Source organism: Thalassophryne amazonica, unplaced genomic scaffold (assembly GCF_902500255.1).
Source record: "Thalassophryne amazonica unplaced genomic scaffold, fThaAma1.1, whole genome shotgun sequence".
NCBI classification, from domain to species: Eukaryota; Metazoa; Chordata; class Actinopteri; order Batrachoidiformes; family Batrachoididae; genus Thalassophryne; species Thalassophryne amazonica.
Genome location: NW_022986379.1, coordinates 1 through 57,564, shown reverse-complemented (window position 1 = coordinate 57,564; position 57,564 = coordinate 1). Strand labels below are relative to the sequence as shown.

Here is a 57,564-nt window from a genome sequence, read left to right as displayed (position 1 = left end):
AATTATCTTATCTGAGCTAAGCACTAAGTCAGACAAAAGGTCTGAAAATTCACAGAGAAACTCACAGTAACGACCAGGTGGACGATAGATAATAACAAATAAAACTGGTTTTTGGGACTTCCAATTTGGATGGACAAGACTAAGATACAAGCTTTCAAATGAATTAAAGCTCTGTCTGGGTTTTTGATTAATTAATAAGCTGGAATGGAAGATTGCTGCTAATCCTCCTCCTCGGCCCTTGCTACGAGCATTCTGACAGTTAGTGTGACTCGGGGGTGTTGACTCATTTAAACTAACATATTCATCCTGCTGTAACCAGGTTTCTGTTAGGCAGAATAAATCAATATGTTGATCAATTATTATATCATTTACCAACAGGGACTTAGAAGAGAGAGACCTAATGTTTAATAGACCACATTTAACTGTTTTAGTCTGTGGTGCAGTTGAAGGTGCTATATTATTTTTTCTTTTTGAATTTTTATGCTTAAATAGATTTTTGCTGGTTGTTGGTAGTCTGGGAGCAGGCACCGTCTCTACGGGGATGGGGTAATGAGGGGATGGCAGGGGGAGAGAAGCTGCAGAGAGGTGTGTAAGACTACAACTCTGCTTCCTGGTCCCAACCCTGGATAGTCACAGTTTGGAGGATTTAAGAAAATTGGCCAGATTTCTAGAAATGAGAGCTGCTCCATCCAAAGTGGGATGGATGCCGTCTCTCCTAACAAGACCAGGTTTTCCACAGAAGCTTTGCCAATTATCTATGAAGCCCACCTCATTTTTTGGACACCACTCAGACAGACAGCAATTCAAGGAGAACAGGCGGCTAAACATGTCACTCCCGGTCCGATTGGGGAGGGGCCCAGAGAAAACTACAGAGTCCGACATTGTTTTTGCAAAGTTACACACCGATTTAATGTTAATTTTAGTGACCTCCGATTGGCGTAACCGGGTGTCATTACTGCCGACGTGAATTACAATCTTACCAAATTTACGCTTAGCCTTAGCCAGCAGTTTCAAATTTCCTTCAATGTCGCCTGCTCTGGCCCCCGGAAGACAATTGACTATGGTTGCTGGTGTCGCTAACTTCACATTTCTCAAAATAGAGTCGCCAATAACCAGAGTTTGATCCTCGGCGGGTGTGTCGTCGAGTGGGGAAAAACGGTTAGAAATGTGAACGGGTTGGCGTGTACACGGGGCTTCTGTTTAGAACTACGCTTCCTCCTCACAGTCACCCAGTCAGCCTGCTCGGGATCTGCCAGGGGGGAACTAACGGCGGCTAAGCTACCTTGGTCCGCACCAACTACAGGGGCCTGGCTAGCTGTAGAATTTTCCACGGTGCGGAGCCGAGTCTCCAATTCGCCCAGCCTGGCCTCCAAAGCTACGAATAAGCTACACTTATTACAAGTACCATTACTGCTAAAGGAGGCCGAGGAATAACTAAACATTTCACACGCAGTGCAGAAAAGTGTGGGAGAGACAGGAGAAGCCGCCATGCTAAATCGGCTAAGAGCTAGTAGCTACGCTAACCTAGCGGATTCCTAAAAACATGCAAAGTGAATAATTTAGAGGTGATTCAGCAGAAGGAGTGCTTTAGTTAAGGCAGGTAAAGATTACACTGGGAAACAAATCGTAATCTAGATAACTAGATCAATCTAACTGCGCAGATTAAACAGCTAACAGATATATATATATATGTATGTATATATATATGTATATGTATATATACATATTACACACTATATATTCAGAACATAATTAGTCCTCAGGAAGTCGATCAGCTGATGAAGTTTTTCGAGTGTTGTTTGCATAATTTGCATAGCAATTGGACAGCCATGTTTTCTGTGGGAGCCACCATATCTCCGTTGTCCACAGTGGTGGAAAGTTGAAAGTGTCTTTTTCCGCACTTAATGAGTGTTATTCTGATATTTTTATTTTATTTTTCTGGTAATATGTTAGTGATGACCTTGTGCGCAGTTGGCGGTGCATTGAATTTTGTAGCTAATGGCTGGAATGTTTTGATCTTGGTGCAGTTTAACTCTCACATCTACCGGAATGTCACTTTTTTTGTATGTGCGCTGCAGTTTCTCCTCCCTGTGGTGTTTCAGAAGAAAAATACCCGTGTTTCTGCACGTTTGACTCCCGTGTTGGACAGCAGTCATGGCAGCTTCCTCCCCAGAAGCTGCCATGCCATGTTTCTGTCTATATATCACACCGCTGGCAGATGAGTGGAAGCTGCCAATACTCTATTTATTCCGGCAAATGGTGACGGGTGGCGTGCGGCTGCTGCGGGACATGCTCAGGGGAGAAGACGAGCCTCAGAGGGATCTCGTTAAATCCTCCCTTGAAGTGGTCCAACACCTGGATCCTGGCCTGTGGGCGGAGCCACAGTACCCGTCGTACTAAGAGACCAACTCGTTGGCTTTAATGTGAATCCGCCGTTTATTTAAATAAAAAAAAAAGTCACTGAAAGTCTGAAGAAGCATTAAGTGTTTTAAAGAGAATTAAAATGTTTTAAATCTGACTTTCAAAGGTGATACTGAATGTGTAAAAAAAAAAAAAACAGACACCGTATTTAGTTGATTTTGCGTTGTAAAAAGTGTGCAGCGGTTTAATGTTAATGCGCGACTTTTATTTTGTAAAGTCATACTGGGGAAGGGGCTTAAAAAGTCCTTGGTTTTAATTTGCCTCATACTGATAATTCCCAAATCAAACTTTTAAGATCCATTCTCACTGTCAAGGATCTGCATCCTGGAAGTTTTCACAGTGTGAAACCTTGTCTGTACCTCCGAAAACCTCACAGGCTCCACTAGCAAGTTCGTTGTTGATTCTGTCATTTTTTTTCCATGTTTTGTTTTAACTGTGGTCGAACTTTCAGCATGGTCAGAAGTTCATTTCTCCCCATTGTGAACAGTGACATTATTTGTTAATCTGTTGCATTTTCTGCAGCGCCCATGATGTCATCATGCTCACTGTGTCGCCACCCAGAAGCACCAAGGTTATGCAGAAGCTACAGTAAGAGGATGCTTTTGTTTTGTTTTTGATGCACGTCACGTGGTACAAGTCCGTGTTGCGTCATCAAATTGCCCATGTTTGACCTGTCCGAGGACACGCCTACATTTGACCTTGCCGAGGACCCGCCCATGTTTTATCTAAGGACACAACTATGGTTCAGCAGGCCAAGGGCACGCCCACATTTCAGTTGGCCGAGGGCACGCCCACATTTCAGTTGGCTGAGGGCACGCCCACGTTTTACCTGGCTGAGGACACACCCACACTTCGGCTGGCCAAGAGCACACCCACATTTGACCTGGTCAAGGGCACGCCCACATTTCAGCGGGCTGAGGGCACACCCACATTTGACCTTCTCAAGGGCACGCCCGCATTTCAGCTGGTTGAGGGCACGCCCGCATTTCAGCTGGTTGAGGGCACGCCCACATTTCAGTGGGCTGAGGACACGCCCATGTTTGACCTGGCCGAGGTCACGCCCACGGTTCACCTGGCCGAGGACACGCCCACGGTTCGGCTGGCCAAGAGCACGCCCACATTTCGGCTGTTTGAGGGCACGCCCACATTTCAGTGGGCTGAGGACACGCCCACGGTTCACCTGGCCGAGGACACGCCCACGGTTCACCTGGCCGAGGACACGCCCACGGTTCGGCTGGCCGAGGACACACCCACGGTTCGGCTGGCCGAGGACACACCCACGGTTCGGCTGGCCAAGGACACACCCACGGTTCGGCTGGCCGAGGACACGTCCACGGTTCGGCTGGCCAAGGACACACCCACGGTTCGGCTGGCCGAGGACACGTCCACGGTTCGGCTGGCCAAGAGCACGCCCACATTTCAGCTGGTTGAGGGCACGCCCACGGTTCACCTGGCTGCAGCAGACAGATGGTTCCTTTGAAGAGGTTTGGTGGTTGAGGCGACAGGATTAGTTTTCTGACCTAACCTGACCTCAGAGGTCAGCAGCAGTAAGAGTTCTTTTGATTGGTTCCTGTGTCAAAGCTCAAAGTTAACGTTAATCAGCTCAACTCAAACTTTATTTATAGAGCACATTTCAAACAACCGAGGTTGACCAAAGTGCTGTACACGTTAAAACAGGACAATCAATAACATGCAGGAATTACGATAGTAATAAAATACATAACACAGTACTATAAGTAGAATTGAATACATTTATTAAAATATAATTAAAATTAAATTTCAAAAAATTTTAAATAAAATTTTGCCAGAAGCCCACTTAAACTTGATTAAAAGCAAGAGAAAAGAAGTGAGTCTTTAGGGAAGATTTTAAAACCTCGATCGATCCCGCAGAGCGGATGTGCCAGGGCAGGTTGTTCCAGAGCCTATAGGTGGCGCTGCCACAAAGGCTCTGTCACCTTTAGTTTTTAGCCACATTTTTTTGCGCGACCAGTAGCAGTTCACAGATCTCAGTGCTCTGGGGGGCGTAGACATGAAGGAGCTCAGCCAGGTAGTGGGGGGCGAGACCATTGAGAGCTTTAAAAACAAATAATAAAATGTTAAAATCTATTCTAAAAAGCAACCAGGAGCCAGTACACTGAAGCTAAGAAGGGGATATGTGGTCATACTTGCGTTTGCCAGTAAGGAGATGAGCAGCTACATGTTGTACCAGCTGCAGGCGGCGCAGGAGCGACTGGTCCAGACCAAAACACAGCAACTTACAGTAATCCAGTGTCGTGGTAATAAAAGCCTGGATTACAGTCTCGACATCTCGACATAAAATCCTTAAATGAAAAAAAGCTGTTCGTTAAACAAACTTTGCGGATGAAAACATTAAAGTGACGAGTTTAGAAGTGATGGACAGATGCAGAGAAAAAGTGAGAGAATGCAGAGAGAAAGTAGAGGATGAAGGAGTGTCAAAAAAGCTGTACTGTCATGATGAAATTCTAAAAAAACCCAACCATTTTTACTTTCAAATGTTTGGTTTGAGTGGCAGCAAGTAAACAAACAGCTGATTGTTTGTGAGCAACACTTCAGATCTGCAGTCAGAAGTGCAGCTTGGTTCCAAAACTGAAAACGCCACAACAAACAAAATAAGGAAGAAATAACCATAACCAGACCCAACAGCAAAATGGGCGGGGCTACAAACCATGTCTCCGACATTCAAATGGAGAAGACGCATCCTGTCAGATTGCCGCCATCAAAACACGTCCCGTCGCCAACATGTTCAAAACTGGTGTTTTGAGTTTAGTTACTGAGTTAAACGAATGAGGGACAAAAAATAAAGTCTAAAAAATCTCATGTTGAAACTAATAACAGCTGTTTGAACTGAGACACATCTGTGTGTGCACGTTTGTGTGTGTATTTGTGTGCGTCTGTGCATGTTTGTGGTTGTGTGTAAAAAAAAAAATGGAGTAAAAGTCGCGTTAAGTTGGGGTTTGTGTTGTTTCAGATGTGATCAACTTGTGGCACTGACTCAGTTCCGAACCGTCGCAGCCGAGCCGTTACTTTCTACACTGAGAACCAGAATTTAATTTGGCAGGTTTGTTGTGTAAAATAAACTAAAAAACATGTTTGTGATAAAGACGGTTTAAATGCTGTTAACGTATTTCATCAGACTGGTTCTGTCACATGGTTTGTGATGTCATCCTGGAGAAACGGTTCAGCCTGAACGTTGTTGAACCGCTGCTTCACGTGCTTCGCGTGCTTCGCTCCGACGTTGGAAGACAACATTCCCAAGTAAAGAGTTAAAAACATAGAATCAGTGAAAACATTAAATGTTCTTATTTCTGGGTAAAGTGAAGCATTGATGGATGTCAATCATTATTTAATTTTTTAAAGCTGCTGTACTTTTCAAATCACCTTAAATCAAATTTGAATTACACTCAACAAAAATATAAACGCAACACTTTTGGTTTTGCTCCCATTTTGTATGAGATGAACTCAAAGATCTAAAACTTTTTCCACATACACAATATCACCATTTCCCTCAAATATTGTTCACAAACCAGTCTAAATCTGTGATAGTGAGCACTTCTCCTTTGCTGAGATAATCCATCCCACCTCACAGGTGTGCCATACCAAGATGCTGATTAGACACCATGATTAGTGCACAGGTGTGCCTTAGACTGCCCACAATAAAAGGCCACTCTGAAAGGTGTAGTTTTATCACACAGCACAATGCCACAGATGTCGCAAGATTTGAGGGAGCGTGCAATTGGCATGCTGACAGCAGGAATGTCAACCAGAGCTGTTGCTCGTGTATTGAATGTTCATTTCTCTACCATAAGCCGTCCCCAAAGGCGTTTCAGAGAATTTGGCAGTACGTCCAACCAGCATCACGACTGCAGACCACGTGTAACCACACCAGCCCAGGACCTCCACATCCAGCATGTTCACCTCCAAGATCGTCTGAGACCAGCCACTCGGACAGCTGCTGAAACAATCGGTTTGCATAACCAAAGAATTTCTGCACAAACTGTCAGAAACCGTCTCAGGGAAGCTCATCTGCATGCTCGTCGTCCTCATTGGGGTCTCGACCTGGCTCCAGTTCGTCGTCGTAACCGACTTGAGTGGGCAAATGCTCACATTTGCTGGCGTTTGGCACGTTGGAGAGGTGTTCTCTTCACGGATGATGTGAAGGAGATGTGTTGCACTGCATGACGCAAATGGTGGTCACACCAGATACTGACTGGTATCCCCCCCCAATAAAACAAAGCTGCACCTTTCAGAGTGGCCTTTTATTGTGGGCAGTCTAAGGCACACCTGTGCACTAATCATGGTGTCTAATCAGCATCTTGATATGGCACACCTGTGAGGTGGGATGGATTATCTCAGCAAAGGAGAAGAGCTCACTATCACAGATTTCGACTGGTTTGTGAACAATATTTGAGGGAAATGGTGATATTGTGTATGTGGAAAAAGTTTTAGATCTTTGAGTTCATCTCGTACAAAATGGGAGCAAAACCAAAAGTGTTGCGTTTATATTTTTGTTGAGTATACATTTAAAAAGTCTTTGTGCCCGTTTGCTGAACACTGCGGTCCAATTACTGGTCGCATGTTTTCTGTCACGGCTGTCTGCATAATCATTACGGTTAATCATGACACCACAGCTTCAAACTGCCGCCACATCATGTAGTCATAAATATATTCACAGCAAACACAATTAAGACGAGAGCGCACAAACTCAGCCCACAGAAGACAAAGAAACCCTGCTTCTGCAGAACACAGTTGAGAGGACAAAGGAGAAATGACAGAAAATATAAAGATGAAAGAGGGTGAGACAAGTGAAGGAGACAAAGGAGAAAAAAATTAAAGGAAAAAATACTTCCTCTGACTGAAGCTATCATCTCAGCCTGGTGTCCTGGCACTAATGGACCTCAGGGTCTGGATCAGACTCACTCCAGTGCTTCAAACCGCTTTACCTGGGGACCCGCATTTTATTACAGAGATTAGAGCATGTCATAGGTATTAAAGGCATTGCGCTGCGGTGGTTTGAATCATATTTGTCTAATAGATTACAGTTTGTTCATGTAAATAGGGAATCTTCTTCGCAGACTAAAGTTAATTATGGAGTTCCACAAGGTTCTGTGCTAGGACCAATTTTATTCACTTTATACATGCTTCCCTTGGGCAGTATTATTAGACGGTATTGCTTAAATTTTCATTGTTACGCAGATGATACCCAGCTTTATCTATCCATGAAGCCAGAGGATACACACCAATTAGCTAAACTGCAGGATTGTCTTACAGACATAAAGACATGGATGACCTCTAATTTCCTGCTTTTAAACTCAGATAAAACTGAAGTTATTGTACTTGGCCCCACAAATCTTAGAAGCATGGTGTCTAACCAGATCGTTACTCTGGATGGCATTTCCCTGATCTCTAGTAATACTGTGAGAAATCTTGGAGTTATTTTTGATCAGGATATGTCATTCAAAGCGCATATTAAACAAATATGTAGGACTGCCTTTTTGCATTTACGCAATATCTCTAAAATCAGAAAGGTCTTGTCTCAGAGTGATGCTGAAAAACTAATTCATGCATTTATTTCCTCTAGGCTGGACTATTGTAATTCATTATTATCAGGTTGTCCTAAAAGTTCCCTAAAAAGCCTTCAGTTGGTTCAGAATGCTGCAGCTAGAGTACTGACGGGGACTAGCAGGAGAGAGCATATCTCACCCATGTTGGCCTCCCTTCATTGGCTTCCTGTTAATGCTAGAATAGAATTTAAAATTCTTCTTCTTACTTATAAGGTTTTGAATAATCAGGTCCCATCTTATCTTAGGGACCTCGTAGTACCATATTACCCCATTAGAGCGCTTCGCTCTCAGACTGCGGGCTTACTTGTAGTTCCTAGGGTTTGTAAGAGTAGAATGGGAGGCAGAGCCTTCAGCTTTCAGGCTCCTCTCCTGTGGAACCAGCTCCCAATTCAGATCAGGGAGACAGATACCCTCTCTACTTTTAAGATTAGGCTTAAAACTTTCCTTTTCGCTAAGGCTTATAGTTAGGGCTGGATCGGGTGACCCTGGACCATCCCTTGGTTATGTTGCTTTAGACGTAGACTGTGGGGGGGTTCCCATGATGCACTGTTTCTTTCTCTTTTTGCTCCGTATGCATCACTCTGCATTTAATCATTAGTGATCGATCTTTTTTTCCTGGTTCTTTCCCTCTGCCCCAACCAGTCTCAGCAGAAGACTGCCCCTCCCTGAGCCTGGTTCTGCTGGAGGTTTCTTCCTGTTAAAAGGGAGTTTTTCCTTCCCACTGTGGCCAAGTGCTTGCTCATAGGGGGTCGTTTTGACCGTTGGGGTTTTTCATAATTATTGTATGGCCTTGCCTTGCAATGTGGAGCGCCTTGGGGCAACTGTTTGTTGTGATTTGGCGCTATATAAGAAAAAAGTTGATTGATTGATTGATTGATGTCCGGGTGCCTCACTGCGGGACCCGGACCAGTCCCAAGACAGTCAGCTTCCCTCCACAAGGAACCATGACTTCTGGAGGGGGCGGGTCCAGATTAATAGCCAGATTAATGAACATTGTTGCTTCTGTGAATTTGATGTAGGTGCTTAAACTTTTCAGAACCAGAATCTACCTGCTGAGTTCAACACGCCACAGCCCGTGTTCCAAACTGTCACAGTGTGCAGCGAGTCAGTCAGTCATGCACTCACTCATTCATTCACTCATTAACTTTGTCAGTCAGTCACTCAGTCAATAACTTCATCAGCCAGTCACTCAGTCTGTCAATAACTTTGTCAGTCAGTCAGTCATTCAGTCAATAACTTCATCAGCCAGTCACTCATTCAGTCAATAACTTCATCAGTCACTCAGTCAGTCCATAAATTAGTCAGTGAGTCCATAGGTTTGTCAGTCAGTCAATAACTTCATCAGTCACTCAACCACGCAGTCAGTCACTAACTTTGTCAGTCATAACTCCATCGGTCAGTCAGTAGCTTCATCAGTCATTCACTTAATAAGTTAGTCAGTCTGTCAGTCAGCCAATAACTTTGTCAGTCACTCAATAACTTCATCTGTTAGTCACTCAGTCAATAACTTCGTCAGTGAATAACTTAGTCACTCGGTCAATAACTTCATCAGTCAGTCAATAAGTCAACAGTCAGTCAGTCAGTGTGTAGTCTATTAAATGTCTCTTTTGGGCTTGTGTCAATAACTTTCTCAGTTGGTCAATAACTTCATCACTCAGCCACTCAGTCAATAAGTTCATCAATCAATAAGTTAATAACTTCATCAGTCAATAACTTCATCAGTCAGTCACTAACTTCATCAGTCAGAACCTTCGTCAGTCAATAACTTCATCAGTCAGTCATTAACTTCATCAGGCAGTCAGTCACTCAGTCATTGTGTAGTCTATTAATTGTGGTAGCATATCTCTTTTGGGCTTGTGTCAGTAACTTTCTTAGTCAGTCAATAATTTCATCAGTCAGTCAGTTAGTCAATAACTGCATCACTCAGCCAGTCAGACAATAAGTTCATCAATCAATCAGTTAATAACTTCATCAGTCAATAACTTTGTCAGTCAGAACCTTCGTCAGTCAATAACTTCATCAGTCAGTCATTAACTTCATCAGGCAGTCAGTCACTCAGTCATTGTGTAGTCTATTAATTGTGGTAGCATATCTCTTTTGGGCTTGTGTCAGTAACTTTCTTAGTCAGTCAATAATTTCATCAGTCAGTCACTCAGCAACTTCATCAGTCAGTTAGGCAATAACTTCGTCAGTCAGCCAGTCAATAAGTTCTTCAATCAATCAGTTAATAACTTCATCAGTCAATAACTTCATCAGGCAGAACCTTCGTCAGTCAATAACGTCATCAGTCAGTCACTCAATCATTGTGTAGTCTATTAAATGTGGCAGCGTATTTCTTTTGGGCTTGTGTCAATAACTTTCTTAGTCAATAACTTCATCAGTCAGTCAGCCAATAACTTAGTCAGTCACTCAGTCAATCAATAACATCAGTCAGTCAATAACTTTGTCATTCAGTCAGCCAATAACTTCGTCAGTCACTTAGTGAGTCAGTCAATAACTTCATCAGTCAGTCACTAAATAACTTCATCACTGTCAGTCAATAACTTCGTCATTCAGTCAGTCAGTAACTTTGTCAGTCAGTGAGTCAGTCAATAACTTCGTCAGTCACTCAATCAGTCAATAATTTTGTTTATTATATGCTATGTGATTTTGCCAACTTCTGATTGGCCCATTCGCCACTTTCTGAGCTGTACCACATGCCGAGTTGACCGCTGGTGGAGCCGAGTACACCTCGCATGCGGTAGCGCTAGCCAGTGGAGCGATGCCTTCTATCGATAACGACCAATCGGATAACACAATACAACGCCTACTTTGGCCCGCTTCGAGTTGCGTCGTGCGTCGTCATGACGACGCCGTGTACACAATGCAGTAAAAAGGGCACAGAAAAAAAAATGCTGCTGGTTGCAGCAGCTCCTCGGTTTCCTCTCACAAATGTGTTTAAATACAGTCCATAAAAGTCCTGCTCACAGACTGATTGACAGGACATGTCCACATCAAGTATAACTCCAGACATCTCCACTCACAGACGGTTCATGCGCATGCGTATCTCACACGCGCATCATGCCGTCAAAGTAGGAAAGATAAACTATAACAGAACTCAGAGCGCAGACTTGCAGCTCAGCACAAATATAAACTAGAAGATAAGTCAGAGTGCACAGTCTGATTCCTCTGTGCAGAGAACCTGCAGGCTGGTTCTCACCTTCTCTCTGCCTCCTGCTGCACCTGACGCAGACGTTCCTGCGTCATTATGACGCCATAGGAAGCTCAGCCCCGGTGTGAAAGGGGCTTTAGAGATTGTGCTCATGAAGTATTTTGGACCTGTTGGTGCAGTATGACAGTAATAATAAAGAGCTGAAACTTGAGATTGATTTTTCAGTTTTAGTATGTTTGACAAACTCCCAATTTTCTTGTTTACCAAAACAGTTATAGACTTTTAATTTCGGTGTGACCAGGTCCGCATAATCACGGGTACACCGAAATTAAAAGTCTATAACTGTATATAGTCAGTCAGTCAATAACTTCGTCAGTCAGTCAGTCAGTTACTTGATATGTGTGTTTTTGGTGCGGTGACCCTCCAAGACACTTTGTCAGAAGGTCAAAGGTCAAAATCACTTACCAGCCTTCTGTAAGCAGTAAAGTTATGAGCGACTTTTCACTGTGGTGTCTGTTCGTGTCGACTGTCAGCCTGTTCACTTCTGGAACAGTCAGTCAGCATTTTAGGAATGCAGATGTTCTCTGGAGATCAGGAGGTTCCCAGGCAGGGTCAGAGGTCGGTGGTGATCTAGGCACGCTTGTTCTTCAGTGTGTTAAGGTGTCTTCAGTGTGTGTGATCTTTGTCTAAGGAAGGAGTTAGCAAAAAAAAAAAAGAAAGAAATGAGAATATATTAAAGATAGATGGAAAATCTACAGTGAGAAGAAAAGAGGTGAGAAAGAATCCAGACAAATCAAAGATGATGATGAAGAAGAGTCGGAGCACAGCGATTGTGTGTTCTGATTATTCCAGCATGATCCCTCATCTCCTCTGACCTCCTGACCTCACACTCATTACCATAGAAACCACACTCCCGATTGCTGATTGGATCAGGTGGTAAAGCAGTAAGTGTGCACATCTGTGTGCTTTTTTTGTCTGTTGGAAAATGCTCGTGCACAAACGTGTGACGGGTTCAACTGATTCCCGTCATCAGAAACCAATCAGAGCGGGTCGTTCTCCCTCCCGCCCACTCTGTGTCTGTCTGTAAGATTGTGGGTGGGGCTTTCCATTAGAGGTGGATGCTTGCATGCAACATGTCCAGATTACATCCTCGGTCTCTCCGCTCACTCCTCATGTATCCGCTGACCTCACAGAATGGTTCTGACATCCCAAACACTGTTATTCCAGAAGAACAAACAGTAAGATGATTTCTTTCTTTTCTTTTTTTCTCTGTGGTCTTTATGTTCTTTATGCACCGAGACGTTCTGTTTCCCACCTCTTCCAGTTGACCTATTAGCTTTGATATCCAAGTGGCTTGTAGTAAATCCACTGAATCACCGATACACACACACACACACACACACACACATCGTTACTGGGCTTCACACACCAGCAGGTCCTTCTGTTTCCTGCCTCAAAAAAGGCAACTGTTATTTTGGGCTCTGAACCAGAACCATTGGTAAATGGTAAAAATGGTAAACGGACTGCATTTATATAGCGCTTTTCCATCTGCATCAGACGCTCAAAGTGCTTTACAGTAATGCCTTACATTCACTCCGATGTGGGGATGCTGCCATACGAGGTGCTCACTACACACCGGGAGCAACTAGGGGATTAAGGACCTTGCCCAAGGTCAGGCTGGGATTTGAACTGAGGATCCTCTGGTCTCAAGCCCAAGGCTTAACCACTAGACCATCACCTCACCTGCGAAATATAGTGAAGATTCGTCCCATCCTGTCTATGGCTGATGCTGAGACCCTGATCCATGCATTTATCTCTTCTAGATTGGACTACTGCAATGTTCTATTTTCTGGTTTACTGCAGTCCAGCATTAGGGGTCTCCAATTGGTTCAAAATGCTGCTGCCAGAGTTTTGACATGAAGCAGAACGTTTTACCACATTACACCCATTTTTGCGTCTCTTCACTGGCTTCCTGTCCCTGTGAGATCAGATTTTAAGGTTCTGCTACAACCCCTGGCAAAAATTATGGAATCACCGGCCTCGGAGGATGTTCATTCAGTTGTTTAATTTTGTAGAAAAAAGCAGATCACAGACATGACACAAAACTAAAATCATTTCAAATGGCAACTTTCTGGCTTTAAGAAACACTATAAGAAATCAGGAAAAAAAATTGTGTCAGTCAGTAACAGTTACTTTTTTAGACCAAACAGAGGAAAAAAATATGGAATCACTCAATTCTGAGGAATAAATTATGGAATCATGAAAAACAAAAGAACGCTCCAACACATCACTAGTATTTTGTTGCACCACCTCTGGCTTTTATAACAGCTTGCAGTCTCTGAGGCATGGACTTAATGAGTGACAAACAGTACTCTTCATCAATCTGGCTCTAACTTTCTCTGATTGCTGTTTCCAGATCAGCTTTGCAGGTTGGAGCCTTGTCATGGACCATTTTCTTCAACTTCCAAAGATTTTCAATTGGATTAAGATCCGGACTATTTGCAGGCCATGACATTGACCCTATGTGTCTTTTTGCAAGGAATGTTTTCACAGTTTTTGCTCTATGGCAAGATGCATTATCATCTTGAAAAATGATTTCATCATCCCCAAACATCCTTTCAATTGTCCAAAATATCAACGTAAACTTGTGCATTTATTGATGATGTAATGACAGCCATCTCCCCAGTGCCTTTACCTGACATGCAGCCCCATATCATCAGTGACTGTGGAAATTTACATGTTCTCTTCAGGCAGTCATCTTTATAAATCTCATTGGAACGGCACCAAACAAAAGTTCCAGCATCATCACCTTGCCCAATGCAGATTCAAGATTCATCACTGAATATGACTTTCATCCAGTCATCCACAGTCCACGATTGCTTTTCTTTAGCCCATTGTAACCTTGTTTTTTTCTGTTTAGGTGTTAATGATGGCTTTCGTTTAGCTTTTCTGTATGTAAATCCCATTTCCTTTAGGCAGTTTCTTACAGTTTGGTCACAGACGTTGACTCCAGTTTCCTCCTATTCGTTCCTCATTTGTTTTGTTGTGCATTTTTGAGACATACGAGGTCTGTTAGAAAAGTATCCGACCTTTTTATTTTATGCAAAAAAATATATGGATTTGATTCATATGTTTTTACGTCAGCCAAGCTTGAACCTTCGTGCACATGCGTGAGTTTTTTCACGCCTGTCGGTTGCGTCATTCGCCTGTGGGCAGACTTTGAGTGAGCACTGGTCCACCCCCCTCGTCGGATTTTTATTGTCAGGGAAATGGCGGGATGATTTGGGCTTTGTTCCATCAGAATTTTTTCAGAAACTGTTAGAGACAGGCAGCTGGAAACCATTCGGAAAATTCATTTGGCTTTCGGTGAAAATTTTTTGGGCTTCACAGAGATTAAGGAGTGTTACTACCGCCTTAAGGATAGCCCACAATGGCGCACAGCGCGCTGCACTCCGAGCCGCGATCGATAGGCAGAAACGACCATTTCATTTCTAAATGGATGGCTGTAAGGCTCTGGGACCATCGTGTGCAATTTCTCTGGTTATCACAAGAGCTGGACATCAGCCATTTTCCGGCAGATTTCACTTTTAACAAGAGTTTTTGTCATGGAAAGCCGCGCGGAGGCTTCGCACATCATGACGGAGCCGCTGATGGAGCGAGACAAAGAACACCTCCGTTTTGGAGTGTCAGAGGACAAGTTGGGACATGCCTATCTTGGCTTTCAGTGCTTACCAGTCAAGTGAGTATAAGAGAAATTGTGGAGAGCTGGGTTGTACTAACCTATAAAATTATTCATGGACTGGCACCTCCCTACCTAGCTGACCTAATTAAACCTTACGTACTGGCCAGGGCTTTACGTTCTCAGGGTGCAGGACTACTTTGTGTCCCTAAGGTGAATAAGAAGTCTGTGGGTCACAGAGCTTTCTCTTATCATGCCCCTGTTCTGTGGAATGATGTCCCTGCGTCAATAAAACAGATTCTGTAGAGACTTTCAAGTCCAGACTTAAGACGCACTTATTTTCCCTTTCATATGGTTAGCATACTGGTATAGTATGTTACTACGCTTTTTACTCTTTTAATTCATTTTATTAGTAAACGGAGCGTGCCACTGCCTCAACGTTATCTACACTCTGGGTCTGTTAGTGAAGCTTAGGGCTAGTGGCCGGCGATCACCTTAGTATAATTTCTTTTTTTTGTTTTTTTTTTGTTGCTTAATGCTGACAAATTATACTGTCTTTCTTGTCTTTCTGGTGCCTGATTCTGTTTTTTTCTCTCTGTTTGAGGTGCAGCTCTATCCAGAGATGGGAGTTGTGTTTGTTTCTGTAACCCTCCTGTCCTGTGCATCGTACTGTATATTTCCTGTATATTTGTTTTGTGAATTGTTCTGTGATTTGTGTCGGTATCATGGCCCAAGCAGAGGGTCGCCCCTTTGAGTCTGGTCTGCTTGAGATTTCTTCCTCAGAGGGAGGACTTTTATTTATGGACCACAGTTGTAATGATGTGTGTGTTGATTTTAACTCCACAAACAGAGTCGCTTTCCTTTACTGTTGCATGATGGGCTAGAATAAACCATGCCATTCAGAAACTCCACGTCCGTAGTAAAATGGAAGAAAACAAAGCTGAAACAAACTGAGATCAGATCCCTTTCTGGATATTCTGCACTCTGTTTCTTAATATGCGGGTCACGGCCCAGACAGAGGTCATAGACGTAGTGTCACAGCGAGTTTCCGCTTTGTCTCAATTAGTCTTCAGCCCACAGAGAGACTCATTTGAGGCACCGGCTGGAGACTGATCAAATCCTTACCATTACCCATAATCCTCTGTTCCTCTGAGACTTTATCTTTCTGCTGGGAAGCAGTGAAGTTTTTTTTTTTTTTTTTTTTTTGACATAGGATTTCTGCTTTTGAAGATTTCTCTGACTAATAGTGCAGATTAAAGTTTCTGCTTCTGCTCAGGAACTTTCCCATCAGTCATGAATAAATACAGACTGCATGGTGGTGTTTGGTAACCCTGTCTGCAAAAGTGAGGGAAGCCACCAAGACACCCAGACAACAAAGAACCACCCTAGATGCCTTATTTCAGGATGTTCACCATCATGTTTCCAAACAGTATTTTATGACACTGTGGACACGCCCCATAATCCCCAACTTTTCAGGAAATATGAGCTTCTGTAGGGGGCAAGTCATCATGACACCACAAAAATATTTTATTGATCATCTTTGTTCTGTGGGGGTTGTTTTAGCTGCAGTAAATATATTGATTATTGTACACGTGTCTTATTGGGAGTGTTTTTTATGATCAGGATGGATTTGAAGTGATTAGTTAATGTTTGTGTGTTTTTGCAGCGGGGGCAGAGAACAAACTGGGCTGGGCCTTCGGTCTGGGTCTGGAAAGACTGGCCATGGTGTTGTACAACATCCCTGACATCCGGCTGTTCTGGAGTCAGGACGAGCGCTTCCTCAAACAGTTCCAAGTGCAGGATGTCCACCAGCATGTCTGTTTCCAGGTACCAACACACTGTCAGGTCTGTGACGGCGGCACGGTTCGGCGCGGCGCTACTCTCACCTCTCAGACCGCTGTATGTTCATTTCCACTTTTGGCTCCCATCATCTTGACTATTCTTCGCAGTGATTATGATCTTCTTGAAATTACTGGAAATCCATGTTTTTACTCGCGTGGTGAACGTTTCCAGGTCATTTTTGGTTGCATTCGTCAGAATCCATTCATTCAGTTCCACGCCAAAACACTTGGTGACAGTAATGCGCCGTGTTGGTTATTTCGTTTTGATAGTTTATTAAGTCATATTTTTTGGGACTGCACGGTTGTTTTTGTCATGGTTTACTTTGTTGTGGACATTAAAAGTTAAGAGCTGCATATTTCTTCTAGTAACAATACATTAAGTGGAGCTAATGTGTGACACTTCCAGCTGCTAAAAATGCTAACGCCGTTAGCATTCAGACGAGAGTTTAACTCTGTGAGTCAAAACCAGAACATTAATGAGTTTGAGCAACGGACAAAAATTGGTCTGAGGTGAATGAGTAATTGAAAATGATACGTGACGTTGATGCACTGCTGAACTTTATCAGCTAACGTTAGCCTTTTAGCTCCAGGAAGTTAAATCAGTCACTGTAGAGCTGAGTGAATGTTTTATATTTGTAAATTGTTCAACCTATTTTTATTTTTACCAAATAAAGTTACATCGTTTTTTAATTGTTACTTCCATAACTGCAAGAAAAGTCTCAACTTTAAATAACAGATTTTTTTATTTTATTTTTTAACTATAAGCACAATACACACTATACAAACTGGGTTGGAAAACTTGATCTGACCCAACTACAATTTTTGGAGATTTTTTGATTTGATTTGATTTTATTTTGGTGGGTAAATAGACCTGAAAATGCACCAGAATGGGTCTGAGATTTCAAAGTTTTCTGGGGGAGAATGTGTGCACGTGTGTTTATTCACACACACATTTTCTATTTATCAAACTATTGATCTGCCTCATTGACTGATCAAATAAGGATCTCCAGTTATATGCAAAGATTTGGGCCCCCCTGATAATTTTCATGATTTTCCTTTATAAATCATTGGTTGTCTGGATCAGAAATTTCAGTTAAATATATCATATAGCAGAGAAACACACTGATATTTGAGAAGTGAAATGAAGTTTATAGTATTTACAGAAAGTGTGCAATAATTATTTAAAAAAAATTAGGCAGGTGCATAAATTTGGGCACCTTTGTCATTTTATTGATTTGAATACATTTAGTACTAATTATTGGAACAGAAAATTGGTTTGGTAAGCTCATTGACCTTTGACCTCCTTACATAGGTGAATCCAATCATAAGAAAAGGTATTTAAGGTGGCCATTTCCAAATGTTTCCCCTCTTTGTATCTCTTCTAATGAGTGGCAACATGGGAGCCTCTAAACAACTCTCAAATGACCTGAAAACAAAGATTGTTCAACATCATGGTTTAGGGCAGTGATTCTCAACCGGGGTGCTGGGGGAGAATGTGTGCATCGTGAGGAAGTCCATGGCAACAACATAGTGAGGAAATGGAAGACCACAGGCACAATATCAATCAATCAATCAACTTTTTTTCTTATATAGCGCCAAATCACAACAAACAGTTGCCCCAAGGCGCTCCACATTGCAAGGCAAGGCCATACAATAATTATGAAAAACCCCAACGGTCAAAACGACCCCCTATGAGCAAGCACTTGGCCACAGTGGGAAGGAAAAACTCCCTTTTAACAGGAAGAAACCTCCAGCAGAACCAGGCTCAGGGAGGGGCAGTCTTCTGCTGAGACTGGTTGGGGCTGAGGGAAAGAACCAGGAAAAAGAGATCGATCACTAATGATTAAATGCAGAGTGATGCATACGGAGCAAAAAGAGAAAGAAACAGTGCATCATGGGAACCCCCCCACAGTCTACGTCTAAAGCAACATAACCAAGGGATGGTCCAGGGTCACCCGATCCAGCCCTAACTATAAGCCTTAGCGAAAAGGAAAGTTTTAAGCCTAATCTTAAAAGTAGAGAGGGTATCTGTCTCCCTGATCTGAATTGGGAGCTGGTTCCACAGGAGAGGAGCCTGAAAGCTGAAGGCTCTGCCTCCCATTCTACTCTTACAAACCCTAGGAACTACAAGTAAGCCCGCAGTCTGAGAGCGAAGCGCTCTAATGGGGTAATATGGTACTACGAGGTCCCTAAGATAAGATGGGACCTGATTATTCAAAACCTTATAAGTAAGAAGAAGAATTTTAAATTCTATTCTAGCATTAACAGGAAGCCAATGAAGGGAGGCCAACACGGGTGAGATATGCTCTCTCCTGCTAGTCCCCGTCAGTACTCTAGCTGCAGCATTCTGAACCAACTGAAGGCTTTTTAGGGAACTTTTAGGACAACCTGATAATAATGAATTACAATAGTCCAGCCTAGAGGAAATAAATGCATGAATTAATTTTTCAGCATCACTCTGAGACAAGACCTTTCTGATTTTAGAGATATTGCGTAAATGCAAAAAGGCAGTCCTACATATTTGTTTAATATGCGCTTTGAATGACATATCCTGATCAAAAATAACTCCAAGATTTCTCACAGTATTACTAGAGATCAGGGAAATGCCATCCAGAGTAACGATCTGATTAGACACCATGCTTCTAAGATTTGTGGGGCCAAGTACAATAACTTCAGTTTTATCTGAGTTTAAAAGCAGGAAATTAGAGGTCATCCATGTCTTTATGTCTGTAAGACAATCCTGCAGTTTAGCTAATTGGTGTGTATCCTCTGGCTTCATGGATAGATAAAGCTGGGTATCATCTGCGTAACAATGAAAATTTAAGCAATACCGTCTAATAATACTGCCCAAGGGAAGCATGTATAAAGTGAATAAAATTGGTCCTAGCACAGAACCTTGTGGAACTCCATAATTAACTTTAGTCTGTGAAGAAGATTCCCCATTTACATGAACAAACTGTAATCTATTAGACAAATATGATTCAAACCACCGCAGCGCAATGCCTTTAATACCTATGACATGCTCTAATCTCTGTAATAAAATTTTATGGTCAACAGTATCAAAAGCAGCACTGAGGTCCAACAGAACAAGCACAGAGATAAGTCCACTGTCCGAAGCCATAAGAAGATCATTTGTAACCTTCACTAATGCTGTTTCTGTACTATGATGAATTCTAAAACCTGACTGAAACTCTTCAAATAGACCATTCCTCTGCAGGTGATCAGTTAGCTGTTTTACAACTACCCTCTCAAGAATCTTTGAGAGAAAAGGAAGGTTGGAGATTGGCCTATAATTAGCTAAGATAGCTGGGTCAAGTGATGGCTTTTTAAGTAATGGTTTAATTACTGCCACCTTAAAGGCCTGTGGTATATAACCAACTAACAAAGATAGATTGATCATATTTAAGATTGAAGCATTAAATAATGGTAGGACTTCCTTGAGCAGCCTGGCAGGAATGGGGTCTAATAAGCATGTTGATAGTTTGGATGAAGTAACTAATGAAAATAACTCAGACAGAACAATCGGAGAGAAAGAGTCTAACCAAATACCGGCATCACTGAAAGCAGCCAAAGATAACGATACATCTTTGGGATGGTTATGAGTAATTTTTTCTCTAATAGTCAAAATTTTGTTAGCAAAGAAAGTCATGAAGTCATTACTAGTTAAAGTTAATGGAATACTCAGCTCAATAGAGCTCTGACTCTTTGTCAGCCTGGCTACAGTGCTGAAAAGAAACCTGGGGTTGTTCTTATTTTCTTCAATTAGTGATGAGTAGAAAGATGTCCTAGCTTCACGAAGGGCTTTCTTATAGAGCAACAAACTCTTTTTCCAGGCTAAGTGAAGATCTTCTAAATTAGTGAGACGCCATTTCCTCTCCAACTTACGGGTTATCTGCTTTAAGCTACGAGTTTGTGAGTTATACCACGGAGTCAGACACTTCTGATTTAAAGCTCTCTTTTTCAGAGGAGCTACAGCATCCAAAGTTGTCTTCAATGAGGATGTAAAACTATTGACAAGATACTCTAACTCCCTTACAGAGTTTAGGTAGCTACTCTGCTCTGTGTTGGTATATGACATTAGATAACATAAAGAAGGAATCATATCCTTAAACCTAGTTACAGCGCTTTCTGAAAGACTTCTAGTGTAATGATACAATACTAGTTAAGGCCAGGAGTGGCAGGCCAAGAAAAATAAGCTGAAGCGAAGGATGGTGAGAACAGTCACAGTCAACCCACAGACCTGCTCCAAAGACCTACAGCATGATCTTGCTGCAGATAGTGTCTCTGTGCATGGTTCAACTATACAGCACACTTTGAACAAAGAGATGCTGTATGATGCTGTAATGCAGAGGAAGCCTTTTCTGCGTACATGCCACAAACGAAGTCGCCTGAGGTATGCTAAAACACATTTGGATAAGCCAGCTTCATTTTGGAATAAGGTGCTGTGGACTGATGAAACTAAAATTGAGTTATTTGGACATAACAGGGGGCGGTATGCATGGCAGAAAAAGAATTCCAAGAAAAATCACTTGCTACCTACAGTAAACTGCTCAAAATCTACTAAGGCATTCATGCAGAGGAACAATGTACAACGTTCTGAAATGGCCATCTCAGTCCCCAAACCTGAATATTATTGAAAATCTGTGGTGTGGTTTTAAGCGGGCTGTCCATGCTCGGAAACCAAAAAACATGAGATGTTTTGTAAAGAAGAATGGTCCAAAATACCTTCAACCAGAATCCAGACTCTCATTGGAAGCTATAGGAAGCGTTTAGAGGCTGTTATTTCTGCAAAAGGAGGATCTACTAAATACTGATGTATTTTTTCTGTTGGGGTGCCCAAATTTATGCACCTGCCTAATTTTGTTTTAAAGAATTATTGCACACTTTCTGTAAATTCTATAAACTTTATTTCACTTCTCAAATATCACTGTGTTTGTCTGCCATATGATATATTTAACTGAAATTGCTGATCCTGGGTCTTTTAGTGAAGTTTAGGGCTAGTGGCCAGCGACCACCTTAGTATTTCTTCTGTTTTCTTGTTGTTTAATGCTGATAAATTATACTGTGTTTTTTTGTCTTTCTGATGTCTGATTGGTTTTTTTTCTCTCTGTTTAAGGTGCAGCTCCATCTAGAGATGGGTGTGGTATTTGTGCTGGAGACCCTCCTGTCCTGTGCACCGGCAACATTTCCTGTATATTCGTTTTGTGAATTGTTCTGTAATATGTGTCTGTATCATGACCCAAGCACAGGGTCACCCCTTTGTGTCTGGTCTGCTTGAGGTTTCTTCCTCAGAATGAGTTTTTTCTTACCACTGTTGCTCTGGGGGTTGGTAAGGTTAGAACTTACTGTGTGACGCGCCTTGAGACAACTCTGTTGTGATTTGGTGCAATATATAAATAAAAATAAATTGAAATTGAAATAGACGTGATGTTCACGTCTTCTTTTTTAAACTTTATTTCCAGTTACAGTTTTAGTTCTGCGTGTTGAGACTTTCTGGCTCTGTGTTCGGGTTTCGGGTGTTAACGGCGACGGTGATGTGTCTCTGTGTGCAGCCCCTCAGTAAGTACCCGCCCATCCACAACGATATCTCCTTCTGGCTGCCGGAGCGAGCGAGCGGCTTCACGGCTCCGGACTTCTATGAGCTGGTCCGCTCCATTGGTGGGGACCTGGTGGAAGAGGTCACGCTGCTGGACCAGTTCACACACCCCAAGTAGGGAAACATCATCTGATGATTGTGTGTGTGTGTGTGTGTGTGTGTGTGTGTGTGTGTGTGTGTGTGTGTGTGTGTGTGTGTGTGTGTGTCCTCACCGCCCTGACATCAGCTGATCATAAGTCACAGTGATGAATGAAAATAACAAATATCTTTCGTTTTCGGACTGAAGAACACTGTCACGTGCACTGAGGGCGTGCACGGCTGTCCTTGACCGACACCTCATGTTTTAAAAAATTGTTAACAGCAGAGGGAGGTTTGTACCTTCTGGCTGAAAACACACACACACACTCACTTTCTCAAATGTGTGTGTGTTGAGGGCCCTGCAGTGCGTCACACCATTTATCTTTCAGCATTTTCATATCGTTTAGTGACCTTTTCCCCACCATGATACAGTACCCCCATAAAAACACAAACACCTCCATAAAAACACAGACACCTCCATAAAAACACAGACACCTCCATAAAAACACAGACACCTCCGCCATAAAAAACACAGACACCTCCATAAAAACACAGACACCTCCGCCATAAAAAACACAGACACCTCCGCCATAAAAAACACAGACACCTCCATAAAAACACAGACACCTCCGCCATAAAAAACACAGACACCTCCATAAAAACACAGACACCTCCATAAAAACACAGACACCCCCATAAAAACACAGACTCCCCCATAAAAACACAGACACCTCCGCCATAAAAAACACAGACACCCCCATAAAAACACAGACACCTCCGCCATAAAAAACACAGACACCCCCATAAAAACACAGACACCCCCATAAAAACACAGACACCTCCGCCATAAAAAACACAGACACCTCTGCCATAAAAAACACAGACACCCCCATAAAAACACAGACACCTCCACCATAAAAACACAGACACCTCCGCCATAGAAAACACAGACACCCCCATAAAAACACAGACACCTGGTGGTTGGCTCTCACTGCGGTATTGTATCACTTCCTGTTCCGGAGCACAGCGGTGTTTTTCTGTATCTGTTAGCTGTTTAATCTGCGCAGTTAGATTGATCTAGTTATCTAGATTACGATTTGTTTCCCAGTGTAATCTTTACGTGCCTTAACTAAAGCACTCCTTCTGCTGAATCACCTCTAAATTATTTACACATTATTCACTTTGCGTGTTTTTAGGAATCCGCTAGCTTAGCGTAGCTACTAGCTCTTAGCCGATTTAGCATGGCGGCTTCTCCTGTCTCTCCCGCACTTTTCAGCTCTGGGTGTGAAATGTTTAGTTATTCCTCGGCCTCCTTTAGCAGTAACGGTACTTGTAATAAGTGTAGCTTATTCGTAGCTTTGGAGGCCAGGCTGGGCGAATTGGAGACTCGGCTCCGCACCGTGGAAAATTCTACAGCTAGCCAGGCCCCTGTAGTTGGTGTGGACCAAGGTAGCTTAGCCGCCGTTAGTTCCCCCCTGGCAGATCCCGAGCAGCCGGGAAAGCAGGCTGACTGGGTGACTGTGAGGAGGAAGCGTAGCCCTAAACAGAAGCCCCGTGTACACCGCCAACCCGTTCACATTTCTAACCGTTTTTCCCCACTCGACAACACACCCGCCGAGGATCAAACTCTGGTTATTGGCGATTCTGTTTTGAGAAATGTGAAGTTAGCGACACCAGCAACCATAGTCAATTGTCTTCCGGGGGCCAGAGCAGGCGACATTGAAGGAAATTTGAAACTGCTGGCTAAGGCTAAGCGTAAATTTGGTAAGATTGTAATTCACGTCGGCAGTAATGACACCCAGTTACGCCAATCGGAGGTCACTAAAATTAACATTAAATCAGTGTGTAACTTTGCAAAAACAATGTCGGACTCTGTAGTTTTCTCTGGGCCCCTCCCCAATCGGACCGGGAGTGACATGTTTAGCCGCATGTTCTCCTTGAATTGCTGGCTGTCTGAGTGGTGTCCAAAAAATGAGGTGGGCTTCATAGATAATTGGCAAAGCTTCTGGGGAAAACCTGGTCTTGTTAGGAGAGACGGCATCCATCCCACTTTGGATGGAGCAGCTCTCATTTCTAGAAATCTGGCCAATTTTCTTAAATCCTCCAAACCGTGACTATCCAGGGTTGGGACCAGGAAGCAGAGTTGTAGTCTTACACACCTCTCTGCAGCTTCTCTCCCCCTGCCATCCCCTCATTACCCCATCCCCGTAGAGACGGTGCCTGCTCGCAGACTACCAATAACCAGCAAAAATCTATTTAAGCATAAAAATTCAAAAAGAAAAAATAATATAGCACCTTCAACTGCACCACAGACTAAAACTGTTAAATGTGGTCTATTAAACATTAGGTCTCTCTCTTCTAAGTCCCTGTTGGTAAATGATATAATAATTGATCAACATATTGATTTATTCTGCCTAACAGAAACCTGGTTACAGCAGGATGAATATGTTAGTTTAAATGAGTCAACACCCCCGAGTCACACTAACTGTCAGAATGCTCGTAGCACGGGCCGGGGCGGAGGATTAGCAGCAATCTTCCATTCCAGCTTATTAATTAATCAAAAACCCAGACAGAGCTTTAATTCATTTGAAAGCTTGTCTCTTAGTCTTGTCCATCCAAATTGGAAGTCCCAAAAGCCAGTTTTATTTGTTATTATCTATCGTCCACCTGGTCGTTACTGTGAGTTTCTCTGTGAATTTTCAGACCTTTTGTCTGACTTAGTGCTTAGCTCAGATAAGATAATTATAGTGGGTGATTTTAACATCCACACAGATGCTGAGAATGACAGCCTCAACACTGCATTTAATCTATTATTAGACTCTATTGGCTTTGCTCAAAAAGTAAATGAGTCCACCCACCACTTTAATCATATCTTAGATCTTGTTCTGACTTATGGTATGGAAATAGAAGACTTAACAGTATTCCCTGAAAACTCCCTTCTGTCTGATCATTTCTTAATAACATTTACATTTACTCTGATGGACTACCCAGCAGTAGGGAATAAGTTTCATTACACTAGAAGTCTTTCAGAAAGCGCTGTAACTAGGTTTAAGGATATGATTCCTTCTTTATGTTCTCTAATGCCATATAACAACACAGTGCAGAGTAGCTACCTAAACTCTGTAAGGGAGATAGAGTATCTCGTCAATAGTTTTACATCCTCATTGAAGACAACTTTGGATGCTGTAGCTCCTCTGAAAAAGAGAGCTTTAAATCAGAAGTGTCTGACTCCGTGGTATAACTCACAAACTCGTAGCTTAAAGCAGATAACCCGTAAGTTGGAGAGGAAATGGCGTCTCACTAATTTAGAAGATCTTCACTTAGCCTGGAAAAAGAGTCTGTTGCTCTATAAAAAAGCCCTCCGTAAAGCTAGGACATCTTTCTACTCATCACTAATTGAAGAAAATAAGAACAACCCCAGGTTTCTTTTCAGCACTGTAGCCAGGCTGACAAAGAGTCAGAGCTCTATTGAGCTGAGTATTCCATTAACTTTAACTAGTAATGACTTCATGACTTTCTTTGCTAACAAAATTTTAACTATTAGAGAAAAAATTACTCATAACCATCCCAAAGACGTATCGTTATCTTTGGCTGCTTTCAGTGATGCCGGTATTTGGTTAGACTCTTTCTCTCCGATTGTTCTGTCTGAGTTATTTTCATTAGTTACTTCATCCAAACCATCAACATGTTTATTAGACCCCATTCCTACCAGGCTGCTCAAGGAAGCCCTACCATTATTTAATGCTTCAATCTTAAATATGATCAATCTATCTTTGTTAGTTGGCTATGTACCACAGGCTTTTAAGGTGGCAGTAATTAAACCATTACTTAAAAAGCCATCACTTGACCCAGCTATCTTAGCTAATTATAGGCCAATCTCCAACCTTCCTTTTCTCTCAAAAATTCTTGAAAGGGTAGTTGTAAAACAGCTAACTGATCATCTGCAGAGGAATGGTCTATTTGAAGAGTTTCAGTCAGGTTTTAGAATTCATCATAGTACAGAAACAGCATTAGTGAAGGTTACAAATGATCTTCTTATGGCCTCGGACAGTGGACTCATCTCTGTGCTTGTTCTGTTAGACCTCAGTGCTGCCTTTGATACTGTTGACCATAAAATTTTATTACAGAGATTAGAGCATGCCATAGGTATTAAAGGCACTGCGCTGCGGTGGTTTGAATCATATTTGTCTAATAGATTACAATTTGTTCATGTAAATGGGGAATCTTCTTCACAGACTAAAGTTAATTATGGAGTTCCACAAGGTTCTGTGCTAGGACCAATTTTATTCACTTTATATATGCTTCCCTTAGGCAGTATTATTAGACGGTATTGCTTAAATTTTCATTGTTACGCAGATGATACCCAGCTTTATCTATCCATGAAGCCAGAGGACACACACCAATTAGCTAAACTGCAGGATTGTCTTACAGACATAAAGACATGGATGACCTCTAATTTCCTGCTTTTAAACTCAGATAAAACTGAAGTTATTGTACTTGGCCCCACAAATCTTAGAAACATGGTGTCTAACCAGATCCTTACTCTGGATGGCATTACCCTGACCTCTAGTAATACTGTGAGAAATCTTGGAGTCATTTTTGATCAGGATATGTCATTCAAAGCGCATATTAAACAAATATGTAGGACTGCTTTTTTGCATTTACGCAATATCTCTAAAATCAGAAAGGTCTTGTCTCAGAGTGATGCTGAAAAACTAATTCATGCATTTATTTCCTCTAGGCTGGACTATTGTAATTCATTATTATCAGGTTGTCCTAAAAGTTCCCTAAAAAGCCTTCAGTTAATTCAAAATGCTGCAGCTAGAGTACTGACGGGGACTAGAAGGAGAGAGCATATCTCACCCATATTGGCCTCTCTTCATTGGCTTCCTGTTAATTCTAGAATAGAATTTAAAATTCTTCTTCTTACTTATAAGGTTTTGAATAATCAGGTCCCATCTTATCTTAGGGACCTCGTAGTACCATATCACCCCAATAGAGCGCTTCGCTCTCAGACTGCAGGCTTACTTGTAGTTCCTAGGGTTTGTAAGAGTAGAATGGGAGGCAGAGCCTTCAGCTTTCAGGCTCCTCTCCTGTGGAACCAGCTCCCAATTCAGATCAGGGAGACAGACACCCTCTCTACTTTTAAGATTAGGCTTAAAACTTTCCTTTTTGCTAAAGCTTATAGTTAGGGCTGGATCAGGTGACCCTGAACCATCCCTTAGTTATGCTGCTATAGACATAGACTGCTGGGGGGTTCCCATGATGCACTGTTTCTTTCTCTTTTTGCTCTGTATGCACCACTCTGCATTTAATCATTAGTGATCGATCTCTGCTCCCCTCCACAGCATGTCTTTTTCCTGGTTCTCTCCCTCAGCCCCAACCAGTCCCAGCAGAAGACTGCCCCTCCCTGAGCCTGGTTCTGCTGGAGGTTTCTTCCTGTTAAAAGGGAGTTTTTCCTTCCCACTGTAGCCAAGTGCTTGCTCACAGGGGGTCGTTTTGACCGTTGGGGTTTTACATAATTATTGTATGGCCTTGCCTTACAATATAAAGCGCCTTGGGGCAACTGTTTGTTGTGATTTGGCGCTATATAAATAAAATTGATTGATTGATTGATTGACCTCCCCCATAACAAACACAGACACCAACCCCATAAAAAATAGACACCCCCATAAAACAGACTTCTCCCACATAAAAAATACAGCACTCCCCCCTAAAAACAGACACCTCCCCCATAAAAAAGACACCCCCATACAAACACAGCACCCCCCATAAAAGCAGCACGTCCCCATAAAAACACAGACACCTCCGCCATAAAAACAGACACCTAAATAAAAACACAGACACCTCCGCCATAAAAAACAGACACCTCCGCCATAAAAAACACAGACACCTCCGCCATAAAAAACACAGACACCTCTGCCATAAAAAACACAGACACCTCCGCCATAATGCTGTAGCTCCTCTGAAAAAGAGAGCTTTAAATCAGAAGTGTCTGACTCCGTGGTATAACTCACAAACTCGTAGCTTAAAGCAGATAACCCGTAAGTTGGAGAGGAAATGGCGTCTCACTAATTTAGAAGATCTTCACTTAGCCTGGAAAAAGAGTTTGTTGCTCTATAAGAAAGCCCTTCGTGAAGCTAGGACATCTTTCTACTCATCACTAATTGAAGAAAATAAGAACAACCCCAGATTTCTTTTCAGCACTGTAGCCAGGCTGACAAAGAGTCAGAGCTCTATTGAGCTGAGTATTCCATTAACTTTAACTAGACAGATACCCTCTCTACTTTTAAGATTAGGCTTAAAACTTTCCTTTTCGCTAAGGCTTATAGTTAGGGCTGGATCGGGTGACCCTGGACCATCCCTTGGTTATGTTGCTTTAGACGTAGACTGTGGGGGGGTTCCCATGATGCACTGTTTCTTTCTCTTTTTGCTCCGTATGCATCACTCTGCATTTAATCATTAGTGATCGATCTCTTTTTCCTGGTTCTTTCCCTCAGCCCCAACCAGTCTCAGCAGAAGACTGCCCCTCCCTGAGCCTGGTTCTGCTGGAGGTTTCTTCCTGTTAAAAGGGAGTTTTTCCTTCCCACTGTGGCCAAGTGCTTGCTCATAGGGGGTCGTTTTGACTGTTGGGGTTTTTCATAATTATTGTATGGCCTTGCCTTGCAATGTGGAGCGCCTTGGGGCAACTGTTTGTTGTGATTTGGCGCTATATAAGAAAAAAGTTGATTGATTGATTGATTGATAAAAACAGACACCTCCGCCATAACAAACACAGACACCTCCCCCATAACAAACACAGACACCTCCGCCATAAAAAACACAGACAGCTCTGCCATAACAAACACAGACACCTCCCCCATAAAAACACAGACACCTCCCCCATAAAAACACAGACACCTCCCCCATAAAAACACAGACACCTCCCCCATAAAAACACAGACACCTCCGCCATAACAAACACAGACACCTCCGCCATAACAAACACAGACACCTCCGCCATAAAAACACAGACGCCCCCATAAAAACACAGACACCTCCGCCATAACAAACACAGACACCTCCGCCATAACAAACACAGACACCTCCGCCATAACAAACACAGACACCTCCGCCATAAAAAACACAGACACCCCCATAAACACAGACACCTCCATAAAAACACAGACACCTCCGCCATAAAAAACACAGACACCTCCCCATAAAAACAGACACCTCCGCCATAAAAAACACAGACACCTCCCCCATAAAAACAGACACCTCCGCCATAAAAAACACAGACACCTCCATAAAAACAGACACCTCCGCCATAAAAAACACAGACACCTCCCCCATAAAAACAGACACCTCCATAAAAACACAGACACCTCCGCCATAAAAAACACAGACACCTCCCCATAAAAACAGACACCTCCGCCATAACAAACACAGACACCTCCGCCATAACAAACACAGACACCTCCGCCATAAAAAACACAGACACCTCCGCCATAAAAAACACAGACACCTCCCCCATAAAAACACAGACACCTCCGCCATAAAAACACAGACACCTCCGCCATAAAAACACAGACACCTCCGCCATAAAAACACAGACACCTCCGCCATAAAAACACAGACACCTCCCCCATAACAAACACAGACACCTCCCCCATAACAAACACAGACACCTCCGCCATAAAAACACAGACACCCCCATAAACACAGACACCTCCATAAAAACACAGACACCTCCGCCATAAAAAACACAGACACCTCCCCCATAAAAACAGACACCTCCGCCATAAAAAACACAGACACCTCCCCCATAAAAACAGACACCTCCATAAAAACACAGACACCTCCGCCATAAAAAACAGACACCTCCCCATAAAAACACAGACACCTCCGCCATAACAAACACAGACACCTCCGCCATAAAAACACAGACACCTCCCCCATAAAAACACAGACACCTCCGCCATAAAAAACAGACACCTCCCCCATAAAAAACACAGACACCTCCGCCATAAAAAACACAGACACCTCCGCCATAAAAACACAGACACCTCCGCCATAAAAACACAGACACCTCCGCCATAAAAAACACAGACACCTCCCCATAAAAACACAGACACCTCCGCCATAAAAACACAGACACCTCCGCCATAAAAACACAGACACCTCCCCCATAACAAACACAGACACCTCCCCCATAACAAACACAGACACCTCCGCCATAAAAACACGGACACCCCCATAAACACAGACACCTCCATAAAAACACAGACACCTCCGCCATAAAAAACACAGACACCTCCCCCATAAAAACAGACACCTCCGCCATAAAAAACACAGACACCTCCCCCATAAAAACAGACACCTCCCCCATAAAAACACAGACACCTCCGCCATAAAAAACAGACACCTCCCCATAAAAACACAGACACCTCCGCCATAACAAACACAGACACCTCCGCCATAAAAAACACAGACACCTCCGCCATAAAAAACACAGACACCTCCGCCATAAAAACACAGACACCTCCGCCATAAAAAACAGACACCTCCCCCATAAAAAACACAGACACCTCCCCCATAAAAAACACAGACACCTCCGCCATAAAAAACACAGACACCTCCGCCATAAAAACACAGACACCTCCGCCATAAAAACACAGACACCTCCGCCATAAAAACACAGACACCTCCCCCATAACAAACACAGACACCTCCCCCATAACAAACACAGACACCTCCGCCATAAAAACACAGACACCCCCATAAACACAGACACCTCCATAAAAACACAGACACCTCCGCCATAAAAAACACAGACACCTCCCCCATAAAAACAGACACCTCCGCCATAAAAAACACAGACACCTCCCCCATAAAAACAGACACCTCCATAAAAACACAGACACCTCCGCCATAAAAACACAGACACCTCCCCATAAAAACACAGACACCTCCGCCATAACAAACACAGACACCTCCGCCATAAAAAACACAGACACCTCCCCCAGAAAAACACAGACACCTCCGCCATAAAAAACAGACACCTCCGCCATAACAAACACAGACACCTCCGCCATAACAAACACAGACACCTCCGCCATAAAAAACAGACACCTCCGCCATAAAAAACACAGACACCTCCGCCATAAAAAACACAGACACCTCCGCCATAAAAAACACAGACACCTCCGCCATAAAAACACAGACACCTATCCCCATAAAAATACACCCCTCCAAAAAAATACAGAGACCTCCCCCCATAAAAAAAACAAAGCACCCCCCCATTAAAATACACAGACACACATCCAACAGCACATTAATATACAGAAACATTTACTGTTACATCAAACAGAGGGAAGGTGAAAATAAGACTGATGTGTGATGGACACTGTTAGTCAATCAATCAATCAATCAATTTTTTTATATAGCGCCAAATCACAACAGTTGCTCCAAGGCGCTTTATATTGTAAGGCAAGGCCATACAATAATTATGTAAAACCCCAACGGTCAAAACGACCCCCTGTGAGCAAGCACTTGGCTACAGTGGGAAGGAAAAACTCCCTTTTAACAGGAAGAAACCTCCAGCAGAACCAGGCTCAGGGAGGGGCAGTCTTCTGCTGGGACTGGTTGGGGCTGAGGGAGAGAACCAGGAAAAAGACATGCTGTGGAGGGGAGCAGAGATCAATCACTAATGATTAAATGCAGAGTGGTGCATACAGAGCAAAAAGAGAAAGAAACAGTGCATCATGGGAACCCCCTAGCAGTCTACGTCTATAGCAGCATAACTAAGGGATGGTTCAGGGTCACCTGATCCAGCCCTAACTATAAGCTTTAGCAAAAAGGAAAGTTTTAAGCCTAATCTTAAAAGTAGAGAGGGTGTCTGTCTCCCTGATCTGAATTGGGAGCTGGTTCCACAGGAGAGGAGCCTGAAAGCTGAAGGCTCTGCCTCACATTCTACTCTTACAAACCCTAGGAACTACAAGTAAGCCTGCAGTCTGAGAGCGAAGCGCTCTATTGGGGTGATATGGTACTACGAGGTCCCTAAGATAAGATGGGACCTGATTATTCAAAACCTTATAAGTAAGAAGAAGAATTTTAAATTCTATTCTAGAATTAACAGGAAGCCAATGAAGAGAGGCCAATATGGGTGAGATATGCTCTCTCCTTCTAGTCCCCGTCAGTACTCTAGCTGCAGCATTTTGAATTAACTGAAGGCTTTTCAGGGAACTTTTAGGACAACCTGATAATAATGAATTACAATAGTCCAGCCTAGAGGAAATAAATGCATGAATTAGTTTTTCAGCATCACTCTGAGACAAGACCTTTCTCATTTTAGAGATATTGCGTAAATGCAAAAAAGCAGTCCTACATATTTGTTTAATATGCGCTTTGAATGACATATCCTGATCAAAAATGACTCCAAGATTTCTCACAGTATTACTAGAGGTCAGGGTAATGCCATCCAGAGTAAGGATCTGGTTAGACACCATGTTTCTAAGATTTGTGGGGCCAAGTACAATAACTTCAGTTTTATCTGAGTTTAAAAGCAGGAAATTAGAGGTCATCCATGTCTTTATGTCTGTAAGACAATCCTGCAGTTTAGCTAATTGGTAGTTGTTAGTTAGTTGTTGTAATTGTTAGTGGTCATGGACACTGTGGGGGGCTAACTGACAACAGGTGGGGGAGACACTGACGGGTGATAGACAATGTGTGGAGGGGACACTGATGGATGACAGACACTGTTGGTGGTGATGGACACTGTGAGGGAGGAAGTCCATGATGAGGTCCACAGTGAGGGACATTGTGACGGTGAGGGACAGTGTGAGGGTGAAGTCCACTGTGAGGGACACTGTGAGCGTGAGGACACTGTGAGGGTTAGGTCCATAGTGAGGGACACTGCAGTCCTCTGTGTCACTGATTCAGTTCCCAAACCAGATTCTGCATGTCTTACCTTTTTCCTGTCTGATGTTTGCTGCACTGTCTAATAAAAGCTAAAATGGAAGGTGGGGGGGGGGCACTGTTGTGTAAATTCTGAGACATTTGTAGCTGAAGTCACAGAAAAATTAGATGCATGTGTGAGAGAGACAGAGACGTTGGCTGAGAGACACTGAGTAATTATGGGGAGAGAGAGGACAGACACAACTGCTCCCAATTAGTTATGAGCTGTTAAATTAGTGACGCACTAAATACCTGCAATGCACCTTTTTCTCCCCAAACTCCCCCCCCCCCCGTCCTCATCACAGCCATTAGAACCTCGTTAGAACAAGCGAGAGAGAGAAGATAATTACAGTTATGGCTTTATAAATGAGTGGTGCATAAAATATCTGCAGTGCACCTTTTCCTCCCAAAACAATGCTCTCTGTTCACGTGTTCCTGTTCCTCCTTCAAAATAAAAGTCACCCCTCAAAAACACAGCTACTGAATGTCTGCAGAACAGGCCGACGTGAGTAATGACATCATCATCATGAGTCTGAAAGGACAACAGGACAAACTGTGAAGGTGCTCGGAGAGCATTCCTCTGCCGGGGTCACAGTGACCAGCCCAGACCTCAGGATACCATGGCTGTATATCTCCGCACACACACACACACACACACACACAGTGCCGTGCAAAACTATCGGAACGTTTGCTATTTCACACATTTTAATTTGTTTATGCCATTTCAAATACAACAAATTACAAAAAATTCTAAAATGATCTTCCTTAAACTCAAACTGAAAGCAAATCTCTACAACTTGATATAAATTAGTAGAGAAGCTTGAATCTTCGACTGGACTGGGTTGCTTGACGCGAGGATGTTTCGCTTCAAATCGCAGAAGCTTCCTCAGCTAAAATTCTTGCTCTGGTAGTCTGACTTCTGTCTTGACTCTTGTAGAGAAGAATAAAACAGAAGCCAACAAAAGCTGGAGTTTTTAACCTAACCAGACCCCTCCTACCGAGAGGCCGACTGCTACAGGCTAGTGACTAAACAATAGCTCTAATTAGCACCTATTGTGCTCTAGTTAGCACCCTCCTCATGACAGGGCAGCTGTCCCTCCTAACGATGGGACAGATGCCTCTCCTGATGGCTCCCTTGACGACTCTGCTGATGACGTGAATGACTCATTACCATGAACAAAAGACTGAAACTGCTTTGACCTGAGTACCCCATTGTAAACAGGGGACAAAGCGTGTCTCAGACCCCCTCCCCGGTTAAGGCTGGGTTTCAACTGTTTTACAAAGAATGCTTCCTTGACACCTCTTTCAAACCATTTCTTCTCTCTGGCTTCTCTCTCTTTTCTGGGACTTCTGCACTTTGTCCAGGGACCATCGTGGGTACCCACATACTGTGAGGGCTTTCCGTACAAGTTGTTGTTCTTTAGCCCTTCCCTCTGCAGTTGTGGGCACCTGTAGGGCTCTGTTTTGAAGCGTCCTGATCACCCCGAGCTTGTGTTCAAGGGGGTGGTTTGAGCCAAAGAGCAGATATTGGTCAGTGTGAGTGAGTTTTCTGTAAACCCCTGTCTGGAGCTGCCTGTTCTCTCCAATCGTAGCATCACAGTCCAAGAAGGCTAAATGGTTGTTTCTGGCATCCTCACGTGTAAACTTGATATTGGAATCCACCGAGTTGATGTGTTCTGTAAAGTCCTCGACCTCCTGTTGCTTGATTTTAACCCATGTGTCATCGACATATCTGAACCAGTGACTGGGAGGGATGCCCGTGAAAGACGTCAAGGCTGTCTTCTCCACTCGCTCCATGTACAGATTGGCCACAATGGGGGATACCGGAGACCCCATCGCACAACCATGGATCTGCCTGTAGTAATTTCCCCTAAACAGGAAATACGTGGTGTTAAGACAGATCTCCAGGAGTTGGCAGATGTGGTCTGGTGTGAGTTTGGTCCTTTCAAGTAGAGACACATCCTCCAGCAGTCTCTGCCTCACAGCTGAGATGGCATCAGCGGTGAACAATGATGTCACATCAAATGACACCATAGTTTCATCTGCCTCCAGCTGCAGGTCCTTGATCTTGTTCACAAAATCTTGTGTGTTCTCCACATGGTGGTCTGAGTTACCCACTAGAGGAGCCAAAATCCACTTGAGGTGCTTGGCCAAATTGTATGTGATGGAATCTGTGCTACATACAATAGGCCTGAGTGGCACGGTTAGGGTTAGGACATCCACCGCACCGTTAGGGACATCCACCGCACGTCCTGATATAAATTAATTAAAAACATAAAAGCCAAGATGATGGGTTGCATAAGTATTGGAACACTTTGGTATAATACCTGTAAATAATTCGTTGTATTGCCAGTTTTGTCAGATGTGTCAGGAGATGGATACATGAACAACTGACTTGGAAATGTTCATGTATCCATCCCCTGACTTGTCTGAAGAAAACTATTATTTACAGGTGTTATACCAAAGCATTCCATTACTTATGCAACCCATCATCTTGGCTCTTATGTTTTAGTAAGTCCCTTTGGCTGCTCCCTTGTTTGCACTCAGGATCGTCACAGAAAATCCGAGGTGGATTTGCATGTTGAGTTGGCACAAGTTTTACACCGGATGCACTTCATGATGAAACTCCACTTTACATGGAGGAATGTGGCAAGGATGGGATTTGAACCGGGAACCATCCACACTGAAAACAAGTGCATTAACCACTTGGTCACCACCCCTGCCTCTTATCAGATTGTAGAGATTTGATTTAAGTTTCAGTTTAAGGAAGATAATTTTAGAAATTTTCATATTGAGAAGCCGTATTTACTTTTAGGATTTGAAATGCCATAAACAAATGAGAATGTGTAAAATATCAAAGGACCCAATACTTTTGGAGGGCACTGTAGGTCTTTGTGACATCATAAAGCAGCCTGAACATAAAGCAAAAGTTTTTATTAAAGTTCTTGATCCTGCTTAGGCCCTGAAGGTGCCCTGACATTTGCATGCATTTTGGCTCTTCATCGTGACAATGCCACCCGCTGTGTTCCCAGCTGGATGCCGTGCTTTGTGCGCTGGACACTGCGTATATAAAATAATTATTTCATAGCGGATTAATCATTTTTTCCCAGAGTTTGTCTGTTGAAAACACCTCTAATCACTTCCGGAATCAAAGAGGACTGTTTCAGCTACCGTTTTTTTCCCTCTCTTTCTCTCTCGTGCACTTCATGAGGTGGAGAACGTATTTGGAACTGTCTGAAAGGTAATTATTTGTTGTGTTTATATTTTAATAGTTCGGTAAAACAGTTGCATGTTCATTCTTTCTTATGAGTAGCCGTAAAAGTATGTTTATGATAGATTTAACATCTCGTTATAACCGTTCAGATGAGCTGCACTGTGATGCATTGACGTAATCACTCGCATTCACTCAGTGTTTTTGAATTGTTTGTACAATGGTCAAGTGAAGTTCGTGCAATTTAACAACAGGTTTGTGACAAGTTTACTCTCCTGCACGGCAGAGTGTGTGCAAGTGTGCGGACCAGTCATGCAAGTGTCAGGACACCTTGAGGTCTCTGTAGCATGACTACCCCAGGACAGGACACAGTCCATCACAGGTTACTTCTCCAGCTAAAGCCAGTGCCCCATTTACAGCTAGGGGGACTGAGACCATGCAGATGAAGTGTCTTTTCCAAGGACACAGACGGGGAGCAAGACCAGGAATCACATTGGTAGTCCACCTCCTATCCCGTTGCTGCCCCAAGTGGAGGGATTTGTGTATTGAGGTCTTGTTTACAAGTGGGAGCATGAGAACGACAGACAGATTGGGGTCTGACGTTTTACAGATGCTGTACCGCATTGTCGTGAAGAAAGAGCTGAGTCAGAAGGCGGGACTCCTGATTGTCCATTCGATTTATGGTAAATGTTAAATGGACTGCATTTATATAGGACTTTTCCATCAGACGCTCAAAGCGCTTTACAATTATGCCTCACATTCACCCCAATGTCAGGGTGCTGCCATACAAGGCGCTCACTACACACTGGGAGCAATTTATGCACCTGTCGTCACCTATGAACTTTGGGTAATGACCGAAACAACAAGGTCGTGGATACAAGCAGCAGAAATGAGGTTCCTGTGTCGGGTATCTGGTCTTACACTCAGGGACAGGGTGTGACAAACTCGAATATCTGGGACAGACTCTAAGTCCAGCTGAGGTCATTCAAGCATGTGGTGAGGATGCCCCCAGATTGTGTCCCTTGGGAGGTCTTCCAGGCACGTCCAACTAGATGGAGGCCCTGGGGAAGACCCAGGATTTGCTGGAGGGATTTTCTGTCCCAGCTGGTTTGGGAACTCCTCGGGATTCCCTTGGAAGAGTTAAAGGACTTGGCTGAGGAGAGGGACGTGTTTAATGAGCTGCTTGGTCTGCTGCCACCGTGACCCGGATCCAGAAAGAAGAACACACCCACATTTCACTTGGCTGCAGCAGATCAATGGCTACTTTGGAGGGCACAGTGGACTGGTTGTCTGCCTGTGTGGTTGCCATCCAGGACCCGGAGCGTTTCCATAATATGATGGATGCAACAAGCCACAGCACTCCCAGACCTCACCTGATGGTGGCGACATGATTTGAAGTGTGTTGACTCCCTGAGAGGATTCTTTGAATTTGAAATTCTCCCTCTCAGATCTAAACCCACTAAAGAAGGCAAGAAGTTTTTCATCTAAAACGTTTGTCAGAGAACGTTTGTGTCTGTCGGCTTCACCGAATGGGCCGAACGTGTTTCACGGCTGAAAGCTGATCTGAAGCTGCCGGAAACTTGGAGCCTCTGAAATCCAACGTGCTTTTAGAGTAAATCAGATGAAAGTGGAATGAACGAAAATATGAAACATCACCCTCTCACTCAGCTTTCACTCACCCTCTCACTCACCCTGTCACCCTTGCTTTCTTGTTCCATAATCACTTCACACAGCGACAAAGCTGCCTGTGGTTCCTCACATTTGTTGATCGGTAAGTTTATCACACAGAACTAATTCAATAAGCCAGCAGAGCTGTCAGTCAGAGTGACAGTGCCCGCCCTCTTTGGAGTGAGAATGACCACTGTTGTTGACATAAACATTGTTAGATAGTTTTTACCTGTATGTTTGCGTGAGCGTGTTAAATCATATTCTATTTCTGAGATTATATTTGTTTGGAGCATTTTTGTCAGACAAATATTGTGAAAGTAAATTTTTCTGGGTGATGCTGAGAAAAAAGGTTTCTTTGTGGTCAGGCCGGATGATGGGAACAACCTTACAATACGATATCTGTCACAATACATCAGACAAGATATCATACATACTGCAATACAATACATATGATACATACTGTGATACGATGCATAGCTCGATACATTGCCCGAGATATCATGCATATTTTGATATGATACATATCACGATATACTGGTCGAGATATCATAAATACTGCGATACGATGCATATCATGATACATCGGCTAAGATATCATACATATTTTGATATGATACATATCACGATATACTGGTCGAGATATCATAAATACTGCGATACGATGCATATCATGATACATCGGCTAAGATATCATACATATTTTGATATGATACATATCACGATATACTGGTCGAGATATCATAAATACTGCGATACGATGCATATCATGATACATCGGCTAAGATATCGTACGTATTTTGATATGATACATATCACGATACATCAGCCAAGATATCATAAATACTGCGATACGATGCATATCACGATTCATCGGCTAAGATATCACACATACTGCAGCATGATGCAGTACTCTGTAATTTTGTGTAAATTAAAAATTCACTTCAGTTTATTTTATTTATATAGCTCCAAATTACAACAGTGCTGCCTCAGAGCGCTTCACATGAGTAAGATCTAATCTTATCAACAGTGGTAAGAAAAACTCTATCTGATGATAATGAGTTAAAAACGTCAAGCAGACCAGACTCCGAGGGGTGACCCACTGCTTAGACCATTCTAACAGCTACAAGGTTTTTACAGATTCCACAAGAATTTCTTAACAAACAGAAGAAATGGAAAACAGAAAAACAGAAGAGTAACAGAAACAGAGTCCTGAATTGAAATTAAAAAGCACTCCAGCTTTGGTCTTTAGTATCTGTGCCTCAAGGTCTTGAACAGGTAGGGCATCCTGGGGTGCAGGGCCAGCATCCATTAAAGGTCTTGTGGGTGCCTCGGACAAAGAGAAAAAGAGTAGAATCAGTCGGCCAGAAATAACTGCACCTGAGGCATTAATTCACCAGCAGAAAATCAACAGAGAAGCAGAGAGAATACTAAGGTGGAACTGAGCTAACTTCACTACAACTTCACTAACAACTTCACTAACAGACCTAGAACTTAGATCTAGTGAGGCTGAGACCTGTTCCATTGTTAATAAAATTAATTAAAAGGACAGGAAGCACAGTTCCATACTACACCGGTATGCTAGTCATGCAAGAGGGAGAATAGATGCGTCTTTAATCTGGACTTGAATGTCTATGGAATCTGACTGTTTTAGATCTGTAGTGAGATCATTCCACAAAACAGGAACACAATAAGAGAAGGCTCTGTGACCTGCTGACTTTTTTTTAACCTTAGGGACATAAAGTAGTCCTGCATCCTGAGAACGCAGAGCCCGGGTCGGTACATAGGGTTTAATTAGTTCAGCTAAGTAGGGTGGTGCTACTCAGTGAATAATTTTTACCAGAATCCAAAAAATATGGCCATCGGGTATTGCAAAGGCCTTTCATCCTTGACCTTTGACAACTTTAAAGATGGCTAACCTTGACCTATTTTAAGCGGTCAAAAGGTCACATTTTGTTTCCTATTGTTATGCTCATGGATGGCAGCATTTTTGCGAGGGGAGGGTGTCATGATTTTGGGAAGGATGTGGTGATAGCCAATCAGAGTAGAGAGGCACTGTCACCTCACTGGCTGGTCTCTCCCTCTCTGGCTGCTAATCCAGCATGGCGGAATCCACTCCAAAACAGCTGCGTTTCCGTTTAAATCGAACATGTTTATCATATTATGTAAAAGCTAGTGAGAAATAAACACTTCTAAAACTGAAAACACTGTTTTTGTACCCTGATAGCACCTCTGGAGTGATTTACAAGACACCTCGCAGATGTCGGCGTGCATGTGCATCGCATGCGGTCAATGGTAACTTTCCCTTTTTTCAAAAGCTCATGTATGCTCACGGGCATGCCCTCCTGCAGACGTCATTAAAATGTACATGCTCATATGGCCAAGGGTATTTTAGCATTGCGTTATACAGTTGTATGTAAAAGTTTGGGCACCCCTGATAATTTTCATGATTTTCTTTTATAAATCATTGGTTGTCTGGATCAGAAATTTCAGTTAAATATATCATATAGCAGACGAACACACTGATATTTGAGAAGTGAAACAAAGTTTCTAGAATTTACAGAAAGTGTACAATAATTAATTAAACAAAATTGGGCATTTGCATATATTTGGGCACCCTTGTCGTTTTATTGATTTGAATAGATTTAGCACTAATTATTGGAACACAAAATTGGTTTGGTAAGCTCATTGACCCTTGTTCTACTTACACAGGTGAATCCAATCATGAGAAAGGGTATTTAAGGTGGCCATTTGCAAATGTTTCCCCTCTTTGCATCTCTTCTAATGAGTGGCAACATGGGAGCCTCTAAACAACTCTCAAATGACCTGAAAACAAAGACTGCTCAACATCATGGTTTAGGGGAAGGACACAAAAAGCTATCTCAGAGATTTCAGCTGTCAGTTTCCACTGTGAGGAGCATAGTGAGGAAATGGAACACCACAGGCACAGTACTAGTTAAGACCCGAAGTGGCAGGCCAAGAAAAATCTCATAAGCTGAAGTAAAGGATGGTGAGAACAGTCATAGTCAACCCACAGACCTTCTCCAAAGACCTACAACATGATCTTGCTGCAGATAGTGTCTCTATGCATCATTCAACTATACAGCGCACTTTGCACAAAGAGATGCTGTATGATGCTGTAATGCAGAGGAAGCCTTTTCTGCATACACGCCACAGAGTTGCTTGAGGTATGCTGAAGCACATTTGGACAAGCCAGCTTCATTTTGGAATAAGGTGCTGTGGACTGATGAAACTAAAATTGAGTTATTTGGACATAACAGGGGGCGGTATGCATGGCTGAAAAAGAATTCCAAGAAAAACACTTGCTACCTACAGTAAAATGTGGAAGTGGTTCCATCATGCTGTGTGGCTGTGTGGCCAGTGCAGGTACTGGGAATCATGTTAAAGTTGAGGGTCACATGGATTCCAGTCAATATCAGCAAATTCTTGAGAACAATGTGAATCAGTGACAAAGTTGAAGTTGCTCCGGGGCCGGATCTTTCAACAAGACAACGACCCTAAACACTGCTCAAAATCTACTAAGGCATTCATGCAGAGGAACAAGTACAACGTTCTGGAATGGCCATCTCAGTCCCCAGACCTGAAGATTATTGAAAATCTGTGGTGTGATTTTAAGCAGGCTGTCCATGCTCGGAAACCAACAAACCTGAGATGTTTTGTAAAGAAGAATGGTCCAAAATACCTTCAACCAGAATCCAGACTCTCATTGGAAGCTATAGGAAGCGTTTAGAAGCTGTTATTTCTGCAAAAGGAGGCTCTACTAAATATTGATGTATTTTTTTATGTTGGGGTGCCCAAATTTATGCACCCGTCTAATTTTTTTTTAAGAATTATTGCACACCTTTTGTAAATCCTGTAAACTTCATTTCACTTTTCAAATATCATTGTGTTTGTCTGCTACATGATATATTTAACTGAAATTGCTGATCCAAACAACCAATGATTTACAAAGGAAAATCATGACAATCATCACGGGGGCCCAAACTTTTACATACAACTGTATTATGAGCTAGTAGCAGAACCTTAAAATCTGATCTCACTGGGACAGGAAGCCAGTGAAGAGACACCAAAATGGGTGTAATGTGGTCAAACTTTATGCTTCCTGTCAAACATCTGGCAGCTGCATTTTGAACCAGTTGGAGAGCCCTAATGCTGGACTAAAAAAAATTGATTGATTGATTGATTGACTGTGGTAAACCAGAAAATAGAACATTTCAGTAGTCCAATCTAGAAGAGATAAACACACAAATCAAATCAGTTTTATTTATATAGCGCCAAATCACAACAAACAGACAGTGGGACGAAAAAACTCCCTTTTAACAGGAAGAAACCTCCAGCAGAACCAGGCTCAGGGAGGAGCAGTCTTCTGCTGGGACTGGTTGGGGCTGAGGGAGAGAACCAGGAAAAAGACATGCTGTGGAAGAGAGCAGAGATCAATCACTAATGATTAAATGCAGAGTGGTGCATACAGAGCAAAAAGAGAAAGAAACACTCAGTGCATCATGGGAACCCCCCAGCAGTCTAAGTCTACAGCAGCATAACTAAGGGATGGTTCAGGGTCACCTGATCCAGCCCTAACTATAAGCCTTAGCAAACAGGAAAGTTTTAAGCCTAATCTTAAAAGTAGAGACGGTGTCTGTCTCCCTGATCTGAATTGGGAGCTGGTTCCACAGGAGAGGAGCCTGAAAGCTGAAGGCTCTGCCTCCCATTCTACTCTTACAAACCCTAGGAACTACAAGTAAACCTACAGTCTGAGAGCGAAGCGCTCTATTGGGGTGATATGGTACTATGAGGTCCCTAAGATAAGATGGGACCTGATTATTCAAAACCTTATAAGTAAGAAGAAGAATTTTAAATTCTATTCTAGAATTAACAGGAAGCCAATGAAGAGAGGCCAATATGGGTGAGATATGCTCTCTCCTTCTAGTCCCCGTTAGTACTCTAGCTGCAGCATTTTGAATTAACTGAAGGCTTTTCAGGGAACTTTTAGGACAACCCGATAATAATGAATTACAGTAGTCCGCCCTAGAGGAAATAAATGCATGAATTAGTTTTTCAGCATCACTCTGAGACAAGACCTTTCTAATTTTAGAGATATTGCGCAAATGCAAAAAAGCAGTACTACATATTTGTTTAATATGCGCATTGAATGACATATCCTGATCAAAAATGACTCCAAGATTTCTCACAGTATTACTAGAGGTCAGGGTAATGCCATCCAGAGTAAGGATCTGGTTAGACACCATGTTTCTAAGATTTGTGGGGCCAAGTACAATAACTTCAGTTTTATCTGAGTTTAAAAGCAGGAAATTAGAGGTCATCCATGTCTTTATGTCTGTAAGACAATCCTGCAGTTTAGCTAATTGGTGTGTGTCCTCTGGCTTCATGGATAGATAAAGCTGGGTATCATCTGCGTAACAATGAAAATTTAAGCAATGCTGTCTAATAATACTGCCTAAGGGAAGCATGTATAAAGTGAATAAAATTGGTCCTAGCACAGAACCTTGTGGAACTCCATAATTAACCTTAGTCTGTGAAGAAGATTCCCCATTTACATGAACAAATTGTAATCTATTAGATAAATATGATTCAAACCACCGCAGCGCAGTGCCTTTAATACCTATGGCATGCTCTAATCTGTGTAATAAAATTTTATGGTCAACAGTATCAAAAGCAGCACTGAGGTCTAACAGAACAAGCACAGAGATGAGTCCACTGTCTGAGGCCATAAGAAGATCATTTGTAACCTTCACTAATGCTGTTTCTGTACTATGATGAATTCTAAAAGCTGACTGAAACTCTTCAAATAGACCATTCCTCTGCAGATGATCAGTTAGCTGTTTTACAACTGCCCTTTCAAGAATTTTTGAGAGAAAAGGAAGGTTGGAGATTGGCCTATAATTAGCTAAGATGGTTGGGTCAAGTGATGGCTTTTTAAGTAATGGTTTAATTACTGCCACCTTAAAAGCCTGTGGTACATAGCCAACTAATAAATATAGATTGATCATATTTATGATCCAAGCATTAATTAATGGTAGGGCTTCCTTGAACAGCCTGGTAGGAATGGGGTCTAATAGATATGTTGATGGTTTAGAGGAAGTAACTAATGAAAATAACTCAGACAGAACAATCGGAGAGAAAGAGTCTAACCAAATACCGGCATCACTGAAAGCAGCCAAAGATAACAATATGTCTTTGGGATGGTTATGAGTAATTTTTTCTCTAATAGTTAAAATTTTATTAGCAAAGAAAGTCATGAAGTCATTACTAGTTAAAGGAATACTCGGCTCAATAGAGCTCTGACTCTTTGTCAGCCTGGCTACAGTGCTGAAAAGAAACCTGGGGTTGTTCTTATTTTCTTCAATTAGTGATGAGTAAGATGTCCTAGCTTTACGGAGGGCTTTTTTATAGAGCAACAGACTCTTTTTCCAGGAAAAGTGAAGATCTTCTAAATTAGTGAGACGCCATTTCCTCTCCAACTTACGGGTTATCTGCTTTAAGCTGCGAGTTTGTGAGTTATACCATGGAGTCAGGCACTTCTGATTTAAGGCTCTCTTTTTCAGAAGAGCTACAGCATCCAAAGTTGTCTTCAATGAGGATGTAAAACTATTGACGAGATACTCTGTCTCACACAGAGTTTAGGTAGCTACTCTGCACTGTGTTGGTATATGGCATTAGAGAACATAAAGAAGGAATCATATCCTTAAACCTAGTTACAGCGCTTTCTGAAAGACTTCTAGTGTAATGAAACTTATTCCCCACTGCTGGGTAGTCCATCAGAGTAAATGTAAATGTTATTAAGAAATGATCAGACAGAAGGGAGTTTTCAGGGAATACTGTTAAGTCTTCAATTTCCATACCATAAGTCAGAACAACATCTAAGATGGTGGTGGGTGGACTCATTTACATTTTGAGCAAAGCCAATTGAGTCTAATAATAGATTAAATGCAGTGTTGAGGCTGTCATTCTCAGCATCTGTGTGGATGTTAAAATCGCTCACTATAATTATCTTTTCTGAGCTAAGCACTAAGTCAGACAAAAGGTCTGAAAATTCACAGAGAAACTCACAGTAATGACCAGGTGGACGATAGATAATAACAAATAAAACTGGTTTTTGGGACTTCCAATTTGGATGGACAAGACTAAGAGTCAAGCTTTCAAATGAATTAAAGCTCTTTCTGGGTTTTGGATTAATTAATAAGCTGGAATGGAAGATTTCTGCTAATCCTCCGCCTACGAGCGTTCTGGCAGTTAGTGTGACTCGGGGGTGTTGACTCATTTAAACTAACATATTCATCCTGCTGTAACCAGGTTTCTGTAAGGCAGAATAAATCAATATGTTGATCAATTATTATATCATTTACTAACAGGGACTTAGAAGAGAGAGACCTAATGTTTAATAGACCACATTTAACTGTTTTAGTCTGTGGTGCAGTTGAAGGTGCTATATTATTTTTTTCTTTTTGAATTTTTATGTTTAAATAGATTTTTACTGGTTATTGGTGGTCTGGGAGCAGGCACCGTCTCTACGGGGATGGGGTAATGAGGGGATGGCAGGGGGAGAGAAGCTGCAGAGAGGTGTGTAAGACTACAACTCTGCTTCAGATCCCTGATCTGAAGCAGATCAGGGTCAGCATCAGCCATAGACAGGATGGGATGAATCTTCACTATTTTTCGCAGGTGGAAGAAAGCAGTCCTCCATAATATTTCTAATGTTGAGGTCAAAGGACAGCAAAGGATCAAAAATTACCCCAGGGTTCCTCACTTTCCTCACACGAGCCTAGGCTAAGTGTTAAAGGGTCAAATTGATGCAGATGTCTCACTGGACCAAGAACCATCATTTCAGTCTTATCAGAGTTTAAAAGTAGGAAGTTTCTAGACATCCACCTTCTCACTGCTGTAAGACAATCTTCTAAGGATTTTATGTGAACGAGATTACCAGCAGTTATCGGCATGTATAACTGAGTATCATCTGCATAGCAGTGAAAGGTAATCCAAAAACTCTGCAATACGTATGTGCCCAAGGGGTGCTATATAAATGGAGAAAAGCAGGGGGCCTGAGATGGACCCTTGTGGAACCCTGTATTTTTTAGCAGCAAAATTTGAGGTGACGTTATTGTGCAGGATACAGTGAGAACGACTGGTCAGGTATGATGTCAACCATGCGAGGGCACTCTGAGTCATCCTAAAATGATTCTCCAACCTATCAAGTAGAATATGATGATCCACTGTATCAAACTCAGCACTAAGATCTAACAGCACCAGAACCGTAGTGGTGTCCGAATCCATTGCAAACAGAAGATCATTCACCACTTGAGTGAGAGCTGTCTCTGTGGAATGATATTTTCTAAAAGCAGACTGCAGTGGCTCAAAGAGATTATTCTCAGTAATATAGTCCACGAGCTGCTGTGAAACAACTTTTCAATAATTTTAGAACAGAATGACAGCGCCTCCATGATAGGACCCGCGAAATGGGCCTATAACGTTTCATTAGTGTTGTATGGCTGGGGGGGCCTGGCTGCCTTTTTGTTTCTGTCTTTTGTCCTGTCTTTTGTTTTTCCTTCCAGGTGGCTTGCATTTGGGACTGAGTGGCTGTGTAGCTGAGTTTATCAGGACCTCACCCTGATCACCTGAGGCTGATCACCTGCGGCTCGTCAGGACTCACAGCTGTGGTGCATCTACATGGATTGGAGCATGGTGGCATTTAAGACTGGAGTACACAGTGTGTATTTGCCAGAGACTCGACCTTGTGACCAGACGGGTGAGAACGTCGTCTCGGGAGCCATCTCATCATCAGTGGATGCAGAGAACGTCCAGGTTTGATGCATGGTCTGTGAAAGAGGAGGGGGTGAGGTCTCACGCTCATCAGCACACTTCCTGAGGTACGTTAGATTTTGTGACTAACATTTATACAGTCAGTAAATGTGGTGTCCCTCACACCTTATTATATTGAGCTGTATGTTGGTCGTGTAATCAGCTTCCTCTGCAGTGGAGTTTTGTGAACTGGGTGTTCCATGCCTGCAGGGTGGGAAGCTGATTAGTAATTAAGCCAGGAAGTGTTTGCTGTTTGTGCACCTTTGAGCGTTCTCTCTGTGTGTTGAGTGTGGACTCACATAATGATTCCTTCTTTCACAGACTCGGTTTGTCGCGGCCACCTGGGGGGTGTCGGCGGGGTCCTTGGGTCCGGGTTGGTTCTGGCTCCGGACCGTTGGCGCTGCTGGGAGCGCACCGCAAAACCACTACGCCAGACCGCGCACTTTTATATTTTTTCACAGCACTGTTATGTTCATTAAACTCTGTTATCCTTTGTACCGTGCTCTGCTTATTTTATACTGGGTCCTTCAAACGCTGGTCGGTTCTCCGGGCTGCGTCCGTCACATAACAGTAGTCTCTGGCCAAACATCACGGACCCAGTGGTAGCAGAGACGGTAACGCGCCGGGAAGGCGGCAGCAGACGTTCAGAAGTTATCCGGATCAGTTGCGGGTGCTCTCCGCCCGGATGGTGCGCGTTGGAGAACCCATTACTGAATACTGATTTGATCGCTCGTGCAGCCGTGTTCCTGTGTTTGTGCCTTATCCGTGGGTCATGGTGGAGTGTGACTGGCGACGGCTTCGCGTCGCACTTCGACCGGATAAGAGGTTTGAATGGGAGCTGCAGGAGTGGGTCTGTAATCGGTGAACGCGCACGGCGGAGCTCTGTGGCACGGGTCGCGGTGCTTCCTGTGTTACAGTCGTAGCCCCGTTTCCCCGGGTAATGATAGCTACTGCGTCTGTTGTGTCAGCTCCGGTGTTATTTAGTTGAATCACATTTTTGGTTGTGTGTTGCTCACAGCTGCGCACAGAAAAGCAGCTCGTTTGTTTTCTCTGTCACCAAAGAGGGTTTTTCATTTTTAGCACTCTGGCTCCCTCTTGTGGTGACTGAGTCACATTACCGTTAAGCTCTTAAGTTGGAACAGGTGTGTTCGATTTGTTTGAGCTTGACGGTATAAACCACTGATTAGTTTTGTGTTGGTTCGTTTCTTGTGGGTGTTTTTTGAGTTGGTTTTTGTCTGGGATTTTATTTTTTGTTTTCCACTATTAGTGTCTGGGGTTGTGACCCTGCAGCCTGTTTGGAGCAACAAAAAAGGACCCAAGCAACTTTATGTTAGTCTGTTAGTCTTTCTTTTTATTTTTTTTAGTTTCACCTCCCCAGGGTTTGATGGGACGGTCCCCTGGGGGGTGATGGGGGGTAATTGGGTTGTTTTTTCTTTTTTCTTTTTTTTTTGTTTTGTTTTTTGTTATGCCCTCTCTTCTCCTCTGACTCCAGCCGGGTGAGCCGTAGAGTCGGCGTTGCTGGAGTGGTGCAGTTTGGTTATGCTGGGCGTTTCCCAGGTAACCTTTGCACCCGGGAGGGGGGGGGGGGGGGGGTTTGGGGTATTTTCTTTTTGTTCCCTCTCTTCTCCTCTGGCTCCAGCCGTGTGAGCCGTAGTGTCGGCATTGCTGGAGTGGTGCAGTTTGGTTATGCTGGGCGTTTCCCAGGTAACCTCTGCACCTGGGGGGGGGGGGGGGGGGGTGTTTTTGTTTGTTGATTCCCTGTTCCACCTCCGGCTTCAGCGCGCCTTTGAGCCGTCTGCCATCGGCATGGCTGAGGTTTGGGGCAGTGGGATATACCCGCAGCTGGTGGCTGGTTTGGAAGTCGGAGGAGTGGCGCCGTTTTGTGCCGTCTGCCATAACCGCTGTTCCACTCCTCCCGGTTGGCTTCTGGGGTATAGTCACGGTTGGTGACACTGGACGTGCTTCCAGTTTCCACTGCGCCAAGGGGGTGGGGTTGGGGTTGTTTTGTTTGTATGTTTTTTTTTTTCTCCTTTTGTTTTTCCCCCCAGTTTCCGCCCTCAGGGTTTGACTGTGGTGTCCTCTGGGGGGGAAAGGGCTGTGGGTCCATCTAGCCATAGACGGCCGGGGCTGGGTCTGTTGGTCATGAGGGGAGGCATCTCCTGGGGTTGATGGAATGGTCCTCTGGGAGGCGCTGGGAGTCCCCGTGGGTGACATTGGATCCGAGAGGGACCTCGGCTGTGGTTATTACTCCTGGAGCTGGCGGGATGTCCTCTGGGGGGTGTTGGTCCCTACATGTCGTTGGGGGGGTGGGGGGGGTTATTTGTTAGCTTAAGTTTGGGTTGTTTTTCTTTTCTCCCCTTCCCGGGGTTTGATGGAACGGTCCTCTGGGGAGGGGGGGGGTGTTAGCATTTTTATTCGTAAGCTTAAGTTTGGGTTGTGTTTTTCTTTTCTCCTCTTCCCGGGGTTTGATGGGACGGTCCCCTGGGGAGGGGGGGGGGTGTTTTGGTTGTTTGTGTTTGTCTTTTTTGTTTTATGACTAATCAGACTGTGAACATGGTTGGACAAAGGCTGACCGCACAGGTTCAAGAACTCCTGGCCACACCTGTGCTAATTGACTGATAGAAACAAGGGCAAAGATGCAGCCAGAGGAGAAGACATCAACCGTTCTGTTAGATGAAGATTCTGTTGGAAGATGAATGCGGATATGGTTTCCAGCCATGGTCCCTGGAGGGGGGTGTTTCTCCTGGGCCAGGTTTGTGTGGTCGCCGGGAGGCTTCCCGTGAGGGTGGGGTACTGTTGTATGGCTGGGGGGGCCTGGCTGCCTTTTTGTTTCTGTCTTTTGTCCTGTCTTTTGTTTTTCCTTCCAGGTGGCTTGCATTTGGGACTGAGTGGCTGTGTAGCTGAGTTTATCAGGACCTCACCCTGATCACCTGAGGCTGATCACCTGCGGCTCGTCAGGACTCACAGCTGTGGTGCATCTACATGGATTGGAACATGGTGGCATTTAAGACTGGAGTACACAGTGTGTATTTGCCAGAGACTCGACCTTGTGACCAGACGGGTGAGAACGTCGTCTCGGGAGCCATCTCATCATCAGTGGATGCAGAGAACGTCCAGGTTTGATGCATGGTCTGTGAAAGAGGAGGGGGTGAGGTCTCACGCTCGTCAGCACACTTCCTGAGGTACGTTAGATTTTGTGACTAACATTTATACAGTCAGTAAATGTGGTGTCCCTCACACCTTATTATATTGAGCTGTATGTTGGTCGTGTAATCAGCTTCCTCTGCAGTGGAGTTTTGTGAACAGGGTGTTCCATGCCTGCAGGGTGGGAAGCTGATTAGTAATTAAGCCAGGAAGTGTTTGCTGTTTGTGCACCTTTGAGCGTTCTCTCTGTGTGTTGAGTATGGACTCACATAATGATTCCTTCTTTCACAGACTCGGTTTGTCGCGGCCACCTGGGGGGTGTCGGCGGGGTCCTTGGGTCCGGGTTGGTTCTGGCTCCGGACCATTGGCGCTGCTGGGAGCGCACCGCAAAACCACCACGCCAGACCGCGCACTTTTATATTTTTTCACAGCACTGTTATGTTCATTAAACTCTGTTATCCTTTGTACCATGCTCTGCTTATTTTATACTGGGTCCTTCAAACGCTGGTCGGTTCTCCGGGCTGCGTCCGACACATAACAATTAGACTGGGTTCAAGATTAGGTTTCTCATGTATTGGTTTAATCACTGCAGATTAAAAACATTTAGGAACCAATCCAGAGGATCTGAGAATGCTGCTTGTTGTAAAAATAAAAGGATGAAGCTATTTGGGCTCAAACTGAGGAAAATCTTGGCCTGCTTTTCAGAGATCGTTTGACTGTCTTTTACATTGCTGTTCTTTCTCTTCTGTCACTTGTCAGCGCTTTATTCCTCTCCCTCTGTTTCCTCTCTTCGTGCCTCTGCAGGCTCAGCAGGAGACTGAGGCCAATGCCCACCACGGCATCAATAATTTAACCAAGACACTCAGCCGTCTCCCAAAAAGAGAGACATGCAAAAAGAATGACAACATGGAAGGAGGACAGACGGGGGATCAGTAAAGAGAGTGTCAATACATGTGAGGAAAAGGAGAGAGAGTGCTCTCATTTTGAGGAAGCAGCGTGGACTAAATAATGAATGATTGTTTTCCGAGTCAGTCAGTCCGAGTGAGTGCTCTGTTTCCATCATTCAATCACATGACAGAGTGAGCACTCTTTTTTCATTGTTCAATCAGAATGCAGAGTGAGCGCTCTGTTTTTATCGTTCAGTCACATTGCAGGGTGAGCAATCTGTTGTCGTCGTTCGGTCACATTGCAGAGTGAGCGCTCTGTTTTTATCGTTCAGCCACATTGCAGGGTGAGCAATCTGTTGTCGTCATTCGGTCACATTGCAGAGTGAGCGCTCTGTTTTTATCGTTCAGCCACATTGCAGGGTTAGCGATCTGTTGTCTTCGTTCGGTCACATTGCAGAGTGAGCGCTCTGTGTGTTGTCTTTCGGTCACATTGCAGAGTGAGCGCTCTGTTTGTTATCGTTCGGTCACATTGGAGAGTGAGCGCTCCGTTTGTTATCGTTCGGTCACATTGCAGTGTGAGCGCTCCGTTTGTTATAGTTCGGTCACATTGCAGAGTGAGCGCTCCGTTTGTTATCGTTTGGTCACATTGCAGAGCGAGCGCTCTGTTGTCGTTCCGTCACATTGCAGAGTGAGCGCTCTGTTGTCGTTCCGTCACATTGCAGAGTGAGCGCTCTGTTGTTGTCGTTCGGTCACATTGCAGAGTGAGCGCTCTGTTTGTTGTCGTTCGGTCACATTGCAGAGTGAGCGCTCTGTGCGTTGTCGTTCCGTCACATTGCAGAGTGAGCGCTCTGTTTGTTGTCGTTCCGTCACATTGCAGAGTGAGCGCTCTGTGCGTTGTCGTTCCGTCACATTGCAGAGTGAGCGCTCTGTTGTTGTTGTTTGGTGTCATTGCAGAGTGAGTGCTCTGTGTGTTGTCGTTCGGTCACATTGCAGAGTGAGCGCTCTGTTTGTTGTTGTTCGGTCACATTGCAGAGTGAGTGCTCTGTTTGTTGTCGTTCGGTCACATTGCAGAGTGAGCGCTCTGTGTGTTGTCGTTTGGTCACATTGCAGAGTGAGCGCTCTGTGTGTTGTCGTTCGGTCCCTTTGCAGAGTGAGCGCTCTGTGTGTTGTCGTTCGGTCATATTGCAGAGTGAGCGCTCTGTTTGTTGTTGTTTGGTCACATTGCAGAGTGAGCGCTCTGTTTGTTGTTGTTCGGTCACATTGCAGAGTGAGCGCTCTGTGTTTTGTCGTTCGGTCCCTTTGCAGAGTGAGCGCTCTGTGTGTTGTCGTTTGGTCACATTGCAGAGTGAGCTCTCTGTTTGTTGTCTTTCGGTCACATTGTAGAGTGAGCACTCTGTTTGTTGTCGTTCGGTCACATTGCAGAGTGAGCGCTCTGTTTGTTATCGTTCGGTCACATTGCAGAGTGAGCGCTGTGTTTGTTGTCGTTCGGTCACATTGCAGACTGAGCGCTCTGTTATCGTTCGGTCACATTGCAGAATGAGCGCTCTGTTTGTTATCGTTCGGTCCCATTGCAGAATGAGCGCTCTGTTATCGTTCGGTCACATTGCAGAATGAGCGCTCTGTTTGTTATCGTTCGGTCACATTGCAGAATGAGCGCTCTGTTTGTTATCGTTCGGTCACATTGCAGAATGAGCGCTCTGTTTGTTATCGTTCGGTCCCATTGCAGAATGAGCGCTCTGTTTGTTATCGTTCGGTCACATTGCAGAATGAGCGCTCTGTTTGTTATCGTTGGGTCACATTTCAGAGTGAGCGCTCTGTTATCGTTCGGTCACATTTCAGAGTGAGCGCTCTGTTATCGTTCGGTCACATTGCAGAGTGAGCGCTCTGTTATCGTTCGGTCACATTGCAGAGTGAGCGCTCTGTTATCGTTCGGTCACATTGCAGAGTGAGCGCTCTGTTTGTTATTGTTCAGCATTCTGACTGCAGTGCCTTCTGGGAGTTTGACCTCATGTTTTCTAAGAGGAATCTGGTTTTTACTTTATCTCTCTTCTCTCTAAATGTCAACATCGCCCCACTCACCTTTTAAAATGTCACCTCCTCTTTTCCTCTCCTCCTCCTCTCCTCCTGCAGCTTCTCCTTCTTTTTACTTTTATTTTGTAGTCCGACTTGTGTCCTTTTGTCCTCCTGCCTTCTTTTTGATCTCTTCTTCTCCTTTCCTTTCTTTACTGCTCTTCCCCTCACCTATGTCCTTTTCTTTCTCTTCTTTAACTTCTTGTCTTCTTTCACATCCTCTCTTGTCCTCTTTTCTCCTCTCCCTCCTCTCTCGTCACCTCCTTTTCATTCCTTCTCTCCTTTTTTCCTTTTCCTCTTTTATCTCCCCCCCATCGAGGTCATCCTGCTGTATTAGCACGTTAGCTCGCTGCACCACACTGTCCTGATATTGTGTGTCCTTGTGGGCGTGCATGAGTGTGTGTAACGGAGTGTTTTACACACACCAGATTTATATCCTCGACTCAGTGGCTGCCACAGCCCCAAGGGCCTCTGGGTAATCTGTGTGTAATTGAGCATACAGGTTAGGCTGGCGTGCACGCACGCATGCACACACACACACACACGCATGCACATGCTTTCACACGGTAACTTAATAAACACGTCAGGAATTCATTTCCACTCTTCGTCTGCACACAGACAACACACACATAGACGGAGAAACAGGGAGCCGGACTCAGTTCAGCGTCTTCCGATGACTGAAACCTGTTTGCAGCTCGCAGAGCCGCCTGCCCAAGACGTTTTCCTGAGAAGATGCACCGCTCGGACTGTCCTGAGAGGTTTGGCTCGCCTGCTGTTTTGTCATTTAGCAGAAAAATCTGCTGAGGTCAAGCAGACGTGGAAAAAAAACCTTCTTTTGCATTTCAACATTTTTAACATGTTTTGCTTTTACTTGATCTCGGCACGCAGAGCGCGACAACAGAGTGCCGCAGCCAAAAACCAGCCAACGGATTTTGATCAGACCGCCTGTTAGTGTAAGAAGCCCGTTTAAAGGTCTTTACAGACCAAAAATTAAACTAAATCTCCAGCACTCATAAAAACTACTCGCACTAAGCTGCACTTCACCATAAAATCATTCTGATCTCTGCTCTTTTCCTCTTTATGCACATTAGGAGATGTGGCAGTATTTTGGAAATCTGATATTTTAGGAAATGTGGTGACATTTTATAAAATGTAGCAGTATTTTCAGATTTGTGGCACTGTTTTGGACATGTGCCGATATTTTAGCACAGTTTGTGATTTTTTTTTGGAAATATGATATTTTAGGAAACGTGATATTTTAGCAAAGTTGGCAATATTTTTGGATACTTGGGGTTTGCAAAGATGATATTTTAGGAAATGTGGCTATCTTTGGAAACGTGGCAATATTTTAGGAAATTTTTTGAGCAAGATGGTGATATTTTTGGAAATGTGATATTTTCTGAAATGTGGCAATAGGAAAGGTGGTGCTGTGTTAGGAAACATGACAGTATTTTAGGAATTTTCACGTACTGAGAAGAATGTCTTTGAGCCACTGCATTCTGCTTTTATAAAATATTCCACAGAGACGGCTCTTACTAAAGTGAATGATCTTCTGCTTGCAATGGATTCGGACACCACTACGGTTCTGGTGCTGTTAGATCTCAGTGCTGCATTTGATACAGTGGATCATCATATTCTACTTGATAGGCTGAAGAATCATTTTGGGATTACTGGGAGTGCCCTTGCATGGTTGATGTCATACCTGACCAGTCATTCTCACTGTGTTTTGTACAGTAACACTACCTCTAACCTTAGTAACATGAAATTTGGGGTTCCACAGGGGTCTGTCTTAGGCCCCCTGCTTTTCTCCCTTTATATAGCACTCCTTGGGCACATATTGCAGCGTTTTGAGATTACCTTTCACTGCTATGATGATGATACTCAGTTATACATGCCGATAACTGCTGGTAATCTCGTTCACATAAAATCCTTAGAAGATTGTCTTGCATCAGTGAGAAGTTGGATGTCTAGAAACTTCCTACTTTAAACTCTTATAAGACTGATGATGGTTCTTGGTCCAGTGAGACATCGGCATCAATTAGACCAGTTGACGCTTAGCCTAGGCTCATGTGTCATACATCACACTGACAAAGTGAGGAACCTTGGGGTAATTTTTGATCATCTGTTGTCCTTTGACCTCCACATTAGAAATATTACTAGGGCTGCTTTCTTCCACTTGCAAAATATAGCGAAGATTCGTCCCATCCTGTCTATGGCTGATGCTGAGACCCTGATCCATGCATTTATCTCTTCTAGATTGGACTACTGCAATGTTCTATTTTCTGGTTTACTGCAGTCTAGCATTAGGGGTCTCCAATTGGTTCAAAATGCTGCAGCCAGACTTTTGACACGAAGCAGAAAGTTTGACCACATTACACCCATTTTGGCGTCTCTTCACTGGCTTCAAGTCCCAGTGAGATCAGATTTTAAGGTTCTGCAACTAACCTATAAAATTATTCATAGACTGGCGCTGACCTAATTAAACCTTACGTACTGGACCCGGCTTTACGTTCTCAGGGTGCAGGACTACTTTGTGTCTCTATCAATCAATCAATCAATTTTATTTATATAGCGCCAAATCACAACAAACAGTTGCCCCAAGGCGCATTATATTGTAAGGCAAGGCCATACAATAATTACGTAAAAACCCCAACGGTCAAAACGACCCCCTGTGAGCAAGTACTTGGCGACAGTGGGAAGGAAAAACTCCCTTTTAACAGGAAGAAACCTCCAGCAGAACCAGGCTCAGGGAGGGGCAGTCTTCTGCTGGGACTGGTTGGGGCTGAGGGAGAGAACCAGGAAAAAGACATGCTGTGGAGGGGAGCAGAGATCAATCACTAATGATTAAATGCAGAGTGGTGCATACAGAGCAAAAAGAGAAAGAAACACTCAGTGCATCATGGGAACCCCCCAGCAGTCTAAGTCTATAGCAGCATAACTAAGGGATGGTTCAGGGTCACCTGATCCAGCCCTAACTATATGCTTTAGCAAAAAGGAAAGTTTTAAGCCTAATCTTAAAAGTAGAGAGGGTGTCTGTCTCCCTGATCTGAATTGGGAGCTGGTTCCAGAGGAGAGGAGCCTGAAAGCTGAAGGCTCTGCCTCCCATTCTACTCTTACAAACCCTAGGAACTACAAGTAAGCCTGCAGTCTGAGAGCGAAGCGCTCTATTGGGGTGATATGGTACTATGAGGTCCCTAAGATAAGATGGGACCTGATTATTCAAAACCTTATAAGTAAGAAGAAGAATTTTAAATTCTATTCTAGAATTAACAGGAAGCCAATGAAGGGAGGCCAATATGGGTGAGATATGCTCTCTCCTTCTAGTCCCCGCCAGTACTCTAGCTGCAGCATTTTGAATTAACTGAAGGCTTTTCAGGGAACTTTTAGGACAACCTGATAATAATGAATTACAATAGTCCAGCCTAGAGGAAATAAATGCATGAATTAGTTTTTCAGCATCACTCTTGAGACAAGACCTTTCTGATTTTAGAGATATTGCGTAAATGCAAAAAAGCAGTCCTACATATTTGTTTAATATGCGCATTGAATGACATATCCTGATCAAAAATGACTCCAAGATTTCTCACAGTATTACTAGAGGTCAGGGTAATGCCATCCAGAGTAAGGATCTGGTTAGACACCATGTTTCTAAGATTTGTGGGGCCAAGTACAATAACTTCAGTTTTATCTGAGTTTAAAAGCAGGAAATTAGAGGTCATCCATGTCTTTATGTCTGTAAGACAATCCTGCAGTTTAGCTAATTGGTGTGTCCTCTGGCTTCATGGATAGATAAAGCTGGGTATCATCTGCGTAACAATGAAAATTTAAGCAATGCTGTCTAATAATACTGCCTAAGGGAAGCATGTATAAAGTGAATAAAATTGGTCCTAGCACAGAACCTTGTGGAACTCCATAATTAACCTTAGTCTGTGAAGAAGATTCCCCATTTACATGAACAAATTGTAATCTATTAGATAAATATGATTCAAACCACCGCAGCGCAGTGCCTTTAATACCTATGGCATGCTCTAATCTCTGTACTAAAATTTTATGGTCAACAGCATAAATTTTTTGCTTAAATTCACTTCTTATTCACCTCTCTAGGGTGAATAAGAAGTCTGTGGGTCACAGAGCTTTCTCTTATCATGCCCCAGTTCTGTGGAGTTATCTCCCTGCATCAATAAAACAGATTCTGTAGAGACTTTCAAGTCCAGACTTAAGACGCACTTATTTTCCCTTTCATATGGCTAGCATACTGGTACAGTTTTGTTTTATGCTTTTTACTCTTTTAATTCATTTATTAGTAATTGGAGCGGGCTGCGGCCTCAACTTTACCTAAATTCTGGGTCTTTTAGTGAAGTTTAGGGCTAGTGGCCGGCGATCACCTTAGTATTTCGCTGTTTTTCTTGTTGTTTAATGCTGACAAATTATACAGTGTTTTTTGTCTTTCTGATGCCTGATTCTGT

The 57,564-nt window shown here is 43.3% G+C and overlaps 1 protein-coding gene and 1 long non-coding RNA gene across 2 annotated transcripts; both read left to right on the top strand.

The window, feature by feature from the left end:
- The first annotated feature begins 16,482 nt into the window (after positions 1-16,482).
- Positions 16,483-22,403, top strand: LOC117506147 (phenylalanine--tRNA ligase, mitochondrial-like). Its single transcript, XM_034165650.1, has 2 exons — positions 16,483-16,660; positions 22,227-22,403. Exons 1-2 carry the CDS (start codon positions 16,556-16,558, stop codon positions 22,386-22,388), a joined length of 267 nt encoding a protein of 88 aa, XP_034021541.1. The 5' UTR covers positions 16,483-16,555; the 3' UTR covers positions 22,389-22,403.
- A 14,963-nt stretch (positions 22,404-37,366) lies between these two features.
- LOC117506148 lies at positions 37,367-53,170 on the top strand. Its single transcript, XR_004559390.1, has 3 exons — positions 37,367-37,466; positions 42,808-42,815; positions 53,159-53,170. It is a non-coding gene; the product is annotated as an uncharacterized LOC117506148 (long non-coding RNA).
- The last annotated feature ends 4,394 nt before the right edge of the window (positions 53,171-57,564 follow it).

Coding starts and splice junctions, on each gene's coding strand:
- LOC117506147 (XM_034165650.1), top strand. CDS start 16,556: ATGGTGTTGTACAACATCCCTGACATCCGGCTGTTCTGGAGTCAGGAC. Junction 16,661..22,226: donor ACCAGCATGTCTGTTTCCAG/GTACCAACACAC, acceptor CTCTGTGTGCAG/CCCCTCAGTAAGTACCCGCC.